The following is a 72,089-nucleotide window of genomic DNA, read 5'->3' as shown; positions in this document are numbered from 1 at the left end:
ATCAATCTACACCTTCACATGAAGTGTGCTTCTTGCCCATGTCCTGACATCAATCTTTCAGAGTCAACTCACCATACTATCAGGCTTCCCTTAAGTGTCTTAACATTGCATGGATGATAACAGAGTGCGAAGACTACCTATAAGTTAACTCTTCCTTTTGAAATCTTACTATTCCAAATATATTTTTGGTCTTACACTACTCCTTAAATATCCTTTATTCCAATTTTCCTATATAATCCTTCACTGTTATTATGTTCCGGCCTACTCATATTCAGTCTTATTTATAGTGAAGGCAATAAAATCACCTTAATTTGGTTCCTTGAAGGAAAAAGAAATCTCAGAAAAAATGGAATCATTCTTTTATTATTAAAGTTGGATATATTTGATTTAAAACCAACCTGTCCTGCAAAAAAAGGCAACACCTCCATGGCCCACTTATCTGGCCCATGGATCTGGCTGAGAACTTAGAATGCTGAAAATGAAGTTTGACCTGCAACTTTATGTGACAATTTTTTAAACTCTATGGTGTATGTGTCCTGGGGGAGGCGATATGATGGATTCCACTAGCAGTCTGGTGAAGCCCAAGGACCCTTTCTCAGAATAATATTTTTCAACATAGATTTACAAAGGAAACCAATTTTATTGAAATATAATGGGCAAAGAATGGCTGAATAAATTATGATATGGAATTATGAAGGAATATTATTGCTCTATAGGAAATGACCAGCAAGATGCTAGAAGAAAAAACCTGGGAAGTCCTCCATGAGCTCAAGTAAAGTGAAATGTGTACATAGTAATAGCAAACTTCTGGGATGATCATCTGTGAATGATTTTGCTATTCTTAGCAATACTATGATTCAAAACTACTCTGAAGGACTTATGATGAAAAATGCTATCCATAGTTAGAGAAAGAATTGATGGTGACTCAATACATACATACATACATATATAATTGTTTTTCTTGAGAGATTTTTTTGGGGGAGGGGCAGAATCTACATTGGGGTGTTTTAGCAACATGATTTTTATAGAAATGTTTGATACAATTTCACATGGGCCTTTTCATGGGGAGAGGGAATGAGAAGGAAGGGGGAGTTATCTGGAACTCAGAATTTTAAAAACAAATATTTAAAAATTGCTTTACATGTAACTGAGGGGAAAATTTTAATTGCAAAAAAAGACATATAAAGATAAAAAAAATGTAAAACATTTAGAGAACATAAGTTAACAAATCCTACTTGTCAAAAAATGAAAAGCAAATTCTAGAGACCCTAGTTAAAGGGGATGATAAGGGAAATAGCAAGAAGAATGGATGAATGCTTAGGACTTTGGTTCCTCTCTTATCCTAAGGACCTTGGAACCTTCATTATAGGAAATAAGTGCTTCTTCTCTTCCTGCAGACAAAGTAGAAGCTCACAGAAGTATTCTTTGCTTCTTTCTTCAGATCTGCTCTTCTTTTCTTATAACTGTTACAGAGGAAGTAGTTCTGGCAATAAAAGTAGCAAACAATAGCTATCTTTTCTTCCTGGAGGGCTAGAGACCTCAAGTCAATAGGGTTCCAAAAATCTACACTCTCTTTGTAAGAATGTTTGTATAGGTATTGGTCCGTCTTCAGAAATAATGTTAAGAACTTTATTTTCAGTTTATAGAAATGTCTTTTTTTTAACCTTTGTAAATTTGTACTGTATTAAAAAACAATTCCTGGAAGTTTTGGCAGATATAAATATTCTTTAAATGCCTCTTTAATTCAAGAGGGAAATTATTTATTGATTTTTTAAAAAATGGTGTATTTTGTTTTTATACAATAGTCATTTGCCAGTATACTAACTGAAGCTAAGATGCAATTCAGATAGTTTAATTCACTAGAGACAACTTAATGATAAATCTATTATTGACAAATAAATTATCTCTTATAATAAAGAAAAACAATTAAATTAAAAACATAGGCAAAATAATCATATCTGACAGGATAGGTGCCATTTAAATCTTTTTATATACTTTATTTTTTATTAATTTTATAATTATAACTTTTTTTTGACAGTACATATGCATGGGTAATTTTTTACAACATTATCCCTTGCACTCACTTCTATTGTGAATTTTCTCCTCCTTCCCTCCACTCCCTCCCCTAGATGGCAGGCAGTCCCATACATGTTAAATGTGTTATAGTATATCCTAAAAACAATATATGAGTGCAGAACCAAATTTCTTATTGCACAGGAAGAATTGGATTCAGGAGGTAAAAATAACCTGTGAAGAAAAACAAAAATGCAAACAGGTTACACTCATTTCCCAGTATCCCTTCTCTGGGTATAGCTGATTATGTCCATCATTGATCAATTGGAATTGAATTAGATCTTCTCTTTGTTGAAGATATCCACTTCCATCAGAATACATCCTCATACAGTATTGTTGTTGAAGTGTATAATGATCTCCTAGTTCTGCTCATTTCACTCAGCATCAGTTCATCTAAGTCTCTCCAAGCTTCTCTGTATTCATTCTGATGGTCATTTCTTACAGAACAATAACATTCCATAACATTCATATGCCACAATTTACCCAACCACTCTCCAACTGATGGGCATCCATTCATTTTCCAGTTTCTAGCCACTACAAAAAGGGCTGCCACAAACAATTTGGCACATATAGGTCCCTTTCCCTTCTGTAGTATTTCTTTGGGATATAAGCCCAGTAGTAGCACTGCTGGATCAAAGGGTATGCACAATTTGATAACTTTTTGGGCATAATTCCAGATTGCTCTCCAGAATGGTTTGGATTCTTTTACAACTCCACCAACAATGTATTAGTGTCCCAGTTTTCCCACATCCCCTCCAACATTCATCATTATTTTTTCCTGTCATCTTAGCCAATCTGACAGGTATCTAGTGGTATCTCGAGAGTTGTCTTAATTTGGAATAGTGATTTGGAACACTCTTTCATATGAGTGGAAATAGTTTCAATTTCATAATCTGAAAATTGTCTATTCATATCCTTTGACCAAATATCAAATGGAGAATGGCTTGATTTCTTATAAATTAGAGTCAGTTCTCTATATATTTTGGAAATGAGGCCTTTATCAGAACTTTTAACTGTAAAAATATTTTCCCAGTTTATTACTTCCCTTCTAATCTTATTTGTATTACTTTTGTTTGTACAAAAGCTTTTTAATTTGATGTAATCAAAATTTTCTATTTTGTGATCAATAATGATCTCTAGTTCTCCTTTGGTCACAAATTCCTTCCTCTTTCACAAATCTGAGAGGTAAACTATCCTATGTTCCTCTAATTTATTTATGATCTCATTCTTTATGCTTAAATCATTGACCCATTTTGATCTTATCTGGGTATGTGGTATTAATTATGGGTCCATGCCTAATTTCTGCCATACTAATTTCCAGTTTTCCCAGCAGTTTTTGTCAGATAATGAATTCTTATCCCAAAAGTTGGGATCTTTGGGTTTGTTAAACACTAGATTGCTATAGTTGTTCACTATTTTGTCCTGTGAACCTAATCTATGCCACTGATCAACTAGTCTATTTCTTAGCCAATATCAAATGGTTTTGGTGACTGCTACTTCATAATATAGTTTTAGATCAGGTACAGTTAAGCCACCTTCATTTGATTTTTTTTTTCATTAATTCCCTTGAAATTCTTGACTTTTTGTTCTTCCATATGAATTTTGTTGTTATTTTTTCTAGGTCATTAAAATAGTTTCTTGGGAGTCTGATTAGTATAGCACTAAATAAATAGATTAGTTTAGGGAGTATTGTCATCTTTATTATATTCGCTTGGCCTATCCAAGAGTACTTAATGTCTTTCCAATTATTTAAATCTGACTTTATTTTTGTGGCAAGTGTTTTGTAATTTTGCTCATACAATTCCTGACTTTCCTTTGGTAGATATATTCCCAAATATTTTATACTATCGACTGTTATTTTGAATGGAATTTCTCTTTGTTTCTCTTGCTGTTGGATTTTGTTGGTGATGTATAAAAATTCTGAGGATTTATGTGGATTTATTTTATATCCTGCAACTTTGCTAAAGTTGTGGATTATTTTTAATAGCTTTTTATTAGAGTCTCTGGGGTTCTTTAAGTATACCATCATATCATCTGCAAAAAGATAGGTACCATTTTTACATGTAATAACTTACCTATCTTCTCAAATGAAGGAGATCCTTCAACAGATTTCTTCCAGTCAAGATTGAATCTGATAATTAATCAGCATTCAAATTTGTTTTAGCATTCTTTTTATTGATGTTATTATAACAAGGCAGATTAATTGACACAATAGATAGAGATTCAGCCCTGGAATCAAAAAAAATCTGAGTTCAAAACTGACCTCAGATACTTACTAGCTTTATGACCCTAAGCAAATTACTTAACCCTGTTTGCCTTAGTTTTCTCATGTGTAAAATGATCTGGAGAAGGAAATGGCAAACCACTTCAGCATCTTTGCCAAGAAAACCCTGAAAGGAGTCATGAAGGGTCAGACACAAAAGAAAGATGGCTTAATAACAACAAGCCATAGTGAATACTTTTCTTTTGGTTCCACTTACTTAGCTCTGCTTTGGTCATATGTAATCAGTATATTAAATGGATTTCAGTCTGCCAAAGTGCTCTTTAGCCATTTGTCTAAGAATTTGGGGATAATAAAGCCAATTAATTGTGTCCCTAAATTCCTTCTTAGTTTTATTAGCAATTGAAAAAGTGAACAGAGGCAGCCTATTTTAAAAGATTTTAATGTTGCTAACAAAAAGTAAAATAAGAATCACAAAATACAGAATATTAGAGCTAAAAATGCCTTCAAGAATAATTCCTATCCCATCATTTTACACAGGAGTGTACTAAAGTCAGATCAGACCAAGGTCATACAGTGAATTAATAACAGAAACTTTCAGATCTTAAGCAAAAATTTTTTTGGAAAAAAACTAAACTCTGTGTGTCTGTATCTCTCACTTCTCCCTCCATTATTCTCTCTGCCTCTGTTTCTCTCTCCTCCTCCCTCCCTCTCACTCTTTCTTCCTCCCTCCATCCTTTCCCTCCTTTCTCCTTCCCTCCCTCCCTCTTCTCTCTCTTTCTCTCTCTCTGTCTCTGTTCCCAGAGAGGGAACTCAAGGAATGGAATAAACCAGGGATCCCTATGTATCCACAGAAAAATAGAAGTAGCCAGAAAATTAGTGATAGGAGGATAACAATGATAATGACTGAAATACCAAATATTTTAAGAGGAAAAAGCCTCAATAAAAGGGCACATATCACTACATTAACAGATTTTATCTAAACCCAGAAGGAAAGATGAGTAGTTCTTAAGGAGAATATAAACCTCCAATAAATGAAAGAGATCACAAGGTATTTTAATCTAATGGTGCATTTGGAAGCCACCTTATTTATGAGAGAGCTTTAATTCCATCAACAATATTTTGTCTCAAGAAAGTAGAATCTATTGAAAATGAAAAGAGTGAATTTATGACCAATGAAAAAGAAATTAAAACAATAATTAGGAGATATTTTGCCCATTTAATTTCTTTTTCACTGGTCATAAGTTCACTCTTTTCATTTTCAATGCCAATAACTTGAGTTTGTTTCCTTTCCTTTTTCTGACTAAATTAACTAAAGTTTATCTATTTTATTGTTTTTTTTTTTTTTTTCAATAAGATCAACTCTTGGTTGTACTTATTAGTTCAATAGTTTTCTTATTTTTCAATTTTATCAATCTCTATTTTGGTTTTGGGAATTTTTAATTTGATATTTTATTGGGGATTTTTAATTCATTCTTTGTCTAGCTTTTTTAGTTGAATACTCAATTCATTGATTTCTTCTTTCTTTATTTTATTCATGTAACTTTTTAGAGATATAAAATTTCCCCTAAGAACTGCTTTGGCTTCATCCATAGATTTTGTATGTTGTCTCATTATTGTCATTCTTTTGGATGACAAAATGGATGGATTTGGATTGTTTCTGTGATTTTTTTGTTTGACCCATTAATTATTTAGATTTAGAGTATTGAATTTCCAATTGTTTTTTAGACTATCTCTACCTCTTTATTGAATATAATTTTTATTGCATCATGGTCTAAAAAGAAAGAATTTACTATTTCTTCCTTTCTACATTTTATTTTGAGGTTTTTATGCCCTAATTTATGGAGGGTTTTTTTTTTTTCCTGTAGGTTCCATAGAATGCCCAAACAAATGTGTATTCCTTTCTGTCCCTATTCAATTTTCTCAAGAGATCTATTTTTTCTAAGATTCTATTAACATTTGTAGTTTTTTCTTATTTATATTGTGGTTAAATTTGCTAATTCTGAGAGGAGAAAGTTGAGGTTTCCCAGTAAAATAGTTTTGCTATTTCTTCCTGTAACTAGCTTAATATCTTCTCTAAGAATGTGGATGCTCTACCACTTGGTGCATATACATTTAGTATCAATACTACTTTGTTGCTTATGGTACCCTTTAACAGGATGTAGTTTTCTTCCTTATCTCTTTTAATTAGATCTATTTTTACTTTTGTTTTATCTGAGATCAGAATTTCTACCCCTGATTTTTTTGCTTCAGGTGAATCACATAAAGTCTGCTCTAGCCTTTTATTCTTACTCTATGTTTTTCTCTGTCTCAAATGTGTCTCTTTTTAACAGCATGTTATAGCATTCTATTTTAAAATCTACTCTGCTATTCACTCCTGCTTTTTGGAAGAGTTCATCATATTCACATTCACAGTTATGATACTAATCTCTATTTCCCTCCATCCTATTTCCCCCCTTTTATATACTTTGTTCTCTCTTTTTGCCATGTCTCTTCTTAGTAGGGTTTAGTTTTTAACACATCCCACCCTCTATCTGGCCTACCTTCTATCACCTCTCTTCCCTTCTTTTAGCCCTTTCTCCTAGTGTTTTTGCTCTCCTTTCTATCCAGCCCCTCTCTTTTCTTTTTCCCTTCTTTTACTTCTTTATAGGGTAAGATAAATAGCTACTCAATTGAATGATTAAGTTATTTTCTCTTTGAGTCAAAACTGATGAGATCAAGCTTCAGACAGTGTTCATCCCCTTTCCTTTTATTGTAATTAAGTCCTTTGTGCCTCTTTATGTGGTTTAATTTCCCATTATACACTTAGTACGAATTCCTTTTCTTCCAGTACAATCTTTTTCCACTCCTTAATGTTTGTATCTTTGATATCATCACATCAGAGTCCATTCACAACTACACCCTCCATCTGTGTGATGCCCCCTCTAACTACCCTGGTAACAGATACAATTCTTAAAAGTTACTATCATTTTACCATCTAAATACCTTTAAATAATGTATGTTTTCCCCACTTATCTTTCTATGCTTCTCTTGAGTCCTGTGTTTCAAGAACAAATTTTCTGTATAGTTCTTTTTTTCTTTTCAATATAAATGATGAAAAGTCTCTTACTTCATTGAAGATTCATCTCCTCCCCTGAAAGATGATATTCAGTCTCTCTAGGTAGTTAATTTTGGTTGTAACCCCAGAGGCCCTCTGATTCTTTATTGTAGATGTTGCAAGGTTTTGGGTACTCTTTAGTGTTGCTTCTTGCTATTTGCATTGCTTTGGTCTAGCAGCTTGTAGTATTTTTTTTCCTTGAGATTATTGTTCTGGAGTTTTGAAACAATGTTCCTTGGGGTGTTCCTTATGGGATCTCTTTCCAGAGGTGATTGATGGATTCTTTCAATGACTATTTGTGTTTTTGGTTCTAGTATATCAGAATAGTTTTTCTTCATGATGTCTTGAAGAATGCTATCTAGGTTCTTTTTTGGTCATGGCCTTCAGGTAGATCAATCATTTTAAATTGTCTCTCCTGGATCTAATTTCCAGGTTGGCTGTTTTTCTAGTGAGGTATTTTACATATTCTTCCATTTTTTTTTGTTTGACTTATTCTCAATGTTTTATAGAGTCATTAGCTTCCTTTTGCCCCATTCTAGTTTTTAATGTGTGTTTTTCTTCAGTTAGCTCTTGTATCTCTTTTCTCACCTGATTAATTCTACTATTCAAAATGTAGCTTTCCTCAATGGATTTTTTTTTTTTTTTTTGCATTTGGCCAATTGCATTTTTTTAAGGAATTACCTTCCTTTTCTAAGCAATTAACTCTTTCTTGCATACCTCTCATTTCTTTTCTCATTTTTTCTTCTACCTCTCTTATTTGCCTTTTAAAATCTTTTTATGAACACTTTCAAGAAATCCCTTTGGGCTTGAGGCCAATTCATATCACTCTTCCTCTGTGGACATTTTGTCCTTGTCTGAGTTAGTCTATTGATCACCATAGTAGCTTTCTATGCTTCAGGCTATTGTTTTTTTTTTTATTTTTTGTATTTCCTCTTTTGTACTTTTTAGGGTACTGTTCTGCTCCTGGGACACTGTCCTAAGCTTCCTGTACAGCTCTGAGCCTTGGCTTTAATTACAGAGGCTCCTTGAGTTTGGTGTTTTGCTCATAGCAGGGGGTAGCTTTACCTGTTCTTTTCATGAAATAACTTGGTTTCCCAGAATTTGCCTTCTGAACTGGGACTGGGCACTGCCCCACTGGTCTGCTCCTCTTCAAGTCAGAACTTAGAGTCTCAATTGCTGACCTGCTATATTTAAGACCATCTCACTGCCTTTTCCAGACTCCATCTGAATTGGGCTGAATACCCCTTTTACCCAAGTAAGACTGACTTTATTTAAAGAGCTTCCAATCTGTCTTGAGTTGGAGAGTGGTTTCATTTCAGCAGACTTTATTCAGAGGCTTTTCGTGTGGTTTTTTGAAGGAAACTGGGAGAGCTTGAGTAGTTTCTTGGCTTCACGCCACCATTTTGGCTACATCCTTGGAACTCCAAATGCATGATTTTGAGGAACAAAACTCACTTTGAGAATTGCAGGAAGTTGGACTACTTACCCATCTTTTTTGTGTCCGATGCACTTAAGATGACTTAATGATAATATCATTGTTGTCTATGATCTACAATGTGTTATTTCTATAAAGAAAATTTCCAAAAATTCAAGTAAAACTCACTTTTATAAACCTGGTTATGAATCTTTCAGTATATAAGATAAATAATCAGAACCTGTGATTTCAAGAGTATTAGAAATTCCCAGATGAGCAAACTTCCTTTATTGATACAAGTGAACCCCTCCCTTCAAGTAATCATTGCCCAGATCTATCCTAAGCTATATATGAAACAACCAGTAACTATGAACTCACCATGACTTCAAAGCATAGTTTTTTTTTTTGTTTTGTTTTTTTTAAAGCATTATATTATCAAAATATATGCATGGATAATTTTTCTTTCTTTCTTTTTTTCTTTTTTTTTTTTTTTTTTCCCTGAGGCTGGGGTTAAGTGACTTGCCCAGGGTCACACAACTAGGAAGTGTTAATTGTCTGAGACCAGATTTGAACTCGGGTCCTCCTGAATTCAGGGCTGGCGCTCTAACCACTGCACTACCTAGCTGCCCGGGCTTGGATAATTTTTCATCATAGATTCTTGCATAGCCTTTGTTTCAGATTTTCCCCTTCTTCCTTCCACTCCCTCCCCTAGATGACAAGCAATCCAATATATGTTATATTTGTTAAAATATATGTTAAATCCAATATGTGTAAACATATTTATAAATTCTCTTGCACAAGAAAAATCAGATCAAAAAATAAAGAAAATGAGTAGAAAAACAAAATGCAAGTGAACATCAAATAGAGTGAGAATGTTATGTTGTGATCCACATTCACTTCCCAAATTATCTCTCTGGGTATATATATGGCTCTCTTCATCACAAGATCATTGGAGCTGGCATCAATCATCTCATTGTTGGAAAGAATCATGTTCATCAGAATTGATCATCCTATAAAACTGACGTTACTAAGTACAGTGATCTCCTGGATTCTGCTCATTTCACTTCACAGCAGTTCATGTAAGTCTCTCCAGCTCTCCCTAAAAATCATCCTCCTGATTGTTTCTTATAGAACAATAATATTCTATAACATTAATATAACATAACTTATTCAGCCATTCTCCAACTGATGGGCATCCACCCAGTTTCCATTTCTTGACACTACAAAAAGGGCTGCCACAAACATTTTTGCACATGTGGATCCCTTTCATTACTTTAAGATCTCTTTAGGATATAGGCTCAGTAGTAGAAACACTGCTGGATCAAATGGTATGCACAGTTTGATAACCCTCTGAGCAGAGTTCCAAATTGCTCTCCAGAATGGTTGGATCTGTTTACAGTTCCACCAACAATGTATTAGTGTCTCAGTTTTCCCACATCTCTTCAGACATTCATTTTTATCTTTTCCTGTCCTCTTAACCAATCTGAGAGGTGTGTAGTTGTGTTGCAGAGTTGGCTTAATTTTCATTTTTCTGACCAATAGTTAGTTAGAGCAGAAATGGTTTTAATTTCTTCATCTGAAAATTATCTGTTCATATCCTTTGACCATTTATCATTTGGACATTGGCTTGAATTCTTATAAATTTAAATATAAATATAAATTCTTATAGTCAATTCTCTATATATTTTAGAAATGAAGCCTTTATTACAACCCTTAAATATAAAAATGTGTTCTCAATTTATTGCTTATCTTCTGATCTTGTCTGCATTAGTTTTGTTTGTACAAAAACTTTTTTAACTTAATATAATCAAAATTATGTAGTTGGTGTTAAATTATGAGTTCCAGTTATTCTTTGGACACAAATTCCTTCCTTCTCCACATTTCTGAGAAGTAAACTATCCTATGTTATTCTAATTTGCTTATAATATCATTCCTTCTGTCTAAATCATGAATCCATTTAGACCTTATCTTGGTATGTAATATTAGGTGTGAGTCAATGCTTAGTTTCTTCTGTAGAATATGGGCTAGTTCCGTAGAAAGCCTCAGGATCAATCAGAGTCAAGATCAATCAAAGTCCTTGGTCTTTAGTGGGAGAAGTGAAGGAGTTAGGCAAGCTGCCAAGAGGCTTGCCAAAGATATCTCCTGGATTCTCGAGTCCAGGATCTTCAGCCTCTCTCTCCTCCTCATCCTGCAGCCAAGTGACTCTGCTCTCTTTCCCTGTTCCCTCTAATCCTTGCCTCTTATTATCTTAACACCAAACATTTAGCAAGCACCCAGGGTGAGAAGAGCCATTTATCCAAACATATGCTAATAGAATCATGGTCTCACATCAAATAGGTAATTAGCCTTCAGTGCTCAGTTGTCTGATTCAAGCATACCTTTTTGGAGTTTTAGCCCTCTACATCTCCTGCTTTCTTTTGTTTTATAATACAAGTGGTTACACCCTCCTTGACTTCTCAGGGAGGTGAGAACCCTAAAAAGGAGGTGATCACGCCCTCCCAGACTTCTCAAGAAGGGAGTTGAAAAACACCAAAGGGGAGTCAAGCCAGATATTGTTAGTGGTTTTCTGGGTGGGTTTCTGGGCTTACTAGACACAGATATACACAAACTCATCAGCATGGGAGGTATTACACAATACTTGTGTGTGCAATAAAGCATAGGCTAGCAGTGATGATTCTCTCCACAGCCAGTGGTGTAACAAACATGAATTGTACATGTAAGTAGTGATATGACAAACAATATGATCAACATGGTATTGTAAAAGATTTCCAGAAGTCTTAGAAGTAGGGTATGTAAAATAACAATCACACATACTCCTCCTTAGCAGCCAAGAGATAGTCCAAAACCAATCCATTGTCCATTACTTCATGTGTCAGTGAATCCAATGATTCCTGCAGATTTTGAAGTCTTGCAACAGTCTTATCATGTTTCAGGGAATCCAATGATTCCTGAAGGTTTTAAAGTCCTACAATAATCTTTTCATGTCTCAAGGATTCCAGTGATTCCTGAGGATTTTGAAGTCCTGCATCAGTCTCATTAACAATTTTTGATGTCCATGAGTCAATTGCCATAACTGCCATGCTCTTTCAGTGGTAGGCACACTCAATGATGGAAACACCTGATGTTTCTTGGATCTTCTCCTTCGTTTCAAAAGCCTGCTCCATCTCTCTCCAATGAACCAGGTGAATATGGCTCATTGGCACCCATCTGATTCCTTCTCCATCTGTAGAGATACAAGCAAATCCTCTCCTCCAAGCAATTAACCTATCTGGTCCCTTCCATTCACCATTTTCTAGATCTTTCCACATTACATGGAGATTATCTAAAGATAGTGGAGCTGCTCACATTGGACACTGCCCTTCTGGTGGGTTATAAAACCTGTTGGTTGGACCCAGTGCATCTTTGTCAAAAATCAAGAAATTAATTGTATAAAGAGCTAAATTTAAAAGTCCTCTAGGGTTACCTGTGGCTCCCCCTTTCTTTTATTTTTAGAGAAACATCTTAATGTCTCTGTTTCTCCTCTCTACTATTGCCTGTCCTTGAGGATTAAAGGGTATGCCAGTAGTGAATAAAATCTGATACTGTGCACAAAAGTGTGCAAAATGTTTAGAAGTATATGCAGGTTCATTATCTGTTTTTATTGCTTGTGGCACCCATAATTGCAAATGCTTGTATAAGGAATTCAGTGACCACTCAGGCTGTCTCTTTTGCTGCTGGTATTGCAAAAGTGAATCTGAAAACATGTCTACTATAACATGGATTAAAAAAAAAAAAACAGACAACCAAAAGACTTATAATGGGTCACATCCATTTGCCATATTTCATTGGGTCTCAAACCATGAGGGTTCTTCCCTGGATGGAGCATAGGAACTTGGAAAGGAAGGTAAGCTGTACAGGCTTTTACTATGCTCCTAGATTCTCTTTTGTTATCCCAAATTGTAAACATAAAGCTCAAGCAGCCTGGTGATATTTAGAATGAGATTCTTGGGCTGCCTGAAATAAAGGAGTATTGGCCAACATGGTTAGAAGGCTACCACACCTACTGAATAGGCCAAATCAGATATTATATTTGTATCTCCTGGATAATAAATAAGAGCTAGAATGATTGCAAACAATTCATTCTGCTGAGTGGACTGAAAAGGAGTTCTGACTCTCTTTATAGTTAAGTCATGAGAGTATACAGAACAAATATTATGTTTGGATGTATCTGCAAAAATAATTGGTCCTTTAAGAGGAACTTTAGAAACATTTTCTTCAAGAATCCATCTCCAATTATGTAACAGTCTGGTTATCTTTAATGGAGACCCATGTGTGAAATTTGGAGCTGTGGCCAATAAAATTTGCCACTCTGGGATGGTTTCACAGCATACATTAATTTGTATAAAGTATAAAAGTATAAAGTATTATTAGTATAAAAGGTTTTTATCTTGTCAGGTCTTATCCCAGATAATTGTACTTGCTTGCTTAATGGCCTTTAATAAAATTCTACCCCCAAGAATTGGGTAAAGAGTAAGGCTTTGTTCTGGTTGTGCTGGGAAGTTCACTCACACTGTCTCCTTGATGAAGGACTGCTGTGGGTGCCTCTTTTATAGCAAAAACTGATATTTCCAAGGGTTTTTGAGTGATTCTTTCAACCACATTGGATAAATCCAATTCAACTTCTCTCAAAGCCTTTTGAGCTTCTTTTGTAAGCAGGCATGGTGAGTTTAAAGCACTGTCTCCCCTTAAAATATCATATAATGGTTGCAATTGACAGGTAGTCAAGCCTAACACTGGATGCATCCATTAGATATCTCCTATCAATTTCTGAAAGTCATTTAAGGTGTTAACTTCTTTGTTCTTAAGGAAAGTTTTTGTGCTGTAAGCACCTTAGGGTATACTTCATATCCTAAATATTGAAAAGGAGCATGTCTTTGAATTTTTTCTGGAGCTATATGCAATTTGTAGTTAGTTCCTTAGTGTTTCTATGGTCATTTATATACATGCTTCTAATATTTGTTCCTCAGGTGCCTATCCCAATATATCATCCATGTAATGTAATAACATTACTTTTGGAAATGCTTTCCTTACCAGAGTAAGAGCAGCAGGAGGATACATTTGGCACATAGTAGGGCTGTTTTTTATTCCCTGTGGCAAAACTGCTCATTCATATCTTTTATAAGGCTCAGCTAAGTTAACATTGGGCACTGAAAAGGCAAATCTTTTCATATCCTCCTTATCTAGAGGGATAGAATAAAAACAATCCTTAATGCCTATAACCCAAAGAAGCCATTCTCTAGGCAATTGAGTAGGAGATGTCAGTCTAGGCTGAAGAGTTTCCATAGGTTCCATCTGTTCATTTACTTTGCTTAAATCAGTCAACATTCTCCATTTCCCAGATTTCTTTCTTACAACAAATACAGGGGAATTCCAAGGACTTAGAGAAGGTTTAAGTGTACTTGGTCAACTATATCTAATAAGGCCTGAATTTTGTCCCTACCCAAGGGCCACTGTTCTATCCACATTAGTTATCAGTTTTCCATTGAATGGGAACAGGTGAGAGTGTTAGCAGGCCTTCAATACCAGCTCTGCCTAAAAAAAACAAAGTACCCAATTTTTCTAGAGATTGTGGGATTCTTTAAGGCCAATGGTACTATGTTGTACATATAGGATGTTTCCTTAGAAATTGAATCAGGATGTTTATCATTGTGATATTCACATAGTTGATCTCCTACTAGTTTCCAATTATCTGCCTCTATTTCTTCCTTGAAGAACCAAGGGGACTTGCAGTCTAATGTATCCAAGAGTTCATCAATCTGCTCCCAAGTTACAAGCAAACCTTTGCCTTTTTATTAATCTGAGTATGCTTCCTGTAGAGCTCCCTCAGGGTGGGGGTGGGGATGGAAGTGAGGATGGGAGAGAATCTTTTCCTAATATCTGCCCCATTTCAGCTAGACAACAAAAGTTACTAGTTTAGCTCTTGACAAAGCAAGTTCTCTGTTTTGTCTATTAAAATACTCACTCTATTTCCTGGTCACAGGGACTTCTTCAGTGAAATTAGGGTCCTTGGTCCACACGCCGGGCACCAAATGTAGAGTTTGGGCTAGCTCCCTGGAGGGTCTCAGGATCAGTCAGAGTCAAGATCAATCAAAGTCCTTGGTCTTCTTTAGTAGGAGAAGTGAAGGAGATAGGCAAGTTGCTAAGAGGCTTGCCAAAGATCTCTTCTGGATTCTCCAGTCCAGAATCTCCATCTCTCTCCTCCTCATTCTGCAGCCAAGTGACTGCCCTCTTTCCCTCAGTCCTCCAATCCTTGCCTCTCATTATCTTAACACCAAACATTCACCTAGGGGAGAAGAGCCATTTATCCAAATATATGCTAACAGAGTCATTGTCTCACATTGAATAGGTAAAAAGTCTTAAGTGCTTGGTTGTCTGATTCAACCTTTTTGGAGTTTCAGCCTTCTACATTCTTTCATATTAGTTTCCAATTTTCCCAGCAGTTTTTGTCAAATAGTGAGTTCTTATCCCAAAAGCTAGGATCTTTGGATTTGTCAAACACTAAAATTCTATAGTTATTGATTATTTTGGACAACTTGTATAGATTGAAAGATAGTAGATATAGAATGTAATGTTCAAAGAAGTAAAGGTAGGCTGGTAGAGCTAAGTTGTAAAGAAAAAGAAACAAGTTGTTTAAAAAAAAAAAATTGAATGGTAAGAAGGGACCAAGTTGTGAAACAACTTTAAATAGAAATAAATCTATTTTGTAGGCTATGTCAATGAAAATGTGCATATAAATAGATTTGTACAAATGAAAGCCAATGAAAACAGTCTTTTCCCACCTTATTGTTGTTCTTCAAAAGTTGTTAAAAACAACCATCTTCCAAAAATTCATATTCTTTTAAGAATGTTCTCCAACAACGTCAAATACTTACTGGGAAAATTTATAGACCTGGAAAATAGATCTAGGAGAGATAATCTGCGGATTATTGGACTTCCAGAAAACTATGACCAAAAAAAGAGCCTAGATTCTATTTTACAGGAAATTATCAAAGAGAACTGTCCAGAGATAATAGAAACAGAAGGGAAAGTAGATGTGGAAAGAATTCATCGAACTCCTTCTGAAATAGACCCTAAAAAAAGAACACCACGGAATATTGTGGCTAAGCTGCAGAATTACCACACAAAGGAGAAAATCCTGCAAGCAGCTAGAAAAAAACAATTTAAATACCAAGGTGCCACAATAAGGGTCACCCAAGATCTGGCTGCCTCCACATTAAAAGATAGAAGGGCCTGGAACCTGATATTCCGTAAGGCAAAAGATCAAGGACTGCAACCAAGAATGAACTACCCAGCTAAGTTTAGCATCTTTTTCCATGGAAGAAGATGGTCATTCAATGAAACAGAGGAATTCTATATGTTTCTAAGAAAAAAACCAGACTTAAACAAAAAATTTGATCTACATCCACAAGACTGAAGAGAAACAGAAAAAGGTACACAGAACCCTTGAGAACTGTAACTCTGTTGTGGGTATATAAAAAATACTCAAGGATAATTTGATTTTACTGATATAAAAGAAAAAAAGGGGGGTGTAGTAAAGGGAAGGAGGTTGGTTCAGAAAAAAGGGGAAGGAGTGATAAAAAGAGGGAAACTACATCCCAGGAAGAGACATAGAAAATACACCATATCTGAGGGAACTTAGTGAGGGGGAGAATCATTGTGTGAATCTTACTCTCATCAGAAGAGGCTCAAAGAGTAAATAATTAACATATTTGTTTTTCAGAGAATTTTCTCTCACCTCATTAAAAGGGGGGAGAGGAAAAGGGAAAAGGAAAAGGAGAATAAGTGAAGGGACTTGGAGGGAGGGGGGAGGGATCCTAAAAAAAAAAAAAAAAAAAAAAAAAAAGAGGGAGGGTTGCGCGTCACAAGGGGGGTCTGTAAATTAAATATCGGGGAGGGGGATCAGGGGGGACAAGGGAAAAAAGCATAATCAGGGGATAATACGATGGCAGGAAATACAGAATTAGTAATTTTAACTGTAAATGTAAATGGGATGAACGATCCCATCAAACGGAGACGGATAGTAGATTGGATCAAAAAGCAGAACCCTACAATATGTTGCCTACAGGAAACACACTTAAAGCAGGGAGATACATACAGAGTAAAGGTAAAAGGTTGGAACAGAGCCTATTATGCTTCAGGTAAAGCCAAAAAAGCAGGGGTAGCTATCCTTATCTCAGATCAAGCAAAAGCAGAAGTAGATCTCGTTAAAAAAGATAAGGAAGGAAACTATATCCTGCTGAAAGGTAGCATAAATAATGAAGCCATATCAATACTAAACATATATGCACCAAGTGGTATAGCATCTAACTTTCTAAAGGAAAAGTTAAGAGAACTGCAAGAAGAAATAGACAGTAAAACTATAATAGTGGGAGATCTCAACCTTGCACTCTCAGATTTAGACAAATCAAACCACAAAACAAACAAGAAAGAAATTAAAAAAGTAAATAGAACATTAGAAAAACTAGGTATGATAGACCTTTGGAGAAAACTGAATGGCAATAGGAAGGAATATACTTTCTTCTCAGCAGTTCATGGATCCTATACAAAAATTGACCATATACTAGGACATAAAGATCTCAAAATTAAATGTAGGAAGGCAGAAATAATAAATGCCTTCTTCTCAGATCACAATGCAATAAAAGCCACATTCAGTAAAAAGTTAGGGGTAAATAGACCAAAAAGTAATTGGAAACTGAATAATCTCATCTTAAAGAATGACTGGGTGAAAGAGCAAATTATAGAAACAATTAACAATTTCACCCAAGATAATGATAATGAAGAGACATCATATCAAAATCTTTGGGATGCAGCTAAAGCGGTAATAAGGGGAAATTTTATATCTTTAGAGGATTATTTGAAGAAAATTGAGAAAGAGAAGATTAACGAATTGGGCTTACAACTTAAAAGGCTAGAAAAAGACCAAATTATAAACCCCCAACCAAAAATTAAACTCGAAATACAAAAATTAAAAGGAGAAATCAATAAAATTGAAAGTAAAAAAACTATTGAATTAATAAATAAAACCAAGAGTTGGTTTTATGAAAAAGCCAATAAAATAGATAAACCTTTGGTAAATTTGATCAAAAAAAAGAAAGAGGAAAATCAAATTGATAGTCTTACAAATGAAAAGGGGGATCTTTCCACCAATGAAGAGGAAATTAGAGAAATAATGAGGAGTTACTTTGCCCAACTTTATGCCAATAAATTTGATAACTTAAGTGAAATGGATGACTTCCTCCAAAAATATAGGCTCCCTAGATTAACAGAGGAAGAGATAAATTGCTTAAATAGTCCCATTTCAGAAAAAGAAATAGAACAAGCTATTAATCAACTCCCCAGGAAAAAATCCCCAGGGCCAGATGGATTCACATGTGAATTCTACCAAACATTTAAAGAACAATTAGCCCCAATGTTATATAAATTATTTGAAAAAATAGGGGATGAAGGAGTCCTACCAAATTCCTTTTATGACACAGACATGGTACTGATACCTAAACCTGGTAGATTGAAAACTGAGAAAGAAAATTATAGACCAATCTCCTTAATGAATATTGATGCTAAAATCTTAAATAAGATATTAGCAAAAAGACTTCAGAAAATCATCTCCAAGATAATACACTATGATCAAGTAGGATTTATTCCAGGAATGCAGGGCTGGTTTAATATTAGGAAAACTATTAATATAATTGACCATATTAATAATCAAATTAATAAGAACCATATGATCATCTCAATAGATGCAGAAAAAGCATTTGACAAAATCCAACATCCATTCCTACTAAAAACTCTTGAGAGTATAGGAATAAATGGATTATTCCTTAGAATAATCAGGAGTATATATTTAAGACCGTCAGTAAGCATAATATGCAATAGAAATAAACTGCAACCTTTCCCAGTAAGATCAGGAGTGAAACAAGGTTGCCCACTATCACCATTACTATTCAATATAGTACTAGAAACGCTAGCCTCGGCAATAAGAGCCGAGAAAGAGATTCAAGGAATTAGAGTAGGAAATGAGGAAATTAAACTATCACTTTTTGCAGATGACATGATGGTATACTTAGAGAACCCCAAAGACTCTGCTAAAAAGCTACTAGAAATAATTCAAAATTTCAGCAAAGTGGCAGGATACAAAATAAATCCACATAAATCCTCGGCATTTTTATATATCACTAACAAAATGCAACAGCAAGAGATACAAAGAGAAATTCCATTCCAAACAAATGTTGAGAGTATAAAATATTTGGGAATCCATCTACCAAAGAAAAGTCAGGAATTATATGAGAAAAATTACAAAACACTTGCCACAAAAATAAAATCAGATTTAAATAATTGGAAAGACATTCAGTGATCTTGGATAGGCCGAGCGAATATAATAAAGATGACAATACTCCCCAAACTAATCTATTTATTTAGTGCTATACCAATCAGACTCCCAAGAAACTATTTTAATGACCTAGAAAAAATAACAACAAAATTCATATGGAAGAATAAAAGGTCAAGAATTGCAAGGGAACTAATGAAAAAAAACTCAGAGGAAGGTGGTCTAAGTGTACCTCATCTAAAGCTATATTATATAGCAGCAGTCACCAAAACCATTTGGTATTGGCTAAGAAATAGACCGGTAGATCAGTGGAACAGATTAGATACAAAGGACAAAAAAGGGTACATCTATAGCAATCTAATCTTTGACAAACCCAAAGATTCCAACATTAGGGATAAAAATTCATTATTCGGAAAAAACTGTTGGGAAAACTGGAAATTAGTATGGCAGAAATTAGATATGGATCCACACTTAACACCATATACCAAGATAAGATCAAAATGGGTCCATGATTTCGGCATAAAGAGGGAGATAATAAATAGATTAGAGGAAGAGAGGATAATCTACCTCTCAGACTTGTGGAGGAGGAAGGAATTTATGACCAGAGGAGAACTAGAGATCATTATTGATCACAAAATAGAAGATTTTGATTACATCAAACTAAAAAGTTTCTGTACAAATAATACTAATGCAAACAAGATTAGAAGGGAAGTAACAAATTGGGAAAATATTTTTAAAAACAAAGGTTCTGACAAAGGTCTCATTTCCAAAATATATAGAGAACTGACCATAATTTATAAGAAACCGAACCATTCTCCAATTGATAAATGGTCAAAGGATATGAATAGACAATTCTCAGAGGAAGAAATTGAAACTATATCCACTCACATGAAAGAGTGTTCCAAATCACTACTGATCAGAGAAATGCAAATTAAGACCACTCTGAGATACCACTACACACCTGTCAGATTGGCTAAGATGACAGGAACAAATAATGACAAATGTTGGAGGGGATGTGGGGAAATTGGGACACTAATACATTGCTGGTGGAGTTGTGAAAGAATCCAGCCATTCTGGAGAGCAATCTGGAATTATGCCCAAAAAGTTATCAAACTGTGCATACCCTTTGACCCAGCAGCGCTACTACTGGGCTTATATCCCAAAGAAATACTAAAGAGCGGAAAGAGACATATATGTGCCAAAATGTTTGTGGCAGCTCTTTTTGTTGTAGCTAGAAACTGGAAGATGAATGGATGTCCATCAGTTGGAGAATGGTTGGGTAAATTGTGGTATATGAAAGTTATGGAATATTATTGCTCTGTAAGAAATGACCAGCAGGAGGAATACAGAGAGGCCTGGAGAGACTTAAATCAACTGATGCTGAGTGAAATGAGCAGAACCAGAAGATCACTGTACACTTCAACAACAATACTGTATGAGGATGTATTCTGATGGAAGTGGAAATCTTCAACATAAAGAAGATCCAACTCACTTCCAGTTGATCAATGATGGACAGAGGTAGCTACACCCAGAGAAGAAACACTGGGAGGGGAATGTAAATTGTTAGCACTAATATCTGTCTGCCCAGGTTGCATGTACCTTCGGATTCTAATGTTTATTGTGCAACAAGAAAATGATATTCACACACATGTATTGTACTTAGACTATATTGTAACACATGTAAAATGTATGGTATTGCCTGTCGTCGGGGGGAGGGAATAGAGGGAGGGGGGGTAATTTGGAAAAATGAATACAAGGGATAATATTATAAAATATATATATATATATATATATATATATATATATATATATATATATATATATAATAAAAAAAATAAATATATAAAAAAAAAAAAAAAAAAAAAGAATGTTCTCCAAACTTGAATGAATTATTTCTCTTGGATGAATCCAATTTTGGCCTATATTTTAAGCTTTGAAAACTTTCTACTGGAGTAGTCTGTAAGAACTCAAGTTTAATAATGTACCAAAATAATTATCTTACAAAACTTTAGTAGGGGATCTAGTCCTTAGGGAAACAGCATCCTATTATAAAAGAACATTTTATTTGAAGTCTTTTGTTTCCAAACTCCCAGATTCAAATCCTGTTTCTGCTATGTCCCACCTTTTGGACCTCAATTTCCTTATCTGTGGTTTATCATTCATTTTAAAAGAGCAATAATGACATCATGATGCTGGGGTAAAATAGTGGATCATGGGTGATGACTTGCTTGTGAATTAGATTTAAATCAGGCAGAGTTGCACAACGTCCTCAACCTCATTCTCTCTTCCAGAGTCATTGAAGTCCAGCGGCAGGACAAAAGTCAAGATGATCAGTGATAGCTCAGTGTGCAGTGATACCTTCAGTAACTGATTAACTTTAAGCATTCCATAGTGCCTCTTTTAAATAGCCTTTATGGCTATTGGGACATATTGTCCTTATCAGCTTATTCTGCTTCACATAGACATCCTCTTAACTAACTTAATAGATTTTGACACCTGTTTTAGCCAGTCTGCCAAGATGGTTTTACTGAAGCTAAAGAAAAAAATATATATATACATACACATACACAGAAACAAATATACATATATATTATTTATACACACATAAATAAAATATAAGTATATATGTTTATGTATGTACATATACAATACATACATATACACATTGGATACACATGTATGTGTACATGTGTAAATGTGTGTAGGTATATACATACATGAGCATGTATGTGTATATTTATAATTCCTTCTATCTCTCATTTTGTAATCTTATAAAATATTCCTAATGCACTTGGAACTTGCCATTTTTTATATCAAATAATACATATTGATTTACATACTATATTTCTCTTACCCCTTCCTCATTAAATGCCAAGATCCTTGAAGGCATAGATGGGATATTTTAAAATCCAATGTTCAACACAAAATCTCCCATAGAGCATGTGCTAAATAAATGTTTAGAACTGAACTTAATTTTAACAATATCCTTTTGTTAAAAGCTATAGTTCAAGGATAATTAAGAAAGTAGCAAAAATTTATGTAAAACCCTCAGGTTTGCAAATTCCCTCTGTGACATCTCCACCAATTCATATATAGCACCATGGTTAAAGATTCAATATCTCTCTGGTCTAAATACATCTCAGAACTAAGCCTCAAGGTCATAAGGATCCTTTCTATCTCTTCAAACAAAATGTTCTTATTTCATTGCTCCTTTTTCTGATGGATCTTTTGTGGAAAAAGGAGAAAGAGTTTGCAAACCCAATTAGTCTCAGAAACAAATTAAGTAATAAAACAAATTAATAAGTATTAGTATTAACCAAATGTTGCCCCTGTTATGATGAGTCTGATGTGGAAAGAGGAGGAGGAGTATGTCAACCCATTTTGTTGACCTCAAAAAGGAGATTAAGTAATGAAACAAATGAATAGGTATTAGTATTAAAAGGAGAGACATGGGAGAAGATAATCTTAGATTGAGAAACTAGGAGATGTCTTACAAACATAAAGTCAAACTCCTCCTTTTATAGATGGGAAACCTGAGGCACAGAGAGATCAAGTGATTTGCCCAGAATCACATAGCCAGTGAATATAAGAAGAATGATTTGAACACTTTTCTTCATGATTACAAGACCAATGCCTTCCTCACTACTCCTTATTATTTCTTTGTGACATAATTACATTTTCAAATATTTCCTAAAAATATTCCAAAAACTAAATATTTTTCCCCTAGAATGTTTTCCCTCATTCTATCACATGTCATCAGTTTGAGGTTAATGGGAGACAGAAGAGGACAAATATGTCTTCCATTTCTCTGCTTTCCTGCCAAAGGGGGCAAAGGGAAAGCCTGTTTTTCACCTTTCAACACCCTCTTCTGTCATTTCTTCAATCCTTGTTACCAACAAAATCTCAGTTTGGATTCTTAAATGCTCTTGTCATTATGAAATTCACCCTGTAGTGATCTCTCCTTTCTGTGGTCCAGGCAAAATGTTCTGCTACCTTTTGTCTTCCATTCTTCCATCTTCACCCAAAGGACCAGTTCAACTCTCTTGATGGCATGATTAGAAACTACTGACACCAATTGAAAAGTTAATTATGGATTGCCTCTTGAAATAAAATATAAGATTTATTGGAAGTTAAGGATAAATAAAAACAGCTGGAAGGAAAACACCATTAAACTGCTGTGATGAGGGTCATGATGTTCTACTTACAGTAAACATCATAAATATACATATGTAAACATATATGCATATATCCTTTTTTTCTAAAAAGCTTAATTCTGCTAGGTAAAGTCATCAGCTTTTTCATATGGTACAAAAGAAAATGTGGTACAAAATGAAAATGAAATTTGCTTAAAACTATGTGTTGAAAACTTAGCTCATGGGAGCTTAAAGCAAGTACATTTTGATTTTTCTTCTTTGGGGACCATGTTCCAAGTCACCCCACACCCACTGACACTGTCCACTCCTTAATTCTTTAATTTAGCTTCTGTGACCATTTAATCAACATCCCTTTGCATGACAGAAAAAAAAAAAAAGGTTTCTCCTTGGGTGTATAGAAATTATTAATATGACCTAAGCTTCTCTTCAGTGATACAGAAGTCCTTTATGCAGGATGTATTTTAACATTTTAATACTGTATGTATATGCCTATATATGTATGATATATATACATACACACACATATATGTTAAATCTAGAAAATATACTCCACCACATGAATCAAATCTATTACAGCAGAAAATAATGGTCACTGTGATTATTCATTTGTCTGACTCTTCATAACCTAATTTGGAGTTTTCTTAGCCAAGATACAAAAGTGGTTTGCCATTTATTTTTCCAGCTCACTTTGCAGATAAGGAAATTGAGGCAAACAGGGTTAAGTGATTTATCCAGGGACACATATCTAGTAAGTGTCTGATACCAGATTTAAACTCAGGAAAATGAATCTTCTTTGACTCCAGACCCTGTGCTCTATTCACCATACCAAATAACTGCCCTATTAATGGTCACTATAGCTTATATCTCTATAGCATTTTATTTTTCACAAAGACTATTCTTTACAACAACCCCAGAATGAAATCAGGATAAATATTATCTCAATTTTGCAGATGAAACCTGAGACTAAGGAAGGAATGACTTTTCCATGATAATGTTGATAGTAAAGGAAGACACAGGGCTTGATCCTTGGTTTTTCTGACTGATTCAAATATTTTTACCATTACATTTTATGTTGCTGTGTAGAGACAGATTTCCTTGAGGAGATGAAGTCCAGAAATTATAATTCAGGAGAAATTCTCAGCAACCACCAGCAAGACTAATTGAGCAATGAATTCCTAGCAGGGATAATTTGGTTAGCCTTCAGTAAATGGCATGATATAATGGAAAGAATGCTGGCCTTGGTGTCAGGTGACTGGTTTCAAATCTCACATCATATGCTTATAACTTGTGTGATTGTAGACAAATCATTCAATCTCCCTGGGTTTCCATCTCTTTATCTATAAATAATAGATTTAAAGGAGATAGCTTTTGAGTTCCTATGGTCAAAAGTCACTACGAGAATAGAAGAGCAAAATATTTAGCTGAGATTATTGGTACCTAACTTTTAAGTTATAATTTGGCCAGCATAACTAAGGCTGAATCTTCAAATCATAATGGGATTGCACTTTTGTAACTTCAAGCATCACATACCAAAAGTGTGGTGGAAATGGCATTCAATTTGCCCTGTTCTACCACTAGCTTTGTGACCTTGCCAAGTCTCTTCTCTATGCATTTCAGTTTTCAGCCCTATGCACGGTGCCTAGACATAGTCATTGCTTAATAAAGACTTGCTGACTTTGCAAAATGAGAATAATATTAATTCCACTGCCAGCATCTCAGGATAGTTAAGAAGAAAGCACTCCGTAATTTTTTTTTTTAAATCACTCTCAAAACCAATGATCAAATATTGATCAAATTCCCAGAAGGGGAACCCTATAGTATAGCGGCTATAAAAGATAGCTTGTGATCTCACTTCAATGTTTTAAGAATTTCTCATTTCCCTAGGATTAGAACTACCTTCGTTGATGCTAATCAGAATCTCTATTACTTAGCACATAATCTTTAATAATTATTATGCCTCTAATATAAACAACATGGTGATTATATGACTCCAAACTTAATGAATTTGATAGTAATATTGTTAGGTTCTTATTGGGTGCTGATGAGATAATGAGATATTAGGTTCTTACTAAGTGCTAAGTCGGTACTTGACAGTTTTCTAGTTCCGGCCTTTCCTGGTAGTTTGACTTGTGAATTCCTGGGGAAGAGCTTGTGTGCTTGGGAGGAACAAGCTCATTGGTTGAAGTGGTTCTTCCCAGAAGCCCTTGCATTATCCCACGCCCATTCTCTGGGAGGATAAAGAGGGCAGCACTCCAGAGATAGAGAGTCTCTGCTTTAGAGCAGGCTTGACGCAGCTCTCTGCAGGAAGGGAAGTCACTTCTCTGGAGGACAGTTAATGGCAACTGTCTGGAGACAACGGTTCTCTACAGGAAGAAGAATCTGTCCTAGAGATTTCATTACAATTGGTGCCCCACGTTGGGCGTCAATTTGTAGCGTGCTGTTGTCTCCAGAAGCTGCTGATTGCTCTCTGGGAGGAGATCTGCTGTGTCAACTCAAATCTCTCAGACAGATTCTTCTTCCTGTAGAGAACCGTTGTCTCCAGACAGTTGCCGTTAACTCTCGTCCAGAGAAGTGACTTCCCTTCCTGCAGAGAGCCATGTCAAGTCTGGTCTAGAGGAGAGATTGACTTTTTTTCCTCCCGAGCTGCCCTCTTTATCCTCCCAGAGAATGGGCATGGGATAATGCAAGGGCTTCTGGGAAGAACCACTTCAACCAATGCGCTTGCTCCTCCCAAGCATGCAAGCTCTTCCCCAGGAATTCACAAGTCAAACTACCAGGAAAGGCCTGAACTAGAAAATTGTCAAGTACTGACTTAGCACTTAGTAAGAACCTAATATCTCATTATCTCATCAGCACCCAGTAAGAACTTAACATAATATGAGTACTTTTATTCATTGGACCAGGTATTTTCACTTAATAGGATCTGCTAATAATCTTTTAGATTAGTGTCAAGCTTGAATTGTTTTTAACAAGGGCCATTAAAAACATAGATAAGGATTACTGCTGGCCTCATTTTGTTTGTTTTTGTTGTTTGTCTTTTTGTTTTGGAAAAGGGCCAATGATGTCATAGGATAATGTGAAGCTTAAATGAGGCAGTCTTCAGAGTCACCCAGAGTCAAGTCCAGTGAGAAGATAAAAGTCAGGACATCTGGCAGTGGTCCAGGATGCAGTAGATGACCTTATCATCCTTGATGTTTGAACAAGTTCTAAGCACTTGATAGCACCTGCTTCAGCTGCCTTGATAGACATTGAAACAAAACGTTCTCATTCACCATATTGCCAGAGGAAGTCTTCACATGCTTAGGGTAGACATTGTCTTTACTCACTAGTGGGTTTGTTAGTTACCCTCAAACTGTTCAGGGACGATTAGCACTCTAGTGTGAGGGCTGTTCATCCACCTTTTTTTTTTTTTTGCCTACCTTTGTCTCTTAGCTGTGATTCCAAGAAACAATAGCTTGGGCAATGGCCACACCTTGATAAAAACGTCTCAGGAGATTGGCTAAGCCATATTACAAAGGTATAAATATTGACTTGGAAAACATTTGGTATATATATATATATATATATATATATATAATATTATATATATCTACCAAATTTATAGTCAGGGCAGTCAGATGGCACAATGGATAGAAAGTTGAGTTTGGAATCAAGAAAGACTTAAGTTCACATCAAGTCTCAGACACTAGCTGGGCAAGTTATTTAACTTTCCCTCAGTTTCCTTAGTTACAAAATCATCTGGAGAAAGAAATAGCTAATCATTCCAGTATCTCTGCCAAGAAAACCTCAAATGAGATCATGAAGAGTAAGATATGACTAAAATGACTGAAGACCACAACAAATGGGTTATATGATCATAGGTTTCAAGGAAGGCTTATCTCTTTTCCCTGAATCACATCAACCAGACCTATAAAACTCCTGTGGTCTAATAGTTAAATAGTTAAAAATTAAAAAATAATAATAAAACAGAGATAATATTAATGTTTTCCAAGTCAAGTGTAGTATGGTGGCAAGAGTATTGGAAATGGAATAAGAAGATTCAGTTCAAACTTCATATCTATCATTTAGTAATTGTGAGACTTTTAACAAGTTCTTTTCTTTTGTAAGAATCACTTTTTGCTTTTGTTTGTTTTCTAGCTGCACAGTAATTAGAATAGACTAGACTATCTCTAAGTCTGCCTTCATGTTCAACCGTATTACTATTTCTTGTACCTTGTAAAGGTCACATGATACCAACATTCTATAATGTTTGTGGGATTAAGGATATGCTGGATATGTTCTATCAGCCCAATTGAAAGCCTCAGTTCTGTCTTCTTATTCTACAGTGATAAAATAATATAACAAAAAGGTGAGAAAGATATCCTTCAGATCAATGATTCTCAAATTTTGGGGTTTCAGAACCACTTTTTGTAGCTATTCAATTGTTTCATTTATCCAAATGAATGGATTCTTCATGACACAATTTAGGTTTTCTTGGCAAAGATACTGGAATGGTTTGCCATTTTCTTCTCCATAAAATTTCTTTAGATTCAACAATTAATGAGAATACCCTTCCCAAAGATAATAGGTTATATCTATTGATATTAACTATATTTGAAATTAAAACATCTTAGCACTATTATGATAATAGAAACTAAGAGAGCCCCAGCCAGGTTCTGTGTACCACACTTTGAGAATGCTGCCTTTGATGAATGTCACTAGTATTGACCAACATACATTGGTATTGAAGATTATTAATTTCTAATATGTATCTATGCTATAGGTTTCTGGTCATATGACAAATGTTGGCTATTGACATTGGATTTGGACTGTTTATCCTTCAGTGTTTCAGTGAGTAGCTGTCCTTTAGCAAGCAGAGCTTCATGAAATCCTAGGTAGGCCATCATGTTAAGGGATAAAATTGAGGATATAGAAGGAGGGATGCATATATCATCCTATGCTGAAAAATAATGTGCAAAAACTAGTACAAATGGGGTCTTTAGCACAATATTTCCCTTGAGAGCAACTTTGTGATTACTCCAAGAATGTGACAAAGTCTCCTGGACTTTGTCTAGATCAGTGGTTGTCAAAATGTGGTCTAGAAAGTCTACACATTTGAAATTCATTTTTATTTATAATGTGGTAAATATCTATAAATACAACACATAAAAACTCTTTGGATAATAATTAATAATTTTTAGAAGTATAAAAATACTCAGATCATGGGAATGCTCATGGTTATATTCAGTCCTATTTTCACATCATTCTTTTTGCATGAATTCTATAAATCATGAAGATTTTTCAGACTAATATGGGGCAGCCAGATTGTGCACCCTTCCCCTTTAGATTTCTCAACAATCACTATTATTATTCTAAAGATAACTCCAACATGTAAAGATTCTTGTTACTCTCATCTAGAGGATGCTATATTACTCATTCCTCTTTACTAAATGAAGTACCTGACTTCCTACCCTAATCTTTACTTCCTTCTCTTTCCCATATCCTCAGCTTTTTTAAGCTTTCATGGCCTTACCTCAGTCTATATATTCTACCTTTCCTCATCTATAAGTAACTAAATTTGCTCCAGGTGATTCCTAATTATGTCTCTGCAGATTTAAGTAGGATTGTTTTTTTTTTGTTTGTTTGTTTGTTTGTTTGTTTTTTGTTTTTTTAATTAAAGAGTTTTATCATCAAAACATGTGCATAGAGAATTTTCAACATTCACCTTTGCAAAAACTTGTGTTCAAAATTTTTTTCCTTCCTTCCACCCATCTCCTCCCCTAGATGACAAATAATACAATATATGTTAAACATATGCAACTCTTTTATACCTGGTCATGAACTACAACTAGTCCCCACAGTCCTATTTTCTTGCTGCAGCTGACTCTCTTTGTCACAAGACCATGGGAAAAGATATGAATCATCTTGCTCTTAAAAGAGCCATGTCCATCAGAATTGATCATCGTATAATCTTGCTGTTGCTATGTACAATGTTCTCCTGGTTCTACTCATTTTACTCAATATCAATTCATGTTAGTCTCTCCAGGCTTCTCTGAAATCATCCTGCTGATCATTTTTTATAGAACAATAGCATTCCATTCCATTCATATAATTATAGTATACTATAACTATTCAATCATTTCCCCAACTGATTGGCATCCACTCAGTTTCCAAATCCTTGCCCATAGACAAAGGGCTGCTTACAAACATTTTTTGCACCTGTGGATCCTTTTTCCTTTATTATGATCTCTTTGGGATATAGACCCAGTAGAGACACTGCTATATCAAAGGGTATGCACAGTTTGATTTGAGTAGGAATGTTGATTCTGGGACTGAAGCATTGGGAGCATTTCATTTGTACTTATCCCAATACATTATGTTCTCTGAAGAGTCTTGTTGGTCTATTAAAAAAGTATTCAAGATAGGAAGTAGCTGGGAGCATTTAGGGCACTGAATTCAGACCACAGATTTGTGGATTATTAAGGTCAGTCTTTATTTAAATAAGAGTTCCTTCTACAATATATATGAAGAGTAGTTATCTACTTTTTGCTCCAATAAAATGAAAATCACTGTCTCCAAAGGCAACCCATTCCATTTTAAGATAACTCTTAATTATTAGAAAAGTTTTCTTTATATCAATTCTAATAACCTTTTTTGTAACTTCTACTCCTTCATCCTAATTCTACCCTTCGGAGCCAACAAAACAAAATAAAATTGAGGTGGGGAAATGGGGAGGGGTGAGAGTGGAAGATTGAGTCTCCATATTTCATACAGGCTAGAAATGCAGCATGAAACCAATCTCACCATTGATTGGCACAGAGAGTTTGACCTACTCCATTTTTCTCATTTGAATCAGATCATTCTTTTTAGGAATTCTGGTAGCTCTTCACTCCTTGGAGGATCATGATGAAGGTGTTGGACTTGCTACACATACTTGAAGTCTTTGCCTTTCAGCTCAGATCTCTAGATCTCAAGCAATCCACCTACCTCAACCCCTCAAGAAGCAGCTAACTACAGGTCAAAAAGCTGGCCACACAGAATGGTTCTACTGCCTCTTCTACATGATAGTTTAACAAATATTTAAATTAACTTATCATTCTTTCCTCCCTCTCCTTAACCTCTCTGCAAGTCTTATATAGGCTAAGCATATTTTCCTTGAAATAATCCTTATATTAACTGAATTTGAGGCCCTTTACTATCCTAATAGTTCTGTATTGAATAATTCTTTCCAGCTTATCAAATGAACTCATTGCCCAGAGCTCAGCATAATACTGGAACTATGGTCTAATACAGCAGCAAAGGATATTTATTGGGCTGCCATCTCCCCAGTCAAGGAGGGTTAGTTAATTAATGACCCTCTGAAAAATATTTGTTAAAGTGTTTCCTTCCTTCCCAATTATAATAACAATGACAGTAGAAACAATAATAATTAACATGCATATTTTACTTTGCTATTTAAAAAGTCAGCTGGCTTATAGAATTTAGAAGGGACTTTTAGTTCCCTTAATTTTATTGATAAGAAAATTGAGTCCCATAGTGATAACTTAATATGACTTAACCAAGATTATATAGCTGATAAGTTACAGAACTAGGGTGGAACTAAGTTTTTTTTTTTTTAATTACAAATTTAGTGATAATGTGATTGGAAGAAGTTGTATCTGACAGGATTGGCATAAACAATCTTACAAACTACTTTTTTAATACTAAAATTACTACTATCATAGCTAACAACACACAGATTGGGCTTTCACATGAAAAAAATTAGGATGCATTGAGAAGAATACACTGAAAATGGTGATAGTCATTAAGTGGACAATTAAAAGATTTTTAGAATGTAGGTAAAATAAAAGGGATGAGATGAAATGGAGGGTAAATCTCAACAAATATCTCTGATAGTTTCATAGGAAATTAATATAAATACATAAAACCAAGGAACATTTCTTAAAGGATATAGAAGTCAAAGAACATAACAGATAGTTCTCAAAAGAAAAATTGGAAACCATGAATAAACATTTAAAGGAATATTTGAAACCACAAAAATAAGGTAACAACACATCAAATGAAATCTAACATTTCTATTTATACCCAGAAAAATGGCAAATATGACAAAAAATAAAACTAGTCAATATTGGAGGAGCTTCAGAAAGATAAGCACCATTAACCATTATAGAAAACAATTTAGAATTGTGCTAAAAGTGACTAAAATGTCCATGTTCTGACTAATCTTTGTTATAAGATACAACTCTCTAAATAAAAAAAGGGGGAAGATATATTAGGAAATGAAAGCAATGTAAAATTAATGGTCTAAATAATTTGTTAAAGTATACTAGAAAACCTTGGAGGAATACCATATATTAGATATTGGTATTTTTTTATTTGCTTAAAATAATTTTTTTTTTTTAATAACTGAGAAAAGAGAAGCATAACATACATTACCTTGTGACTTCCATTAGTGGATAAGGGTGATGCTATATTTTCATAGAAATAAAATTAGTCTTGTATCCTGCTTTATGCTGACAACATGAATTATGTATAGTATCTCATTTGATCCTCCCCCAAACCTTGGAAGGCAGTTATTGCTGGTATTATCATTCCCATTTTAAAGATGAGGAAACTGAAATGGAGGGGGAAGACATTTTGTCTATACTGAATCACTGATCAAGGATTCTTATTCACTTCAATTAACTCTCTGGTATGGTAGAACAAGCAGGTGATTTGGGGTAAGAGGAACTGTGAATTCCCACTACTTTTAGCATCTCAGAGAAGGTACCTGATCTCTCTGAGCATCTGCCTCTGCCTCTGGAGAAGTAAAGAGTTGATGAGATGATCTCTCTTGGATTTAAATACTATGATTCCACATGTAGGATATATTTGCCTCTGTTGGGTTGCTTTTCTCCTTTTAAATAACCTGATATGGAACACCAATTACCCAGACAGGTTTCTCAGCCAGGCAGGCCTCTGGACGGGACCAGCTCTCAAAGTACTCTAAATCTTGTTAGTCTGTCAATAAATAAAATATTACAGAGTCTCCCCATAAAAGACAGTGAGTGAAAGGCAACAGAAAAAGGACTCTTCAGACTAGCTGGGCTTGCTTCAGGGGTGAAAAGGTAAATCCAGTGGGATTGCTTTTGCTTTTCCACCCCTCTAAGTTCTAACAGTGGAATTGTTGGGAGTGCAACCACATGAGGACACAAAACTGCAGTCAAGATTCCAAGTTTCTGATGACTGTCAGAGAAGGTGCTTTTATGAGGCAAACAGTCTGAAACACAAATAGATATAGATGCAGTAAATAAGGCCAAATCTCCCTAAAGATGGGCCTCAATTTGCCAACATTCTCTGGCATCCTAAATTCTGTTCTGAATGTCTCTCTCACTCACTGTTAGAAATGGATTTGCAATTGAAACATGATAAATGCATTATTAATGCCAGAAACTATTCTGGTAATAATATATGCTTATTTTATTATTGTTATTATTATTATTATATTTATTTTTTGCAGTTTGAAATTTTTCTTGAAGGGAAAGAAGGAAAAAAAGAGGGAAGGAAGGAAAGAGGAAAAGAAGGAAAGAGAGAAGGAAGAAGGAAGGAAGGAAAGGAAGGAGGGAAGAAGGGAGGAAGGGAAGGAAGGAGAGAGGGAGGGAAGGAAAGGAAGGAAGGAAGGAAGGAAGGCAGGGAGGGAGGGAAGGAGGAAGGGAGGAAGGGAGGAAGGAAAGGAGAGAGAAAGGAAGGAAGGGAGAGAAAGCAAAAGGAGACAGAAGAAGAGAAGAGAAAGAAAAGGGGAAGAAAAAAAGAAAAGAAAGAAATTGTAAAAAAGAAAGAGCAAGAAGGGAGGAAAAAAAGGAAAGGAAATAAGAAAAAGGAAAAGAAAGAGAGGGAAGAAAGAGAAAGGAAAAAAGAAAGTTTTTCTCTCCCCCCTCCCTTTTTTTAATGTGTTTGCCTTCACGGCTTCAGAGTTCTTGCTAATTCCATCTGTCCACAACAGAGCCATCAGAACGGAGAGAAAAAGCATTTCCATATGTGCAAATTAGCATCTAGCCTCTCTTAATCTGTGCAGTGGTCCTCTGAAGTAGATGGCAAACATGCCTGCCAAACCCACTAATGGCATTCAAATAAAGGACTTTATTGGCTTTAACTGCCATGATTTTTTTCTGCCTCCTTCAACTTCAAGTATGTCCCCAACCCCCTCTGCCTCCCCCATCTCCCCCCCCAAGTCATTTTCTTCTTACTCCGATTGTGTCAATTTGCCCTTCTTCCAGTAAACGAAAGACATGAACAGTATCACTTTCTCAATGCAATTCCCCTTCCCTCCCGACCCACACATTTCTCTTTTAATGAAAACCGTACCTTAGATATGGCAGTGTGGTCACCCTAAACATTAGCTCCTCCTGTTGCCAACTTGTCTTTCCTGAGGCACTCCTTTCTGGATACTAAACAGTTGATAGTATGATGTGAATTATTCCATAAGAAGCCAGTGTGTTTGGAGCATGGTCCAAATATTAAGTGACTACATCACTTAGTTCCTTTATGATTTTTAAAAAATGTTGTTGCCACTATTATGGGTGCATAAAATGTTAAGATTAGAAAGAATTGACATTCTTAGAACTGGAAAATATACTTAGAAATCATCTCGTTGAATCTCTTTATCTGAGAAATGAGAACATTGTCTCTTAGAAAGATAATTGACTGGTCCAAAGCTGTACAATAAATTAATGGCAGGGATAAACCTCAAATCTACATCTCCTGATTTTTTTATCCATGGATCTAACTGATATACCATTCTGCTTGTTCGCTCTTTTCTCATAAATACATCACTGTACTCAGGGTCAGAAGAACTGAATTAAAATATTGGTGTTGCCACCAATTTGACGGGTGTCTTTGGGTAATGTATGTAGCATCTTTCTATAACATGGAAAAATAATACTCAGAGCCTCTCTCATAAATTTCTAGAGATGAAAATTCTTTTTAAATTTTATGGTGTTTACTCACTGTCATATAAGTAAATTTTAACTTTTTGTGTTTACAGAAATAGGAATATAAACTTTTATAAACTGGATCGTGGTCACCTTCAGAGAGATAGGGAAGTAGGTCACTGCTGGAAGAAAAACTCTACAGAGGAGCCCCTGCTTCTTCTGACCAGTCATTTCTGTTCTCCAGTGTCATCTCAACCCAACTTTTACTTTACTAGTGGTAGCACACTTCATGGCACTCAAAACATAACAATTTGGAGAATACTTTAAGAGGCAGCTAGGTGCAGATTAGATAAAACATTGGGACTAGCACCAGGAAAATCTTAGCTAACACATCATCTTAGATACTTACTGGGATGTATGATCCTGGAAAAGTCACTTAACTTCTGTCTCCATTTTCTTGACTATAAAATGGGGATAATAATAGCACCAAATGCACTGGAGTTATGAGAATCAAATTAGATAATGTTTATAAAGTTCTTAGGACAGCTTATGACATAAGCAGGAGCTTTAATGTTTGTCTCCTTCCTTCCACACCCCTTGTTCTGGTTTATAGTCTGATAAAGAGCTGGAAAGAAACTTAGGAGGTCATCAAGTCTGAACTCTTCATTTTATAAATGAGGAAACTGAAATTCAGTGATTTGCTTAAGATTATATAAATAGTAAGTTGTAGAACACAGATTTCATTCCAAGCCCTTTGACTCTGACTTTGGCTCTTTCTGTTGCCTTGTGAAGCTCTGGTGGAACTAAGTTATAGAAATGTAGACTACCAGAACCTCCATTCTCATGTGTCATCCTGCCATAGAGGTGACCTTGAATTCTTAAATGATAAACCAGGGTAATGCTGGTTATTTTAGGTCCTCCCAAATTGGCTAGCCTTTAGGTAGAGGTCTGGTGATTGGATGCGTATTTGTCATCTGAAAAATAACTTAAAATTATTCAGAGAATTTTGTCACAAGGAAGTTGTTCGCAGGATTTTGACTTTGGGAGGGTGATGGCAAATTAAATGACAGAGACCCTTAAGTATAGAAAAAAAGAAGGGGAACTTCCCTGTTCCTGTAGAAGACATATCTCCACTATCAAAAGCATGATCCTTAAAATAGAAAAATTAAAATTAGAAGAGACTATTGAGTCATGTTTATCACTAATGTACCAAACAAACTTCCAATAAAACACCTTGTCCCAATCTATGTCCTTAGAGATCACCTATTAAATCTTCCACTTTTAGAGATGAGGAAATTGATATTAGGAGAGAAGTGCATACCTAAGCCCATATGGCTAATCAATTGCAGGCAGGTCTTGAAAACATTTTTTTTGTGATTGCCAAACTAGTGCCCTTGGTTATCCTGCTCCTGGACCTCCCCCCTCCACTGCCACCCTACACCCAGTTTGGGCTACGGAAAGCAACACAAGTGACTACCTACCAAATCTGAGCTGAAGAATGTCTGCATTCAATTTCTGTGCCACTTTCACATTCGTCTCTGTGGGCCAGCCGTTCTTCTCCTGGTCTAAACCAGGCAACAGTACCTGATGGTTCTGCAAACTCAGCTCTTGCTGAAAATACCCTGGTTGCTAATCCTGACTTGACTGGTGGGTGCCAGCAATGAAACCACAGTCTCTTGAGTGTAGCAGACTCCATATGCTAGCCCCCTAGTCTGCTAAGTCACCACGCCAGCCTAAATTTGAAACATTTCTAAAGTGTTATACAATGTTGTAATAATGTTTTTACAAAACAAAGGCTGAGTTACTGGAAGCCATATTCAACCAATCAGCATCTTATTGAAAGAGGAGTCCTGATGGTAGCATTGGTGACACAGAGAGTATTAAAAATCACAGGGAAGGCTTAACTGAAGAACATCTGCTTTTTTTAGGGGGGGGGGGAGGTGGGAAGGAAAGGATGGGAGTAGGAAAGGGTTGATATTTTCCAAAGGACTGATTACCAAATAAATCAAACTGGATATTTGCTTGGTCTCTTGAGTCAGAGTAGTGAATTAAGGGAAAACTCCAAATAAGGACAGTTTACACTAGAAGTGGAGTTCTGACAAATAATAAAAGCCCATATTCCTATAGCACGATAATGTTACTCTTTCCTTCCAAACAGTATGTGAGGTTCAATAGTGCGAGCATTCTTAAGCCTATTTTGCAAATGAGGAAATTTATTGTGAACTCCCTCTTCTCCATACACAGCATTAGAGATGTAAAGCTGAAAAAGACATAAAAGTCATCAGTTCTAACCTCTATCTTTTGAAACAAAGGAATCTGAGGTTCTGAGAAAGTTAAGGATCACACAGAGAGTGAAGGTCTGAACTGGAATATGTATTCTAGTGCAGTACTCTAGTCACTATACTACAGTCCCCCTCAAATTCACAAGAAGAGGTCAGTAGACCCCTGTAATGCTGTATATTTTGCAAAGTATTTGTCTCAAAAACACCCAAGAATTATAGAAATGTCTTTAAGTTATTACAATAAGTCCCAATTTTATTGGTTTGTTTGTTCTTTCTTCCTCATGGATAATAAAGCAAAAAGTCTTAATGAATTTGAAATTAATACATATATGCACACACATGTATAGTCATATCACACACCAATATGTGTGTATATTAATATATAGTTATATATTTATTATATAAATACCAATATATGTGTATTATATATAAATTTATACATACATATACACATATGTGTATGTGTATATACACACATTCATATAGTTACATATATCACACATATCACTGTGTGTTTATACACACATATATCAGACACATGCCTATATGTGTGAATATATACATGTATGCATATGTGTATATGTGTGGACACACACATATTCACATACACCATTGCCCAAATAATAGAACAAGGGTAATTGCACATATATATTTAAACTTGATCTGAGTTCATCAGTATATACAGGGAGATGTCTCCATACAACCATATTAGTACCAGCTTGAAAACTTTAATCTTAAAGAGTTGTCCTGCAAATTGAAATGACTTGCCTATCTCCAAACAGACTACATGTGTCAGCTCTCTGTGCTAAGACAATGATGAGGAATGAGGTCCTGAGGAAGAAATAGTTTGACCAAAGCACAGAGATAGGATTCAAGCTGAGTTTTTTTAAGTTAAGTTGTCCTACTTTCTTGGGAAAGTACCACTGATATCCTACTTTTTATAAATTACTTTTTTTTTAATGAGAGGTATATAATAGATGAAGTGCTAGACTAATTATCAGATTTTAGATTCAAAAATTATCAGCAATCACTTAATTATCAAATCAAATGGTCTTTCCTAAATCCTCATCTTTCTTAATAACTATACAGCCTTGGAAATTGTCAAAGATCCTTATCTTGATATTCTCTTTTTACTAGATTTTCATGACATTACTCTCCTCTGCTTTTATCTGAACACTTCTCCAAAGTTTCTTATATTAGATCTTCAAGGTCACAATAACCATAAATGACCCCCAGAGGTCTGTCCTAGGCATATTTTTCTTCCTTTCCATATTATTTCTCTTTGTAGTCACATGAATTTCCATAGATTCACGTATCATCTCTATGCTGATGATTCCTTGATTTATTTATATATAACTTTTCTCTTAACCTCCAGCCTTAAATTTTCAAATGAATATCATGCATTTCAAAATGTTTGGCCCACAGATATTTTAAACTCAATATGTTCAAAATCAAACTCATTGTCTTCTCCTAAAACTCTAATTTCCTTGAACCTCTTTCTAACTTACTAAAAGTACCACCATTTTTCCAATGATCCAGACTCAATCAATGTGGCATCCTTGACACTTCTTTTTCTTTCTCCAAGTCCACTATAATATTTCTTCCTTCATAACACCTCTTGTGCATGTACCCTTCTCTCTGACACTGCTACCACTCTAGTTCTAAGACTATCAATTCCCCATTCAGTAACTCAAGTGGTTCTCTAAAACTCAACTATGAAATCTTCAGTTTGCCATTCAAAACCTTTCATAACTTACCCAAATCCTACCTTTAGAGATTTTCCTTAGTACTAGTTATTGATTATCTCCATGTAGCTATTTTGATTATCTCCAATTCATCTTGTATATAGCTTGTTGGTACACAGTTGTTAGTATGTTTCCTCTTTCTTTAAATTGTGAGCTCTTGCAGTGGTCCTCAAACTTTTTAAATAGGGGACCAGTTCACTGTCCCTCAGCCTGTTGGAGGGACTATAATAAAAAACAAAACCTCATACTCTGTCTCCGCCCCTCAGCCCATTTGCCATAACCCAGCGGGGCCGCATAAATGTCCTCAGCTGTGGCATCTGGCCTGTGGGCTGTAGTTTGAGAACCTCTGTTTTAGAGGAAAGATTGGGCTTTCCAGTTTGTGTTTTTTTTTGTTTTTGTTTTTTTTTTTGCTTATTTGTTTTGCTTTGTAGTTCTATGCATCTTCAGTACTTATCACAATACCTGGTCCAAAGTAAACTCTTAATAAAAGCTTTCTGAGTGACTGTCAATTAATTCCTTGACTATAGGCACCTCACATAACCTAAAATCTCCAAAAACTCTCTAAGATTATGAGTGTAGATTTGCTTTTGGGGGAGGGACTTTTCACACTAACAAAATTACAGATACTTGATATGTTGATGACATACTTTTAATACCAAGAAATTCCATTCTTTAAGGACCATAGTTAATTATTTTGAAACAACTAAAATTACAAATTCTATAGTGAAGATTCAAAATTTGAACCCTTTGATGGATAGTAAGGTATGGCAATGGAGGTGGGGATTGAGATACCATTTTTAAACATAACCCAGAAAACGCCAAGCCATTTTTAAACTAAAGTTTATTTTGGCTCAGCTCATTGGCCCAGCTAGTTATATATAGTTAATAAGGAATTACAGTAATTGAACACCATTCCCACCCATCCTACATGCCCTTATTCCCTGAATTGTTCAATAGCCTCTTAATATTCACAAAATAAGCCTATCTGTGAATTTTTGTAACTTTTCCATTTTAGGACCTTAGGAGTTTGGTTTCTATAACTTATTTCACTCTGAAGTTCCAAAGAATATAAAAAAGGAAGGCAAAACCAGGGATTATTTAAAAATGTGATAAACATTTTGCACACAAAAACATATTTAAACAGTTGGAGAAATATTGATTGCTTCATGGATAGGCTGAGCCAAAATAATAAAAATAACAAATTTACATAAATTAATTTACTTATTCAGTACCATGGCAAACTACCAAAGAATTATTTTCTAAATCTAGAAAAGTAATAAAAATTCACCTGAAGGGACAAAAAAAATTAAGAATATCAAGGAATTAAAAAAAATGTGAAGAAAGGCCTTCTAGCAGTACTAAATTTCAAATAATATTATAAAGTACTAATCATCAAAATAATCTGGTACTGGCTAAGAGGTTGAATGGTGAATCAATGTAAGAGATTAGGTACATATTACAGTAGTAAATAAGCATAGTAATCTAGTGTTTGATAAACACAAAAATCTAACCTTTGGGAAATAAAAACTAATCTTTTGTAAGTTGCTGGGAAAACCAGAAAAGTTTGGCAGAAAATCAGTATAAACTAATATCTTTCACTGTATAACAAGATAAGATCAAACAGATAACTGATTTAGACAAAGAGTGATATTATGAGTAAAGTAGGGGAGTGTGGGGAAATGTCCCTGTCATATCTATGAATAAGAGAGCAGATTACGACAAAAAAAAAAAAAAGAAAAAGAAGAAAAAAGAAAAAAAAGGAAAGAGAAAGAAAGAAAGAAAGAAAGAAAGAAAGAAAGAAAGAAAGAAAGAAAGAAAGAAAGAAAGAAAGAAAGAAAGAAAGAAAGAAAGAAAGAAAGAAAGAAAGAAAGAAAGAAAGAAAGAAAGAAAGAAAGAAAGAAAGAAAGAAAGGAAGAAAGAATCACGGGAAGTAAAATGGATTACATGAAATTAAAAACTTTTGCACAAACAAAATTAATGAACCCAAAATTAGAAGGGAAAACATGAAATGGGGGGAGGGCAGAATTTTGAAGCAAGTTTCTCTGATAGAGGCATTATTTCTCAAATATGTAGAAACTGAAAGAAATATATATAAATATAAATATATAAATATAAATATATATATGTCATTCCCCAGTCTACAAATGGTCAAAGGATATGAACAGGCATTTTCAGAAAAAGAAATCAAAACTATTACTATAATTTACATTAAGATGCTCTAAAGCATTATTGATTAGAGAAATGCACATTACAACAACTCTGAAATATCATCTTATCACTATCTGCTTGACTAAAATGGCAGAAAAGGAAAATGACAAATAATGGAGAGAAGATGGAAAAATTGGGACAATAATGGACCTTTGGTGCAGCTGTTAACATAGCCAACCATTTCTGGAGAAGAACTTGGATCTAAGCCCAAAGGGTCATAAAAGTTTGCATTGTCTTTGACCTAGCAATATTATTTCTAGGTCTATATATCAAAAAGACCAAACAAAAGATGAATGAACCAATAGGTATAAAAATATTTGTAATAGCTCTTTTGTGGCAAAGAGTTGGATATTGAAAAGATGCCTATCAAATGGGGAATGGCTGAGCTTGTTGTGGTATATGACTGTGCTATAAGAAATAATGAGCAAGATGGATTTAGAAAAACCTGCAGAAACTTATATGTACTGATGCAAAGAAAAATGGGCAGAACCAGAACACTGTGTAGAATAACAGCAATATTGTAAAGATGATTAATTGTGAAAATTTTAGCTATTCTAATAAAAAGAAAAAAAAAATCCAAGATGATTTCAAAGTCTCATGATGGAAAATGCTATCTACCTCCAGAGAGAAAAATGATGAAATCTGAATGCAAATTAAAGTATGCTTTTTTAAAACTTTATTTTTCTTCCTGTGTTTTTTTTCTATGATTTTTTTCAACATAACTAATATAGGTACATGTTTTACATGACTTCATATGTATAACCAAGATCAGATTCTTACTTTTTGACAGAGGGGGAAAGGCAAGAAGAGAGAGAATTTAGGACTAAATATTTAAAAAAAACAAATTTAATTGGGAATTATTTCATGATATATATTATACATACATTCATATATGTGTATATATGTATATGTGCATTTGTACACATATATATGCATACATGTATGTAAGGAAGGATTGACATGAACATTGAAGTAGGTGCTTGCTGTTAAAAGCTATGTTGTGAGTGTGTAACCCTTGAACTTAATTTTGTATAATTTCTAGTTCAAGATCTTATGTGACTTTATATTAGAAGAACTGGTTTAGAGGCCCAACTGTACTGCTGTCTAGTTACCAGAATGTGGCCAAGTATGTAAAATGAGGAGATTGAATTTAATGTCTTTTAAGGTCATTTTCAGATATAAGTCTACAAGTCTAGAAATAGCTATTTATATAGCTTTTTTTAATGTGGAAGTTTGGCCAGATTTCACTGAGTGGTTATGAATGAAGGGATGCATCAACATATCCCTTGTTAAGACCATTAAGAGAAGACAGATAAACTTTTTAAAAGTAATATTCTAGGGAATATTTTCATCATTATCATTATCAATTTAATTAGAACATGTGGAGGATGTAATATCTTATTTGCTTATTGTTTGTTGTTGTTGATATTGTTTTGTTTTTAAATATTTGACTTGCTAGAGCAAAATACTTTCCAATGAGATGTCTCCCATCCCATGCATCAAAATTATTCAAGATATCTTTAAAAATGTAGTGGTAGACATTTGTGCTCCTTTAATCAAAAATAGCAGGGCAAATCATAAGATAAGAAAATAAATATAGCCAAAAGTGTTTGTCAACTTTGTCTTAGAGGAAACTGAATAAAAAATTCAATTAAAAAAAAGATTTCCTGTGGATGGTGGAGTCCTCTTTATTTGTAGGTGACATTGTGATGATTGCATCCAGTTATGCTATTTTAAGACAAAATATCAAAATCATTAGAGCAGGAAATCTTAGCTGGGAATTCTCTGAGATCCTAGATAGGTTTTCAGGAGTTTGTGAACTCTGATGGGGGGAAAAAAAAAAACTTTTTATTTTCATTAACTTCTAACTGAAATGTAGCATTTCCTCTATTTAAAAATACTATTCTGAGAAAGAATACCTAGGCAAAATAGACCACGAGAGAGAGGAAAAAAAAAAAAAAAAAAGGTAGGTGGGTAGGTGGGTTAAGAACACCTGAATTAAAGGAAGATTCTAGTGCACTGGGTAGAACTGCTAAAAAGTTTGATAGAAAAACATACATAAAAATCACACAGTATGAAAGAGTTGAATGGGTTTTAATCTGTACTGGTGGAGTGTTCACAAGGCTGAGTATTGAGATACTGTAATACAAATAAGATAAAATAAGACCTGGCTGACTTTTTGTTTTGTTTTATTTTTATTATAGAGGTATTCAAACAGCCTTCAACCATGTCCGAATTTCAGACAGCTGGGTTGCCACCATTAGAAGAGTCAATCTATTCTTACTGTGAGGGGCTGATTCTTGAGAAAACCATAAACATTAATAATAATGATGATGATATAAATAATGATCCTTCAATCCCCTGTAATTCCATTGGAGTGGGCACTCCCTCTGTTGACACAGCTAACACCCACTTAACAACTTAATAGATGTCTTTCCAGAGTTACTGAGAGGGAAAAAAAATCATTACCTTTTGGCTAACCCAGTGATGAGCCGTTTGATGCTTAGGAGGGCTTGCCCCTGGAACATTTTTGTCTATCACTGGACCTGTTCTTGAAAACTTAGCATCTTTTCATATACTATCAGAGTTTATATTTTGATGATCAAGCCTCTGAGTAGAATCCTGGTGAGAGTACCATGAAGAGGCATTGAAATAGGGTTTCAGTGGAGGAATAACACTAGTTCAAAAGCTTATTGGCTTTTAGGATAATAAGAATTGGGTTCAATTCCTGGCTTTTCTACTTACTACCTGTTTGACCTTGGTCAAATAATTTCTTTAAACCTGTTTCCTCATTTATAAAAGGAAGTATTGGCATTTGATCATTGTTAAAACCTCTCTATTCTCATGCAAAATTTAAGATCCTATAAATCTACTTCATGATTACAAAGCATTTTATTGTTATAGTTTTATTTCTTAAAACAAAACATACTAAACAAATTTTTCATAAAGCAATAACAACAATAATAATAACAGCTAACATTTATATAGTTTTTACTATGTGCTAAGCAATTTATAATTATTTTCTCATTTAATCTTTACAACAATCCTGAAAAATAAGCACTGTTATTACCTCCATTTTAAATATGAGGAAACTAAATCAAATAGAGATTAAGTTATCTGCCATGGAGGGGTGGCACAGAAAGTAGAGTTCCAGGTCTGGAGATAGAAAAATGTCTCTTCCTGACCTCAGACAATTAATAGCTGTGTAATTCTGGGCAAGTCATTTAAACTAGCTTGCCTCAGTTTACTCATCTATAAAATGAGCTGGAGAAGAAAATAATAAATACTCCAAAATCTTTGACAAGAAAACCCCAAATTGGATCAGGAAGAATCAGACATGACAAACAAAATGACAATATATCTGCCCAGAGTTGCACAGCTAGTAGATATCTGAGGCTAGATTTGACCTTGGGTGTTCCTGGCTCTAGGCCAGAAGCTCTATGCAGGATGTAGCTTGCTGAAGATCATATAGATAGTAAATTATAGAATTTGAAATTGAACCCAGGAAAATTGAATCTAAGAACATACTGAGCATGTTTTGCTAATCTTTCTATTTTGTCACTGTGCTACTGTAATGCTGGAGAAACTGAGGCAAGACAGAGATTAGAGAGTTTATAATATTTAATTTGAAAGGGAAAGATTGTGCTGGGGGCTTGATGCTCCCAGGCCAGATGTCCAAAGCCCACTAATGTGTGCTTCCCATGAAGTATATATACACACATGGCTCCAAACTATCAAGGGATAGACCAAGGCAGGGGTAGAGTCAGAGCACTGAGACTATCAATCCAGTTCTGATAGGGTGGAAGGAGGCATGGGACATTCTGATAAGTATGAAGGGCTGGGATCATGATGTCTAAGATAGAAGGTCTTTCTCCTTATCTGGTTCATGATGATTAGGAAGGATGTTGCAACCAGGCAGAACAATTCAGGGAAATTGAGATAGGACAATTAGGGGAACTAAGGGAGAATAACCAAAGGAAAGTGTGGCACAACACTACTTACATATCCTATTGTCTATTTCCTATACCTAATAAGTGATGGTCGTATAATCTGCTGAGTGATTGGGAATGAAATTTATTTATTAGACATTAGACTCTTTTCAAAAAACCTTAAACTAGAATTTTTTTTTAATTTTTAAAAATTTAATAGTATTTTATTTTTTAATTACATGTGAAGACAATTTTCAACATTATTTTTTGAAAGATTTTTGACTTCCAGGACCATCATGTAAAGCATAGTTCCACATTAGTCATGTTGTGAAAAAAGAAACAGAACAAAAAGAAAAAAAAAAAAGTGAAAATAATATGCTTCCACTTGCATTTAGACTCCATTGGTTCTTTCTCTGGATGTGGATAGCATTTTCCACCTGAGTCTTTTGGAATTATCTTGTATTATTATATTAATGAGAAGAGATAAATCAATCATAGTTGATCATTGAACAGTTAAACTAGAAATTGTAATGCCAGAGAAACTGAGGCAAGATAGAGATTAGAAAGTATTTAATAATTTATTTAAAAGGGAGAGATTTACTGGGACCAAATGGATCCATGGTTTGCTTCCAGGGCTGAATGAGACTATCGTCTCCAAGAATCCAGCCAACAATGTGAGTTCTCAATGACATATATACACATGGCTCAGACTCAGGGGGTAGATTGAGGCAGGGGAGGAGTCAGGGTGCTGAGACTGGGAATAGTACTGTGACAGGGTGAGGTGAGCCACTGAAGATGGGATGACATAATGGGGGAAGACACCCCAAACATAGGGAGAGGCATCTTGATAAGATGGTATCTGATATTCTGATAGCTTGGGATGGGAAGAGACATTCTGATATTCTAAAATATAAGATCTTTTATCCTTATCAAATACTCTGATTAAGAAGGAAAGGTGGTTTTGCAGGATTGAGCAGAACAATTAGAAACTGAGGCAAAACAATTAGGGAAACCTAGGCAGGACTGAGTCAGGATAATTAGGGAAACTGAGTCAGGGCAATAAAAGAGAACTATGGCATAACAAAGTAAGAGAAAACAAACAAATAAAAACAAAGTTTGAGTCTTGATTTTGCTCTTAAGTTACCTAATGATCTTAAAGAAATTATTCTATGAACTTTATAGTCTCCCTCTAAGTAATGAAGTAGTGATATAGAGTCAGCTAGGTGGCACACTGGATAGAGTGCTGGGCCTAGAGTCAGTAAGAGTCATCCTCCCAATTATTAGACAATTATTAGCTGTGTGACCATGGACAAGTTACTTAACCCTTTTTGCCTCAGTTCCTCAAATGAGATAGAAAAAAAAATGACAAATAAGTCCAGTTTTTCTCCCAAGAAATTGCAAATGAGGTTATGAAAAGTCAGACATACTGAAAAAATGTCTAGACAAATGTGATTTAGAATATGATGTATAGTGAAAAGTAGTGATATCAGACAAAATGATATAGAATGGCACCATTTCTGAGATATATGTCTATATGTACATACACATGCATAATACACATGCTATTATGTATTTATATATGTGTATGTATAAATACACACATGTACACAAATGCACACACATATATACACAAATATGTATGTATTATGTATTCCAAATTATATATTTGACAAAATTCCAATAGATTTTCTCCACTATTCCCTCCAGCTTCAATGTTTTAAGTTCTATTTTTCTAAGTCCCTCTGAGATTATTTCATTAGTTCAAAAAGCATCTAGTATTTTGGTAAGCACTGTTCTAAGTGCCATGTCAAAAATATAAATACAAAAATATCAGCCTCTTAGAGGGAAACAATATACATATGTTGCCAGATAATTAAAGTTAAAAATATAAAAATAGAGGATCAATACAAAGTAATTTATAGGGAGAGGGCATTGCAAAATGGAGGGATCAAGATGAACTTCCCATTAAAGATGGAACTTGAAGTGACTATTAAAGCAGTGGGTTTTATGAAGTAAAGAGAGAGAGTTTGCTTCACAGTCATGGGAGATATATCCTGTGAAAAATAAGAGACAGGAGATTGAATGCCATACATGAAGTATGGTGAACCTGTTTGACTCAAACATAGAGTGTTTGAATAAGATTAATGTGAAATAATTCTGGAAAAGTAGGTTGGAGCCAAATCAAACATTTTATAGACTGTAATTTTAGATGTCCTTTCACCTCTAATATTCTCTTGTTCTATGATTTTAAGTTCCTTTCTAGCTTCTAGGTTTTATTATGTGGCTGTTTAGTAATTAAGGGTAGAAGGGAGCTCCAGCTCTTCTAACACTCAGCATCAACTTTTCCCATTTCTAGACTTATGAATTATTAAAGTGCCCTCTCTTTAGAATGCTATGCTCTCTGTTGCCTCCAAATTAAATTACTGAGGGATATATTTGATTGCAAACATACTTAGTCAATGTTTTCATTGTTATTTTTATTGTAGTTTCCTTGATAGCAGGTGTTATAATGTCCAAGAGTCAAACATATACATCTGTAAGCCACCCTGCAGAAAGCAAGGAAACAAACTCCTGGCAAATGAAATCATCACATATGAAAATCTGCCTGGAGCTTAGCGTGAGATCTCTAAATGGAGGGCAGAGTTGTAAGAATTAAACTGCCCCGTGGCCCATGTTCATTGGCTTTATAAAGACGATAAATAATTTATTCTTAAAAATTATGGATCTTTTAAACTTGGTTGAAATCTCATCCCACTCAAATTCCATGTTATGGAATTATATATTAAAGTTGGAAGGGACGTTGGAGATTATCTAGTTAAGATGTTTCTATCCTGTGATCTGTGAATTATTTTCTTGGGGGGGGGGAATAATGTTTGTATTTTAACATAATTGAGTTATTTTGTAATAATATATATTTTTTGTTTTACGCTTTAAGTTTTATAATTTACATTATTCTTAGAGGGGATTCTATTCCTAAGCTTCACTAGTCTGACAAAGGAATCAGTGACAACAATAATGATTTAACCCAGGTCTTCTGATTGAAAATCTAGCATTTTAGCTAGTCCAATACAATGAACTTTTCCTCTGAATTTACATCTTTGTTCAAACTACATTATTCAAAAACATAAATGGAAATGTCCTCAAAGTTATATTGCTTGCTACCGAAATAATAATATACGAAATAATAATATATACCGAAATAATATAATAAGTATCTTGTAATAATAACTGAAACAATGATAATATTTTTCAGATAAAATTTAGGCTAAATGAATTTTTATGGACTAACTGATTTTGGAAATCACAATGATGTAGCAGACAGACATTGGAGTCAGATTTTAAAATTAATTCTATTCTCATCATTTAACATAGCAGAATTTTGGAGCAGATAGGTGACTCATTTGAAACTTTGGGTTCAAATCTGGCCTCAGACACAAGTTGCATGACTCTGGACAAATCATTTAAATCTGTATGCCTTAATCCACTAGAGAAGAAAATGGCAAGTCATTCCAATATTTTTGCCAAGAAAACTTCATGGACAGGGTGGTTTGTGGTATCATGAAGAGTTAGACATGACTGAATAACAACATGATAACCATTCCTCATGTGTAAAATCTGATTGATAATACTTGAATTGCCTGCCTCAGAGACATTAAAAACATTTAATCACATCATAAATGAATACAGTTGTTACTATTAACATTATTACCATGTGGAATAAATAGAGAGAGTCAAAAAGACTTAGGTTTAAGTCATATCTCTAGCATGGTGGCATTATGAGTCTGGACAAATTATTTAATATCACTATTCTAGGCAATTCTACAAGATTCAAAATTTCAGAGAAAATGCCATCTTGCCTTGATAAAAAGAATTTCTTCATTCATATTTCCTTTTACTTTTTTTTTTTTTTTTTTTTTTTTTTTTTTTGAGGCTGGGGTTAGTGACTTGCTCAGGGTCACACAACTAGGAAGTGTTAAGTGTCTGAGACCATATTTGAATTCGGGTCCTCCTGAATTCAATGCAAGTGCTCTATCCACTGCTCCACCTAGCTGCCCCCCATATTTCCTTTTACTAATGAAATTCCAAGTTAAGTGCCCAACCCTATTATCACTGTTGTTATTTTATGAGGAAATGGTCTATGAGGTTCAAAATATTTTAAATCTATGTAATATGACATAGCTAGAGAGCTTAGATTTGAACCTAGGCTTTCTGACTTGAAAATAGAATCATATTCTACCATAATTCTACCATAGACAAGTAGTATAATACCAGAGAAACTGAGGCAAGATAGAGATTAGAGAGTATTTAATAATTTATTACTGGGACCAAATGGATCCATGATTTGGTCCCAGGGCTGAATGAGTCTATTGTCTCCAAGAATCCAGCAAACAATATGAGTTCTCAATAACATATACACTTGTGGCTCAAACTCAGGGGGTAGATTGAGACAGGGTGGAGTCAGGGTGCTGAGACCTGGATGGTACTCTGACAGGGTGGGGTGAGCCATCAGAGATGGGGGGGAGGCATCTAGATAAGATGGTATCTGACATTCTGATAGCTTGGGATGGGGAGAGGCAATCTGATATTCTAAAACACAAGATCTTTTATCCTTATCAAATATTCTGATAAAGAGGAAGGGGAGGTTTTGCAGGACTGAGCTTTGAGATGATAATTATAAACTGACACAGAACAATTAGAGAAACTAGGTCAGGATAATTAGGGAAACTGAGTCAGGACAATAAAAGAGAACTGTGGCATAACCATAGCTTCTTTCAGAGTCCAAGTTATCTCATACAGAAAATAGGAATATTCATTTTTACCTTATTTGCAAGATTCTTTTGAGGAAAGTGCATTGTATATCTTAGAGCACTATATGAGCTCATGGTTGGGTGGGCATGGGGAGTTGAGAGGAGGGTGTATCTGTGTGTCCATGATTTCACTGGTAAGATGCTCCCACTGAAGGATCACATGTTTCATAGCAAATCAATCTTTCTTCTGCAATTTATAGACTTAGAGAATTGTCTGGTGCACTAAGATGTCAAGTGACTTGACCAAGGCAACAAAGCCCTGAAGGAGAACCAGTACTCAATGCCAAATCTTAGATAAGGAGGAGGAAGAAAAAGAGAAGGTGAGAAGGAGAAAGAGAAGGAGGAGGAAGAGGGGGGAAAAGAAGAGAGATGTCATTTATATTAAGCTTACTATGTACCAAGGAGTTAGGTATTTTTATTATCCCCATTTTAAAAATAAGGAAACTGAAGCATAGGTTAAATGATTCATGCAGGGTCACAGAAATCCCAAGCATCTGAGGTCAAATTTGAACTCAGAGATTATGAACATAGGTTTTCCTGGCCTTTCTTATTCCTTGGGCCATTTCATACATATATACTTCAATATTTCAAAGAAAATTGCAATTTCATTCAGATGGACAATACCTCCAACACAGATCACAGCTTCATTCATATTTTAACAAATGATCTTTTCATTTCCTAACTCCAGACATGTAGCATTCTCCACTATGCCACCTAGCTGCCTATGTTAAATTCACTTTCCTCTACTTACATCAACCACTCTTACATATATCACACTTTTTCATCATGTGAAAATATGTGTATAACTTCTCAAAACTTCTATGTTTAAGGATTTCCAATACTTGTATTGCAATACTTGTATTACCTGACTTTTACTCCTTCAGTGTAATAATTGCAATGATAAATCACCTATAAATGTAGTGCTGACTTCATTATTCCACCTTTTTGTTTTCTTTCAGTCATGGTAACATGTCAGGCTCTTTGTCATCCCATTCTAGAGATACTGAAGTGGTAGCACCCATTTTGTGTCAAGCACAAGTTCCAACAAAACAAAACAAAACAAAACAAAAAAATGCTAAAAAATAATCCCTTCTTCAAAAAGCTTACAAGCCATAAAATTAAGAAAATTCCTAACACCAAGGCAGAAGTTAGTCTCCCCTGCCTAAATTCACATTTATATTGATCTTGAATTAATCCCTGGCTTCTTTGTAGTTAAAATAAAAGTCATTTCACTGGAATGATTGGGTAACAAGAAAGCAGATTATATTATAATGTCTGTGAGTAGATCAGTATTGTGAAGGGAAGTTGGGAAAAAGCTGACCTTTTCTTGGGACTTCCCCACCCTGGGTCTGCTTTTGAGATGCATACAGACCAAATGAATATAATTGACAACTCCCTTTTCTACCACAGTTTAGGCCTACCTTGTTTCCTTAAAGGTGTGCTGAAATGCCATACTTGCCTCAACCTTTCAAGACCAAATTGTCAGAATCTTTCTGCCTGTTTGTTAGATAGCGTCTTCCTTTTATTCGTATTCCTTGAGTTGGCTTGTTTACTCACTTAATGTCTTTGTTTGATTCAAGGAGAAATATAATCCCTATTCATACTCAGTTCTGATCCTGTGATACCTAACAAAAGTAATTTTTTTAGGTAGGGGAATAAACAATAGAACACTACTGTTATAAATGAGTTGTATTATTATTAAACTAAATAACAGAGTTTCCAGAATTAAAGACAGACACTGAAAGGGTGAGAAAAAGTCCTTTGAAACATTATATGTATCCTCTGTGGTGGGTTTTCAGGAGATATATGGAGAAGCATTTCCACAGAATGAAACAGCATCAGATCTTTAAGAATGGTCGAAATGCCCACATAATACAATCACCATCAATTCAAAAGATTCAACAAAGATCTTTCCAATAAGAGAACAACAAAAAACTATATAATGCCAATTCATGTTATATAGGAAAGGGATTATGAACATAGGTCTTCCTGGCCTTTCTTACTCCTTGGGCCATTTCAAACATATATACTTCAATATCTCAAAGAAAATAGCAATTTCATCCAGATGGACAATCCTTCCAACATAGATCACAGCTTCATTCATATTTTAACAAATGATGTTCTCATTTTTCTTTTGGCTAAAGAATTCCTCATCATCTGGCTAATCTGATGTTGAACCTCTCTCTCCCAATCTAGGCTGCTACTTAGAAGACAGATAATTGACAGAAAAATGGTCCATGAATGAAACTAGGGTTAAAGTCTTCCCAATTTGGTAGGTTAAACCAGTACTTATAGTCTTATGGAATGATCTCCAAAAACCTAACATCTATTTCTCTCATTTTCCAGATAAGAAAAATGAAAAATGAAGCCTAAGGAAGGAAAATTAATTTTTTTTCCAGTCACACATGAGAAATAAACAGAATTTAAACTCTAGTTCTCTGGCTCAAAATCTGTAGTTAATACATTATACTTCCATGGATGGTTTTATTGCATTTTTTTTTTTAACTATATAAGCTAAAGTTGGATCTTCATCAAAGCAAAATATTGAAAATTGAAAAATATTCAGTGCCAGGACTAACAAATTATCAGCATGATTGACTGTTACCACTGAATTGTCTTCTCACATGCCTGAGTGTGACTCTAGTTAATCAAAGTGACAAGGGGAGCCCTGAAACTCTCTTCTCTCTGACTTTGGGGGGGAAGGCTAAGCTCTCCCCTGAGAGACCCACCCCAGGGAATTAAGACAAAGTGATTCTGTTATCTGGGTGGGACTAGTTGAGTACAGGACCATTGAATTGGAGATTAGCCCAGAGACACTCTTTCAATTCCAAGATTTTCTATTCTGATTCCAGCTCAAACTGCACCCAGCCTCCATCAAGAGCTGTCTCCAGCTTCTAGCCCAGGCTTCAATTATAAAAAGAGGCAACTTGGGGCTCAGTCCTTGTAGAAGGCCTAAAGTAGCTTGCTCAGCTGCAACCCTCTGCCTGCTGAAATGATATTCTTTCAGCGTTACCCCTTTTGATCTTTCTTACCTACTTCCCTTACAAGACCTTATCTACTTTCTCTGCTACAGGATTTCTTTACTAGAAACTCTCCTCCACTGTCAGGACTCCTCCACTAGAAACTTTATGTCCCTCTGTCAGGACCTTGCTATCAAGGAATTCAGTCTTTCAAGCAAAGGCTGACATCCCTATGCCAATAATAAACTTTTTTTTTTTTTTTTTTTTTTTTTTTTTTTTGCCAGTCTAGCTTTTCAGATTTGTAAATTCCTTTACAAAGGACCTCTGCACTGACCAGAAAGGGTTCCCACAAACTCCCTGCCCTGCACCAAATCCTAGGGAATAGAAGGGGCCTTGTGCTTCACCTCATCATTTGGGGACACAACTCTGAATCTCTTCATTTGACTCCCTGACCCCCAGAAACCCTAAATCTCTTCAAAAGGTTGTCTTTGTAGTGTTTGTTAGGTCTGTTGAATTGTGAAATCTTTAGTTAGGGACCTAATTATTTCTATCATCTAAGTATCAGCCTAGTTTAAGGACTTGACCAAAAGGGTATCTTTTTTTGTTTTTCATAGAAGCTCTTTTACTTAGATAGTTTCAATCAATGTCAATGGAAAGATCACTCAGACCAGTGAAAACAAGAACCATTAAAATATTGAGCTAAGTGAATTAATGATTTAGTTAATAACAAAATTTTCCAGTCTATATAAAAATTTTGATATAAGGTGTGATGTTGCAATTCTACATACAAAATTTGTTAATGAAGAGTTAATTTGTGTTGCCCTAATTCAATTCAAATCAGTAAGCATTTATTAAGTATCTGATGTATGCTACATACTAAATAAAGAAATGAGGAAAAATGAGGGAAAGAGAAAAGAAGATGGAAAGAGAGAGGGAAAAAAGAAACAAAGAAAGGTTCTTGGTGGTAAGGAACTTACATACTATAATGATCTGCCTTCATTACTGCTTTGTGCATTCTCTTAAAGACTATAAAGGAATAACATTTATCTATATTGATCTATTGTCTGCAGAAGCCCAAAGAGCACAGATCTCTTTTTCCCTTGGGGAAAAAAAAAAGTTAAGAAAGTATAATCTAATCAAAACCAACTAGGTTTGAGTTCTGGTCATGAAAGTTGAGACATTCTATATAACTTCCCTGTGCTTAGCAAATTTATATTCTTACAGTTAAGCTGTTTCCCAAACTTAGCAATTTGATTCAGGCCTATTTATATTTTCATAAGTCTTGCACTTTACCTATAATGCCTCCATCCTCATTGCAATCTTTTAAAAACCTTACCCTTCATTTATTTTCCTCTAATTTTCCCAAATGTTCATGCTTTCTTCCTCCTCAAATATACTGCATTACATATTTTTGAATATGTTGTAGCCCCTAAAGAAAGGGAAGAAAGAACATTACCATTTCGTATTCTGTCTTTATATCTGCAGTGTCTAAAACAATGCCTTGTGCATAATAGGTACTTAATAAATGTTTGTTGAATTAAATCACTACTCTTGCCATTATTAGTATTGCTATTTTATTTGTTACTTACCTCACTCAATATCTGATGGTTGTTGTTTTTATGTTTCTATTTGCAATGACAACAGAAATTTGCATAGGAGGAGATCAGAAATGCTTTAATTCTCAGTAAATGTCATTTCAGGTAGCACATCTTTAATTGTATTTATGAATAATGAAGGGTATTATAATTGGTTACCAAGAAAGCCTGAGAAGCTTCTTGGAGATATTTTAAAGGATAGATTCTTAACATTCTGGTGGTTTTCCTCCTAAAAAAATAGTTCACAGTTCAAATGTCATTCTCTTGATTTCTGCCAAGTTGAAGATTCATTGATAATATGATTAATCATACATAAAATAATGTTTTTCATATGATAGGGTAACCTGTGGATCAGAATAAGGGGCAGTAATTTATCCATGATCAACACAAAACTGAACCTATTGTTTTATTTGTTTGTTTGCTTTTAGTCTAAGTTCAATACTCTTGCCAGACATGAAAAATTATAAGATAAATGAAAAAATGTTCAAGGAAGAAGAGTTCTCAGAACTATAGAATATTAAGATAACAAGGTAATTTAGAATCACTAAACATGTATTTTTATAACAGGAAGAGATATTAAATATAGTCAAACTCAAAACTTTCATTTTCAGAGAAGAGGAGAGACTCAATGAAGGGAAATGACATCCTAAGGTCACATAGCTAGTTAATAGCAGAAATTAGATACCATTAAAAAAAATATTCAGTCCATGGCTCTTGTCATTGCTTCCTCTGAGTGTCCATTTTCTAATCTATGCTTCTGATTATGTGATAGTGAGACATTGACATAGGGGAATGGCTTACTTTAAAAGATTTTTTTTTTTAATTTATTAACGCTCTTGTCTGACTGTGAAGAGACAGTCATTGTATGCAACCAAACCTAATAAGCCTTGATCCCCATTCTCTGTTCCAGACATCAAGAAATAGAACTTCTTGAATAGAAATGAACATTTATTCTATTGGATTCCATGTCTCTAATTTCAGTGAGGGAGAAGATTCTTTGGCATACTTATTTTTTAAAGGACTTGTATATTTGGAAATCTTATGCCTGCCTGGAAAAATGTGTAAAATCCAGTCAGTTGGCATATTGGTTTCCCCATGAAAACCAAAAGAAGTCGAAGGCAATTAAAATCAGGTAGGTTAACCAAAAAAGTTTTGACTGTATTTTAATTCTCTTTGGACCTAAATATAGAACTACAAAAGAAATTGTGGTTATATGACTTCATCCCAAAGAAAATCACAGCTTTTAGTAGAAATGTCTTAAGGCGTCTGCTTATAAAACTTCTGTATTAACATTATAAGCTACTGGGTAAATAATGCATGTTTTCAATTCAGTTGTAAATTCACATTCAGCCACTACAACAGCTCAAAGTGTCAGGGAAATATGATGCATTTTAATAAACCAAATATTTAGCCAAATACAGCAAAACCCATAATAACATTTTCCAGAGGACGAGAAAAGAAAACAGAATAAGTGGGAAACATCATATGTGTGAGCAGTAGACCGTGTCTTTAAAAGACAAATATTATAGGCAGGAAATATTGTAACTGTATTAATTCAATGAGTGCTCCAGTGTGTCAGTCATACCAGAGAACTGAACCTTCGCATTTTTCATGTGAAAATAACACAAAGTTAATTTTGTGCAACTCATGTGTGAACTTATGCATGTGTGTGGTTCTGCATGTCTATATAAAATATTAAAAATCTTGGGAATTGTCAGATTTGTTGAGTAGGTAGTGTCTTTCATGGAGCAAAATAATATGCATAGACAATCATTGCATGAGAAAGCAAGAAATTTGGATTCAAATATCTCCTACCACCTGAAGAATTATAGATTTTTAAGCAATTCATTTGTTATTTTTCCTTTGTTCTTGAAACCCATAACATCAAGAAAGTGATGGCATGACATGGAAATAAATTAGATTTAAATGAGGGCTATGCATACACCAACTTCATTTTCTCTTTCAATGTCATCTGGGTCCAATGACAAAATGTAGATCAGAATGAATGGAGATAGTGCTGGATTCAGCTGAAGACTTTGGACTTTTTAAGCTAAGATGATTAATAGATCTCAGTTTGACTGAGGTAGTGACCAATAAGTGATTAAGGATAGATAAGAAATGAGGCAGAGGATCAAGCAGTCCCTTTAGGATCTCAGTGTCTCAGTTTCCTCTTTTTTTAGAATGGACCTTTGAGGAGGGAAAATAAATATGATCACATATGCAACTTACATAGCTGCTCAGTATATATTAATAAGCTCTAGAATATTTTCAATAACAATTTTTACTTGAGAAGGTGTAAAAAAGATATCATAAAGAATGTATAGGAAAGAAAAAGAAGTAGAAGTAACACAAGAAGTATTAAGAATCAGCCATGGTGGTTAGCTTCAATGTAATATGTTATTCTCAAAATATTGAAAGAGATAAATTACTTCAATGTATCAATCCTCAATAAAACATTTATGGAAGTCCATGGATTAATAAAGCATCAATAGTTTTTGCTCAAAGAATCTGAATTACAGAATCTAAGCTGGGTTCAACTCAGTGGCCATCTAGTTCAAATTCATAATGGAAAAGGATATTACTCTGATTTGTGCCTTAGGACTGTACCTTAAGCCTTTGTTTTAAGACTCCACTGAGGATATCCTGTGCAAGATTCTCTTATCTAGTATGATTGATAATTGTCAGTCTAAGTATTTAGATAATTACTTTTAACAAGCAGAGGTACAAATGAGCTTAGATTCTCAGACTTTTCCTTGGTGACTTCTCTCATCTAATAAAAGTTCCCTTGTCTCTGATAAACCCTGAGTCCAATATGAAGAACTCTACTGCAAAAGGCTTTCTTTGCCTCAAAAGGCTGCAGATTCCAATCACTGGAGTGTTTGGGGGAAGGAGACATGAAGTCACACTCACCTAGGTCTTTATCATACCTTCTTGGCTTAAATAATGCATCTCTCATCCCTGGTTATCATTAACCTCAGACATCAAATGTCAGCTTCATTGTAAAAACAACTTCCATTCTTGTAGCAAACAGAGGAGAACCTTATTAAAACAGTAACGATAAAGAAAGCACTATAATGGGGCTGACTGTTGCTGTCCATGTCACTGCTTCTGCCTTGGTGTGTGCTGATGACCATAATACATCCCACTCTGATCGGGCTTGCACTGCTATCAAATGCCTCCTGCTGTTGCCTTTGCAGTGGTACCACTGTCAGAAATGTTTCCCACTCTTTCTAGGCCTACATCAATATCCATTCCACTAAATATGTTTAAAATGATTGTACATGTGTAATCTATATCAGATTGCTTGCTGTCTTGGGGAGAGTAAGGAAGAAAAGGACAAAAAGAAGGAACTCAATATCTTACAAAAATGAATGTTGAAAACTATCTTAACATGTAATTGGAAAAATAAAATACTATTGAGAAAAAGAAAAGCATTGTAAAGAACAAAATGCAATCTTTCAGGCCAAGAAAATATCTGCTTTCTATAGATGCTATATATATATATATATATATATATATATATATATTTTTTTTTTTTTTCCCCCCTCATTTTCTTACAACTGGGTAAACCAATTGTCTAAAATATAGAGTTCCTTTGTGTGGCAGTGGAGGATTAGAGGCTTCAAGGTTCACTTAAACATTTGATTTTACAAAACAAAGGTACAAATGAGGATATATTTCCTTGGTCTTATATCAAGGCATTTCAGGGATTCCCAGGTAAAAGCAACTCAGAAAGAAATTTCTGGATCCTGAGAAGTCCTAAAAATAACACAAGAAGTTTCACATATGAATCTTATATTCTCCATTTCCTGAAGCTCACAGTTGGGTTTCAGATCATCTCTTCTGAGGGTGAGAATGTGGGGGAGATATTTAAATCAGGTTACACTGGATCCATGCCATTATGTTTTGAGGTACAAGAAAAGGAGACCTCACTATATCCTTAAATAATCTATTGCAATTTTGGGTAATTCTGTTTGTTAAGGTTTTGCTTTTTTTTCTCCTTCAGTAAATTTAAATTTTTCTTTTCAAACTTGAACCAATTGCTCATAGTTCTTCCCTTTGAAGACAAGTAAAATTAGCTAATAATGGAAGAGAAGGTTTTACTGGTCAATAAAGACCCAGTCTTTATAGCATGTGCAGATATATTCTATCTGTAAGTAGTTCAAGAGGAAATTTTAAGAAGCCCTTTTCTGGTCAGGCTGACTCAGGTTTGGTACCACATTTTCCAGTTCTTTCAGTCATGTCTGATTCTTTGTGATCCCAATTGGGGTTTTTCTTGTCAATAATATTGAAGCAGTTTTCCATTTCCTTCTCCAGTTCATTTTACAGATAAGAAAACTGAGCAAATAAGGTTATGTGACTTGTCCAGGGTCATTGAGCCAATTAAGTGTCTGAGGCCAGATTTGAATTCAGAAAGATGAGTCTTCCTGATTACAGGCCTGATATTTTATCTACAATACTGCCCAGATGACCCATTGGTACCAAACAATGATAAAAAGCCTAATTCTATTCTGAGGCAGAATAACCAATGATTGGGAGATGATAAGTTGAAACTGAGTGTGCATATAAAAAATGCAAATGGAGTCACTTCAGATTATTTCTCATAATGGCTTCAAGTAAAAATGGACCCTTGGAGCCTTGAAGCTCCTCCTCCAGGAGGAGCTGGAGAAGGGTCCAGAAAGGACTTCTGTTTGCATTTCTCTTTTCAACTATATCTATGAACACAATTCCATTTCTCTTTCACATATTATTTCCTCATCATAGATAAATGAATACTCCGAGAGAGGTATGTCCAAGTAACTATCCAAGTTCAGGAAAATCTAAAGTTATCTTATCAGAAATTCCAGAAATTGGAATGGAAAATATAATCCACTGGACATAGTAGCAATAGCTACAGAGCAGTAATGACTGTCGACAATAGATATAGTCACAAGTGAGGAGAGAGAGTCACTTAAGAATGGTGGCAGCTTCAGGGATCATGTCACTTTGTGATGAAGAGAAGTGTCAACTCTGTACTCCTGAAGGGTATCAGTTCTTAGAGTCCATGAGTGAACTACTGCACATAAGGGACTAAACAAGGAAATTGTAAAGAAAGAAAAGGAAATAGGGTCAGGAGTTACAAAAATCCATCTTTACCATGTGTTCTCTGCATATTTGTTTTACTGCCATTATACTTTAAGCACACTATCTCTGAAAACAAAACAAAACAAACAAAAAAAAAACTTTCTATGTGCAAAGAGAAAGTTCCCCTAGATAGGAGTGGGAAGGCAGAGGTGTTAAAAAGAAATAACTTGAGTCCTGACTCAACTGACTGTTAGAGATAATTAGTCAATCAATAAACATTTATTAAGCACTTACTATCTGGCAGGCACTGTGATAATCCCTAGGAATATTTGTACAAAAAAGAAGTCTTTTTCCTCAATGAGTTTACAACCTAATGGGGAAAAACAACTTGCAAAAAGAAACAGAAAAAGAAGGGAATGGATAGAAGGTCAAGAGGTATGATGGAACTATTCTAGGTGGAAAATGATCCATATCTCGTTAGTGCAAGAAGATAGCAACCTACTGCCTTAACACTAGAAATCTTAAAATAATAGCAAACATTCCTGTGGGAACCCAGACTCTGATATCAATGTGAGTTGAGAGAGTAAGCTCAGAGAGATTGTTATATTTATTTTTTTTCTCCAGGGTGACAGTCCTCCAAAGACATAAACAGATTATTATATTGTCCTAAGATGGCCTATTTTAACCTAAATTCTCCCAACTCTTTTGACCAGTGTTGCTACAATATAAAGTCAAGGTTCTATACTATTCTTTTGATCTCATCTGGATATTCTCTAGCTTCTCAACAAACATTCATCCAGTGTTACTTTATTCAGGCTATTGTGCAAATTGGTAGAGAGTCAAAGTTTTGCATTATCCTAGTAAGATGAAATATGTACAAATAAGTAAAAGCAAAATTTACACATAGTAAATAAAAAGTAAATGGGGAAGGAGGATTAAGGAAATACTGACAATTTGGAAGATTACAAAATGCCTCATGGAAGAGATTGTATTTGGGGCAAGTTTAAAAAGTTTTTCCAAGAGTCATTGCTAAGGAATTAGAGATCATTTTAGGGATGTAGGAAAGTCTATGCAAACTGCAGAGGATGGAGATAGAAATATGTATCAAGAATAGCAAGTAAGCTTGTTTTTATGATATATAGACTATGTGAGGGAAAATATCATGAAATAAATCTAGACAGTTGGAGCCAGATTGGGTAGGATCTGAAGCATTAAACAAAGGGACACTAGCTCTTAAAGCAGTAAGGAGCCAACCTAAGGACATGAATAAGATGAGGAGTAAGAGTGGTATATGAGAATAATATCATGAAAACCCAGAGAGAATAGTATTATCAGAAGGAGAAAGGGAGTAAGACCTATAATCTGATAACCAGAATTGAAGACAATGCTTAAAAAAATGGATTGATCAGAACACAGTAGTATTGTTCTAGACACTAGACATTTCTGAATATACAATGAGACCTTGGTTCACTTGTTGCATGCTGCCATATTGCACAACTGTCTCTTTTTTTAAACTTAGAATAAACTACTGAACATACTAATCATTTTCATATGAACTGCTAACATTGGCTTTCTCATCTTATATTTGCAAAGTTGTGGGTGTTTTTTAACCTAAAAGCAAGACCTTATATTGATTTTTATTAAATTTCATCTTAGATTTGCCCCTATCTTGGTATCTGTTAAGATTTTTTTTAATTCTAAATTTCAACCAGTGTGTTAGCTTTCCCTCTATGTTTTATATAATATGTGCATTTTTATATACACACACATTTTTAAATAAATAAAACAAGGAATAGAGAAACCATACAACAATAATAACTCAGAAAAATAGAAAAAGAAAGAACTTTACTATACTTTTTATATCAGATATATTTGGTTCATATGCTGTATTTCTTAATAGGATATAAGCTACTTGAGGATAAAAATTATTTTTACATTTGTATCACCATCTTTTTCTTATACATTAGATAATTTTTTTATACATTAATCATGCAGTCAATCAATCAATCAACAATAATGTCTTTAGCTCCTACTACGTACCAGGCAATGTGCTAGGCACTGGGAATATGAAATAAAAACAAAACACTTTCTGCACTCAAAGCTCTTAATTAGGGAAAATTCTATATCCTATACTATACTATATATGTGTATGTATGTATATATATATATATATATATATATATATATATATATGTTATATATATATATATATATATATATATATATATATATAATACATGTGTGTGTATGTGTGTGTGTGTATAATTTATTTTCAAAGTGAAGACATCCTTAAAGGTATTAATAGTACACATAGAGGCTATTCCAAAGGACATTTCACAATAGACCATTTCTACATCATATTTAACAAATGTCATTATAGAATACACTTGGATATTATTTGTTGAATGTTTCAAAATACGCTTAATTCAGTACATTGAAGTACTACCTTTAAATCTCTGTTTTGGCAATGTCACTATTAAACCTATCAAAATAATTCAAGATTTCTTGAAATAAATCACAATAGAATTATCCTTGTTTGATAGTCTTCTGATCATTAATATAGAGAGACATAAAGGAGGGAGTTGTACGCTTTCCAAAAGTTTTCACAACTCTCATAGAATAGGTTCACTACAAAGTCCAAGTTGAAGTGAGATTCTGAATTAATAACAAAATTCTCCATGTATTCTCATTTGCTGATTACATCAATCTAGGATAAAATTATGTTTTATATTTATTTCATTATTTTATCATTTCTAATTTTGTGTAAGTTTTTAATATGTAAATTGTTAAAAATAGTACATTATAAAAATTATAAATGTATATATATATATATATATATGTATACACATGCATGCATAAATACACATATATGGGGATGTCCAAATCTTTTTTACTGCTAAAGGTAAAAAAACAAAAAAGCTTGGAGCCCACTGGACTTCATAAATTTAAAGTTTCCCTGTATCTCAAAATCTATATAACTATTATCCTAAGTTTATTCTAGAGTTATTCTAGAGACAAAGTGAATAAAGTATGTCTTAAACCAAAGAGTAATATGAATAGTCTTTTTCCTTTTTACCTTAAAATTGTTATGTCACTGTCCTAGTCAGGAACCTTAGGTCCCTATTTCCTCAAGAATAAACTATAAAATTATTCTGTTTAGCATGTATATTTCAAACAAATAAACAAATTTCAAAGAATTTTTGTTAAATGTTCTTTATAAATATGTATAATATATTTTGTAATCAATATTATATACATTATGATATTATATACCTATATTAGTCAATTAATTCAAATATGTATACATTTATATACATTGTGTATGCACATATATATGTGTGTGTGTAGATATATATATGTATGTATATATGTATACATACATACATATATATCTACACACATGTATACATATATACTTCTGATGAAAGAGAGAGAGAGGAAGAAAGAGACAGAGAAATGGACTTGCCAAAATCAACCTCTTCTTTCCCCCAGGTCCACAGAACCCTCCCTTATAACAAAGAAACACATTACACAAAATAAATAAACACACTGGCAATGTCTGCCAATGGAAGAAAGGTGGGAGGTATGCATCACCCTCAATCCTCTGAAGTCATAATTAATCATTGCATTGATCAGAGTGATGTGACTAGTTCTATGTGTAAGGAAGATTTATCTGGTGTTTATGCAGGGTAGATGAGGGGGAAGATACTGGAGGTGGGAAGACTTGTTAAGAGAATATTACAATAATCCTGGCATGTGGTGATGAGTGTGATTGTGGGGGGAATAGAAAGAAAGGGAGAGAAGTTATTGTATTCCACATAAAGAATTTGAGAACAAGAACTTAAGCTCATTCCTATCCCTCTTGACTTTTGCTTGTACCCCACACATGGTAAGCATTTCATAAATGTTTGTAGATTGACTTACATTTAATTTAGTCTCAACATGTATCTCTGAAAGATATTCCTTCCTGATCATGAACTTTCTTGATTCCTAAGATATATGGCTTTGGAGTCAAGACTTCACATGCCCATGAAATATAGAGGTTTCAGAGCTCACAATTCTTGACTGGTTCTACTAGAAAAGAACAGACTCACAAACACATTCCACAGAATCTGTGGGAATTGTCTTCAAATTCAGATACACATTCAACATATGTATTTCTCAAACAAGAGAGAATAGAAGTGAAAAACAGAGGATTGAAGATAGTGTTACATATAATTCTGAGTTGAGCTCATGTATATCCTTTCTTAATTTAGTTTTCCTATCCTACGAACTTTGACAAACCATATTCCCTTTCCGAGTGTTTCCTTACCTGTAAAATTAAGCTAGACAACATATGAGGCCCATTTCAGGTCTGGAATTTTGTGACAAATTATAGCTCATATTTTATTATTATATTATTATAGGATTCCTTCTCATTTTGAGCTTCTAGAATCCATGCTTCCAGCTCTATGTTCTATATGTTACTATATGAACTATGTTACTATAGTTCGAATGTCCCTTTGGGTTTGTCATTTTATGCTCTGTGTCAAGTCTCTTTTATCTCTAACAGTTCTATGCCAGATAAAGGGAAGAGATGTGATAAGGAAAATTATTCAAGAAACATGACTCTCATCTTCTTGATCCTCTTGCCTATACATTTTAGGTGAAAGCACTTTTGATATAAACTCTCTAATTTTCACCTTTCCTGTGTGACTTTTAGTATGACTCAGATTATTTGTGGAAAGAAAAAAGTTTGTGAACAAAAAACCAAATCAGTTTCCAACTTCCTGAGCAAGGTGGATATGGGAATGAAACTGAGGGTATCCTTCCACCCCCCCACCCCACACTGATATATGAGTGAGAAAAAGAACATGACATTTCCATGAAGTCACCAAAAAAACTGGAAAACATATTTGGTGTTTAAACCCATAGTGGTGTTTAAGAATTCAAACGGCGGGTTTTGGCAGCCGTCTAATTGTAATACTGTAACATTGCTGCAGGCAATTTTCTTTGATTTAATTAGATGAACTGTGGTATTTTTTTTTTTTTCTTTTTGCAAAAAGGCTTTATTATGTAGAAATGAAATATGTATAAATTTAATTTTTAATCTTGTCACTACAGAGTGGGAAGGAATACGCTGATTCTTTTAATTTACCCCCTTTGTTTAAGAAAAAAAATTAAATTAATCTTATCACAAGTGTTTATGAGTAATTGATTTGATTTTTGCACTCCAGTCAGAAGTGATAGAGTTAAGACTTCACTGATTCCTTGCTGTATAGAATGCACTGCGTCTGTCTCTCAAAGTATAAGCACTCACAGCTAGAGACCTTAATTATGTTATAATTTCACAAACTATGACCATGATAATATTAACATTTAAATCATAGTTTGGATTGGAAAATAGTGTAATTTATAACCTCCCTGAAAGTTTCTTTCAAAAATTTAGTTTATTATTGGTATTTCTGAACTTGAAAAGAATTGTGGTTTCTTCATTCTAGGTACATTCTCTACCAGGTTTAATTATAGCTCCTCCAAAACATAATAGAAGTTCTTTATAAAATGCCCATCACCACCACTACCACTACCTCCAAACAAAAAAAATTAAGTAGAGAAAAGTAAATAGGGTTATAATGACTTTCTTCTAGAGAGAAGAAATAAGCGTGTCCAAGAGTAGGACAATGAACCATTCTACCTGAGGAAGGCAAGGACTGATTACTTTGTATATCCAGTGCTTAGCACATTGAACTATTGTTCCATGAAATGTTTATTAGGATCATAGGATCATAAATTTAAAGTTGAAAGAAATTTTAGCAATCCTGGGAGTTGAATCCCTTCATACTGCAGATGAGGATACATGTTCATAGAGGTTAAGTAATTTATTTAGGATTACATAGCTACTAGATGTCTGAGGCAGAATTGAAACCCAGGATTTCCTGAAGATTAAGTCTAAAGCTTTACTCACTATTGAATTGACAGGATATCATCTTGAGGGCAATATTGAGATTGACAAGGGAAGTCATGTCTCCCTCTTCCCAACAATATATTTTTATTCATTATATTCCTTGTGCTTGGAACTTCCTCTGTTTATGTCTTTCTTGTTAGTTGAATTCAATTATCATTTCTATGTAGATCATTCACATATGTATATATCTAGCCCTACTCTCTCTCCTGAGCTCCAGTCTCACATTACCACCAGCCTTCTGGATCTTTTGTAACATAGGCATGTTACATATGTCATATAGACATCTCAAACTCAACATGCTCAAAATAGAATTCCTTATCTTTTCCTCCCGTCTCCAAGGGCATCACTATCCTTCCAATCACTCAGGCTCAAAACCTCAATGTTATCCTTGACTCCTCTCTCACACTTATCCCATATGACTAATCTTTTGCCAAGTCTTGTTTCCATTTTCACAACATTTCTCTTTTGATCCATTTTCACTACTCCCACAGCCAACACCCTGATGCTGTTCCTGTCTGAACTATAGTAATAGTCTTCTGATTGGTTTCCTTGCCTCAAATGTCTTCCTACCTCAATCCACATTCCACTCAACTGCCAATATCTTAAGTGAAGAAAAGATAGGACTTCCCTCACACATATACTCAATAAACTTCAATATATTCACCAGGACCAAATATGAAATCCTATATTTGGCATTTAAAGACCTTTATAACTTACCCTCTTACCATCTTTCTACACTTCTTATACTTTTATTTCCTTCCACATACTCTATTATCTAACCAGTTAATCAATCAATAAGAATTGTTTAAGTCTTATGTGCCAAGTACTGTAGTGAGCAAGGGAAATTCAATTAAAGCAAAAGTACAATCTCTTACTCAAGGAACTAGTATTTTAAGGGGGAAGCCAACACATAAAGAAAGCTGAAAGGGGTTAGGGAGATGGAGGTAGAAGGTTATCTGGCTTGAAACCATGATAGAAAAGTTTAAGGAGTATAGCTTTATGGGAAAGGAAGAAATGATTGCCTTAAGTGCCCTCCTTAAATCCATGTTCCAACCTTGTCTATTTTATAAAGTAGCTTCAAGAGCAAAAGGTACTCCAAAGATGTGAATTCAAAGGCCAAAGTAACATTCAGCAATAAAGAGATTTATGGAGAATGGCAAAAAAAGTTCAGAAGAGTGCAGTTTTCTTGTTAATCCTCCAACATTACACTCAATCTCTCAACTTTCTGCTTTTTCATCTGCTTCTCTTCATGCCTAGAATGCTCTCCCTCTTCATCTCCTCTTTCTGGTTTGCTTGGCTTCCTTCAAGACACAGCTCAAATATCAATTTCTGAAAAATAAGTATATGCATGTATGTATGCATATGGATATGTATATATATAACAAATATATCTATATATAATACACATATAAAACATATGTAAAATAATTATAGATAATTTGTTTTTATAAACTTGTTTCATCCATTAAAATATGAGGACACTGGACAGGGATCCTGTTTTGTTGTTTTTTTCTTTTTCTTCCCTTTTTCTTTAAAATCCCTAACTCAGTTCCTGTTACATAGCAAACACTTAATAAAATGCTTGTTGACTGAAGTTCCATCTGTCCTTTAAAGCAGAAAGCCAAGTTATTTTATATTTTCTTGAAGGTTTCACATAGCAGTGTTGTACACTTCTAAATGAATTTATCATGTAATTTTGTTTCCTAATTGCAATTTTTCTGTTAGAATATAAGCTTCCTTAGGAGAGAAAATCTTCCTAGTATAAATTTAACAAATCTGCCAGCTTTGTATACAATACTTGTATACAATAAATACAAATCTAGTACACAATAAATAATAAAAACAAAAATAATTATAGTGACTTGCCCAAGAGCACACAACTAATAAATGGCAGAGTCAAGATTACAAATAAGGCCTTGTGTTTCCAAGTCAGAACCCTTTTGACTACACCATATCATTTCACATAGCTCAGCTGCCAGCCTAATGTTTGAATCTTACTATAGATTAAATTGCACCAAAGTTAATCAGTATTGGGGGTGACTAGCAGCTCTCTTGTTAGAAATACATAGACTTCATAGGTTGATGGTGGATATAAGATAAATGTTCCAAAGATCTTCTCTAGCCTCTTTGTATTCAAGATTGTTTTGCAGGAAGAACTAACATAACACAAATCTTACTAGCAGAATGTGGGGAATTCTGGGTTAGGATTAATAACAGGTTGTGCACTTCTTCAATTAATTGGGGGGTAGATTTAAAAGAATATTATTAAATACATTCCTCTGTAGTTCTTGTTCCTCCCTAGCTTCTCTATCCCTCAAGGGGGAAGGAAGGCAAAGATGAAACCTATCTTCTCATGAAATAATGAAACTTTTTGTACTTATTTCAAAAGCAAGCAATGCACATCCCTCTCAACATTCCTTCATGTGTCCCCAATATGAAAGGGGTACAAATAATAGGTGTGTATATGAATTATGAAGGAATGTGATGGGAAATGGGGTAAAAGTTATGAAGCTCTGAGCCTAGGCTTTCTTTCCCTATCTGTTATGGCAGTCTAAAATCTCTAAATCCCAGATATCCATATGGATCTGAATATTCCCAGAATTTCCTCACTTTCCCTGCCCTCGGCTCTTCAAATCCCACCTTTGATATTGATTGGACATGGGAGCCACTGGCACAGGACTGCTTAGCATGTTGTGCCCTCATTAAAAAAGGTACTGTGCTCTATAATCAAAGCAAAATTGAAGTAGCTCAAAAGAAACACAAGATGCATAAATTTAATGAATCCATTCTTCATAAAGAATAAAGAATATTCACAAGAATTATTTGATAGAATATTCCTAGAGTGCATTGATCTGGTCAGTTATAGTCCCACTCACTGTAACCTGAATCTAACATAGTGATGTCATTTTGGTCTTCTTGAAGAATGAAGAACAACAACCCAACTGTCAAATATGTTCTTCTGGCCTCATGGAGCCCAAAATATTCTTGAGTATTTCCTGAACCAGATTAAAATATAATTAGCATATATTTAGTGAAATAAATACAAATCTGATAAAAGAGAATATGTGGTTTTCTAAGTCAATATAAACCAGCAGGAATCCTTACATAGGGTTGAGTGGCCCCATTTCTATTTCAGTTTGATAACACTGTGTTCATCCATCCTCCTCTATGAAGCTTTTCCTGCTCATCTCTAAGCTTCTTTCTCTCCTTTAATTTTTTTTTAAATTTCTTATATTCTGTATTGACACAGTGGAATAAGAACTGGCTCTAGAACAATGATGGTTCATAAAAATTCAAATCTTACCTATTGGATCTAGATGATAATTTCCCTGAATGTCAATTTTGGTCTTTTGTAAAAGTAATGGCTTTTTCCAGGTTTGCCTATTCACTTCATACTGAATATACAATTATCTGCTACTGCTGCTCCTCTTTCTCCTCTTCCTCCTCATTCTCTTCCTTCTTTTTCTTAATAAGGTTAAATCTGTTTCAAAGTGGAAGATGACAAGGCTGTAGAGATGTTGAAGAAGGGATTGATGATTTTAGGAGGATTTAAACCAGAAGACATTTGAGGTCTATTCCAACTCTCAATATTCTGCTTTCTTTTGACTTCTAAATTTCTTTCAATTCTGATGTTTTGTTCTTCAATTCTAAAGTCTCTTCTAACTCCAATATGCTCTAGCTTTATGATTCCAAATTACCTTTAAATCAGTCAATCAACAAACATTTATTAAACACTTGTTATGTACAAGACACTGTAGTAAGTCCTGGGGATACAAAGAAAAGCAAAAAACAGTCCCTTCTCTCAAGGAACTCAGTTTAATGTGAAAAACAGAGTATAAATAACTACCTATAACAATATGAAAATTAGGTAAGTTGGAAATAATAAAAAGAAGGCATTGGAATTAAATGGGATTTCAGAAAGGCTTTCTTTGGAAAGTTGATTTTAACTGAGATTTGAAGGGAAGCCAGAGACACTGGAAAATAGAAGTGAGGAAGGAGAGCATTCCAAATACGGGAGGACATGCCAGTGAAAGTATTCAGAGTATGAAGAGGTATCTTGTTTTAAGAATAGCAAGACTAGTGTTACTATATTATAGATGTGTGAGAGTGAGTAAAGCATAAGAAAACTGGAAAGGTAGATAGAGATCAGGTTATTAAAGGCTGTGAACACCAAGCTGAGGTTTTTATATTAGGTCCTGGAAGGGACAGGGGAGTTTATTGACTAGGGAGGAAGATGACATGTGTTTTAGATCTGATCCCAAAATTCTGAGCAAAAAAATTGGTTCTAAGATTGTCACTCCAACCATAGTGAACATTTTTCAGTAGTGAAATAGTCAGTACCCAGAACAATAGCCTGCATCCATAATATTAATCATTAGATATTTATAGATGTCACTCCAACCATAGTGAAGATTTTTCAGTAGTGAAATAGTCAGTACCCAGAACAATAGCCTGCATCCATAATATTAATCATTAGATATTTATAGATTGATTCAATCACTATTTTGCAGAGGCATAAGCACTTGTTTTTAGCAAAACCTACTCATTTTAACTTAGTTGATTCATTAGGTGATATTCTTTCTAAATGTATTTATTGATCCTCCTTTCCCCAAACACATTCCTCTCTAGCACAATTTAATAGTTGAAGACTCTTTCTTGGTTCTTTTGGAATAAGGGACCATATATAATGTATATGAGCTAAGGCCTGGTCTTAGTACCTAAGGCTCTGAACCTGTGTAAATAAACATATGGCTGAAAAGTCTTTCAAATAGCCTTTGAAAAAAAGAGCTGATCTTAAGGTCACAGAGAACCCCAACAACATTGCAGATAGACTTTATCATATTGTCGATTATTTCATAGAATTGCAGAATTTTAAGAGTTGCTTAATTAAATCCGTATCACAAATCTTCTCTAACATATTGGAAAAATAATGATCTAGTTTCTTCTTAAGGATCTCTTGGGATTAGATAATGAAATATTTTTAAAAAGTACATTTAGGATCTTTATTGACTATTTAACAGTGGGCAAATCCCTTGACCTCTCTGGGCCTCAGTTTTCTATTCTGTAAAATGAGAGCTTTTACAAAGATGATTTCTAAGGTTTTTTAAAGTTCCAAATCTGTGATACTATATGCATTGCTGCACAAAGAAGCATATTTCATTTTTTTGATGTTTTGTTTTTAGGAAGATGATTTTTGCATCTCCTTCCATAATTTCTATCCACTGCCTTTGGTTTTATTCTCTAGAGCAAAAAAAATGTTTATTTTCTTTTCATGTGATAAGAGTTCAAGCACTAATCATAACCAAGGTAATCATTCTATTTTTCAAAATGATGTATTCCTGTCTTTAATAATACAAACAACTCACATTCCTTTAGTCCTTTAAAGTTTCAAACTCCTTTAAAGTATTTTCCTAATAACAATAATTTGATTTTGTGATATACTATGTTGTATGCAGACCAAGAATTATCCTATTCCTTTGGCAGATGAGTTAGTAACAGTCATAATTAGTAAGTATCAGACCAGAGAATAAAATCCAAGACCTTAATACTTACTAGCTATGTTACCCTGGACAAGACACTTAACTAACCTATTTGCCTTAATTTCCTCATCTACAAAATGAACTGAAGAAGAGAATATTAAACCACTCCAGTATCCTTTGCCAAGAAAATATCAAAAGGGGTCAAGAAGAGTCAGACATGACAGAACAACAATCTTAATACTAATACTTTTCCTGCATCATCATTGATCACCTCTAACATTCACTTTCTTTGATTATGTCTTTCTGGTCTTACAAAGTACTGTTTCAATTTTTCTAATGTACTTGTTCTAAATTATTAAATATTATAATTTCTACATTTTTATCTTTTATAGACATTTATAGACATTTTGTCTAGATTATAAATATAATGAAAGTGGGAGACTTTGTTATTTAAACTATATTCTCCTCAATGCATGTCACTATAAGCAATTAATAAAAATTTGCTTTATTTGGAGCAATTCTAATCTTCAAATTCATTTCTAATTTTCCTCAGTATACATTATAGAAAATTCTTGATTTTTCATGAAAGACCATAGATCTGAAATCTATCCAAAGTTTGTTTGACTTGAATCCCTTATTTTGGAGAAGGCAGAATTGAGCCCAGAGAGTCTGAACTATTTGCTTAAGGTGGAAATTGTCAGAGATAGGATTTGAATGCAGTTCTCCTGATTCGGGAACTTTGCTCATTCCAATAACCAATATTTGTCTTCTAAGAGTAGAAACCTTGGAATCTAAATGTGACTGCTTTTGAGCAGTTATACCATATATTGGCAGCTGTTTTTTTCTGGGAATAGCAGGATAAAAATCAATGAAGCCACAGCAATGTAGGAACATGAGCAATGCTCAAGCTGTTGACTCGAGCATGCTTTGGTGTGGCAACACCTTGTCATGAAATATCTCACCCGTCAAACAGCCTGTTATATCTCCTTGCTGGCACCTCACAGGGTACAATTGGTTTTGTCCACAGGCTCTTCAGCTCAGCTAACTCTAAATATAGTTATATCCCACATAGAACATGGTTGATTGATGCAAATCAGAATTTATTAAAAAAATAACTTAGAAAAGTATGATTAAGATTTCGCACTTTACAGAACTTTTCCTATAATACTAAAATCTCAGAGCTGGAAAGAACTTTGGGGGAGGGGTCATTTAATACAATCTACTATCTGAAAGATTATTTTCCTCTACAACATCCCTATATTCTTGAAAAATGGTCATGATGGGTGCCTCACTACTACCTTTAGGAAGTCTATTCCATTCCCAGCACTAACTATGAGGAAGGTATTTACAATGAATTAAAATCTGTCTTTCTATATTGTAGCGAGCTGTCGTCTCCAGAAGCTGCTGGATCGCTCTCTGGGAAGAGATCTGCTGTGTCTACTCAAATCTCTCAGACAGATTCTTCTTCCTGTAGAGAACCGTTGTCTCCAGGCAGTTGCTGTTAACTCTTGTCCTTAGAAGTGACTTCCCTTCCTGCAGAGAGCCCCGTCAGGCCTGATGTAATGCAGAGACCTTCTTCTATCTCTGGGAGTCCTCTCTTTTATTCTCCCAGAGAATGGGCGTGGGGATAATGCAAGGGCTTCTGGAGAAGAACCAACTCTCAGCCAATGAGCCTGCTCCTTCCATCAGAGTCAACCTGAGTTCTCACCTTGTAATTGTCCAACCTGAATTCTCACCTTGTCACTATCCAGACAACCTGAGTTCTCACCTAGTAATCCCAACACTATATCTCACTCACTTCTAAAAATCCTCTGTATCTTATCATGGCATGGGGATAGCCTAGGTTTTAGTAAGAGAGGCAAC

This window comes from Sminthopsis crassicaudata, chromosome 2 (assembly GCF_048593235.1).
Source record: "Sminthopsis crassicaudata isolate SCR6 chromosome 2, ASM4859323v1, whole genome shotgun sequence".
Taxonomy (NCBI): Eukaryota; Metazoa; Chordata; class Mammalia; order Dasyuromorphia; family Dasyuridae; genus Sminthopsis; species Sminthopsis crassicaudata.
Note: the sequence above shows the minus strand (reverse complement) of the source record.